The following is a 63,236-nucleotide window of genomic DNA, read 5'->3' as shown; positions in this document are numbered from 1 at the left end:
AACCACAGTGTTGTGGATATGTGGAGCAAGAGGCTGAGAAGCCCTAGTCAGCCCAACCTACCTACTGTCAGTTGGAACACACAGTGTTGGTGGATATGTGGAGCAAGAGGCTGAGAAGCCCAGTCAGCCCAACCTACACTACTGTCAGCTGGAACACACAGTGTTGGTGGATATGTGGAGCAGAGGCTGAGAAGCCCTAGTCAGCCAACCTACACTACTGTCATGGAACACACAGTGTTGGTGATATGTGGAGCAAGAGGCTGAGAAGCCCTAGTCAGCCCAACCTACACTACTGTCAGTTGGAACACACGTTTTGGTGGATATGTGGAGCAAGAGGCTGAGAACCCTAGTCAGCCCAACCTACACTACTGTCAGTTGGAACACACAGTGTTGGTGGATATGTGGAGCAAGAGGCTGAGAAGCCCTAGTCAGCCCACCTACACTACTGTCAGTGGAACACACAGTGTTGGTGATATGTGGAGCAAGAGGCTGAGAAGCCCTAGTCAGCCCAACCTACACTACTGTCAGTTGAAACACACAGTGTTGGTGGATATGTGGAGCAAGAGGCTGAGAAGCCCTAGTCAGCCCAACCTACACTACTGTCAGCTGGAACACACAGTGTTGGTGGATATGTGGAGCAACCTGAGAAGCCCTAGTCAGCCCAACCTACACTACTGTCAGTTGGAACACACAGTGTTGGTGGATATGTGGAGCAAGAGGCTGAGAAGCCCTAGTCAGCCCAACCTACACTACTGTCACTGGAACACACAGTGTTGGTGGATAGGTGGAGCAGAGGCGGAGAAGCCTAGTCGCCCAACCTACACTCTCTCAGCTGGAACACACAGTGTTGGTGGATATGTGGAGCAAGAGGCTGAGAAGCCCTAGTCGACCCAACCTACACTACTGTCAGCTGGAACCACCAGTGTGGTGGATATGTGGAGCAAGAGGCTGAGAAGCCTAGTCAGCCCAACCTACACTACTGTCAGTTGGAACACCCGTGTTGGTGGATATGTGGAGCAAGAGGCTGAGAAGCCCTAGTCAGCCCAACCTACACTACTGTCAGCTGGAACACACAGTGTGTTGGTGATATGTGGAGCAAGAGGCTGAGAAGCCCTAGTCAGCCAACCTACACTACTGTCAGCTGGAACACACAGTGTTGGTGGATATGTGGAGAAGAGGCTGAGAAGCCCTAGTCAGCCCAACCTACACTACTGTCAGCTGGAACACACAGTGTTGGTGGATTGTGGAGCAAGAGGCTGAGAAGCCCTAGTCAGCCCAACCTACACTACTGTCAGCTGGAACACACAGTGTTGGTGGATATGTGGAGCAGAGCTGAGAAGCCCTAGTCAGCCCAACCTACACTACTGTCAGCTGGAACAACAGTGTTGGTGGTATGTGGAGCAAGAGGCTGAGAAGCCCTAGTCAGCCCAACTACACTACTGTCAGCTGGAACACACAGTGTTGGTGGATATGTGGAGCAAGAGCTAGAAGCCCTAGTCAGCCCAACCTCCACTACTGTCAGTCTGAACCACGGTGTGTGTGGATATGTGGAGCAAGAGGCTGAAGCCCTAGTCAGCCCAACCTACACTACTGTCAGCTGGAACACACAGTGTTGTGGATATGTGGAGCAAGAGGCTGAGAAGCCCTAGTCAGCCCAACCTACACTACTGTCAGTTGGAACACACAGTGTTGGTGGATGTGGAGCAAGAGGCTGAGAAGCCCTAGTCAGCCCAACCTACACTACTGTCAGTGGAACACACAGTGTTGGTGGATATGTGGAGCAGAGGCTGAGAAGCCCTAGTCAGCCCAACCTACACTACTGTCAGTGGAACACACAGTGTTTGTGGATATGTGGAGCAAGAGGCTGAGAAGCCCTAGTCAGCCCAACCTACACTACTGTCAGTTGGAACACACAGTGTTGGTGGATATGTGGAGCAAGAGGCTGAGAAGCCCTAGTCAGCCCAACCTACACTACTGTCAGCTGGAACACACAGTGTGGGGGATATTGGAGCAAGAGGCTGAGAAGCCCTAGTCAGCCCAACCTACACTACTGTCAGCTGGAACACACAGTGTTGGTGGATATGTGGAGCAAGAGGCTGAGAAGCCCTAGTCAGCCCAACCTACACTACTGTCAGTTGGAACACACAGTGTTGGTGGATATGTGGAGCAAGAGGCTGAGAAGCCCTAGTCAGCCCAACCTACACTACTGTCAGCTGGAACACACAGTGTTGGTGGATATGTGGAGCAAGAGGCTGAGAAGCCCTAGTCAGCCCAACCTACACTACTGTCAGTTGAACACACAGTGTTGGTGGTATGTGGAGCAAGAGGCTGAGAAGCCCTGATCAGCCCAACCTACACTACTGTCAGTTGAACACACAGTGTTTGGGATATGTGGAGCAAGAGTGCGAAAGCCCTACAGCCCAACCTACACTACTGTCAGCTGGAACACACAGTGTTGGTGGATATGTGGAGCAAGAGGCTGAGACCTAGTCAGCCCAACCTACACTACTGTCAGCTGGAACACACAGTGTTGGTGGATATGTGAGCAAGAGCTGAGAAGCCCTAGTCAGCCCAACCTACACTACTGTCAGCTGGAACCACAGTGTTGGTGGATATGTGGAGCAAGGCTGAGAACCCTAGTCAGCCCAACCTACACTACTGTCAGCTGGAACACACAGTGTTGGTGGATATGTGGAGCAAGAGCTGAGAAGCCTGTCGCCCAACCTACACTACTGTCAGCTGGAACACACAGTGTTGGTGGATATGTGGAGCAGAGAGCTGAGAAGCCTAGTCAGCCCAACCTACACCTGTCAGCTGGAACACACGTGTTGGTGGTATGTGGACAAGAGCTGAGAAGCCTAGTCAGCCCAACCTACACTACTGTCAGCTGGAACACACAGTTTGGTGGATATGTGGAGCAAGAGGCTGAGAAGCCCTAGTCAGCCCAACCTACACTACTGTCAGTTGAACACACAGTGTTTGGTGGTATGTGGAGCAAAGGCTGAGAAGCCCTAGTCAGCCCAACCTACACTACTGTCAGCTGGAACACACAGTGTTGGTGGATATGTGGAGCAAGAGGCTGAGAAGCCTGTCACCAAACCTACACTACGTCAGCTGGAACACACAGTGTTTGGTGGATATGTGGAGCAAGAGGCTAGAGCCCTAGCCAGCCCAACCTACACTACTGTCAGTTGGAACACACAGTGTTGTGGATATTGGAGCAAGAGGCTGAGAAGCCCTAGTCAGCCCAACCTACACTACTGTCAGCTGGAACACAAGTGTTGGTGGATATGTGGAGCAAGAGGCTGAGAAGCCCTAGTCAGCCCAACCTACACTACTGTCAGCTGGAACACACAGTGTTGGTGGATAGGTGGAGCAAGAGGCTGAGAAGCCTAGTCAGCCCAACCTACCTACTGTCAGTTGGAACACACAGTGTGTGGATATGTGGAGCAAGAGGCTGAGAAGCCCTAGTCAGCCCAACCTACACTACTGTCATGGAACACACAGTGTTGGTGGATATGTGGAGCAAGAGGCTGAGAAGCCCTAGTCAGCCCTGTGTTCCAACTGACAGTAGTGTAGGTTGGGCTGACTAGAGCTTCTCAGCCTCTTGCTCCACATATCCACCAACACTGTGTGTTCCAGCTGACAGTAGTGTAGGTTGGGCTGACTAGGGCTTCTCAGCCTCTTGCTCCACATATCCACCAACACTATGTGTTCCAGCTGACAGTAGTGTAGGTTGGGCTGACTAGGGTTTCTCAGCCTCTTGCTCCACATATCCAGCAACACTGTGTGTTCCAACTGACAGTAGTGTAGGTTGGGCTGACTAGGGCTTCTCAGCCTCTTGCTCCACATATCCACCAACACTGTGTGTTCCAGCTGACAGTAGTGTAGGTTGGAATGACAATGGCTTCTCAGCCTCTTGCTCCACATATCCACCAACACTGTGTGTTCCAGCTGACAGTAGTGTAGGTTGGGCTGACTAGGGCTTCTCAGCCTCTTGCTCCACATACCCACCAACACTGTGTGTTCCAACTGACAGTAGTGTAGGTTGGGCTGACTAGGGCTTCTCAGCCTCTTGCTCCACATATCCACCAACACTGTGTGTTCCAGCTGACAGTAGTGTAGGTTGGGCTGACTAGGCCTTCTCAGCTTCTTGCTCCACATATCCACCAACACTGTGTTCCAGCTGACAGTAGTGTAGGTTGGGCTGACTAGGGCTTCTCAGCCTCTTGCTCCACATATCCACCAACACTGTGTGTTCCAGCTGACAGTAGTGTAGGTTGGGCTGACAATGGCTTCTCAGCTTCTTGCTCCACATATCCACCAACACTGTGTGTTCCAGCTGACAGTAGTGTAGGTTGGGCTGACTAGGGCTTCTCAGCCTCTTGCTCCACATATCCACCAACACTGTGTGTTCCAGCTGACAGTAGTGTAGGTTGGGCTGACTAGGGCTTCTCAGCCTCTTGCTCCACATATCCACCAACACTGTGTGTTCCAGCTGACAGTAGTGTAGGTTGGGCTGACTAGGGCTTCTCAGCCTCTTGCTCCACATATCCACCAACACTGTGTGTTCCAGCTGACAGTAGTGTAGGTTAGGCTGACTAGGGCTTCTCAGCCTCTTGCTCCACATATCCGCCAACACTGTGTGTTCCAGCTGACAGTAGTGTAGGTTGGGCTGACTAGGGCTTCTCAGCCTCTTGCTCCACATACCCACCAACACTGTGTGTTCCAACTGACAGTAGTGTAGGTTGGGCTGACTAGGGCTTCTCAGCCTCTTGCTCCCCATATCCACCAACACTGTGTGTTCCAGCTGACAGTAGTGTAGGTTGGGCTGACTAGGGCTTCTCAGCCTCTTGCTCCACATATCCACCAACACTGTGTGTTCCAACTGACAGTAGTGTAGGTTGGGCTGACTAGGGCTTCTCAGCCTCTTGCTCCACATATCCACCAACACTGTGTGTTCCAGCTGACAGTAGTGTAGGTTGGGCTGACTAGGGCTTCTCAGCCTCTTGCTCCACATATCCACCAACACTGTGTGTTCCAGCTGACAGTAGTGTAGGTTGGGCTGACTAGGGCTTCTCAGCCTCTTGCTCCACATATCCACCAACACTGTGTGTTCCAGCTGACAGTAGTGTAGGTTGGGCTGACTAGGGCTTCTCAGCCTCTTGCTCCACATATCCACCAACACTGTGTGTTCCAGCTGACAGTAGTGTAGGTTGGGCTGACTAGGGCTTCTCAGCCTCTTGCTCCACATATCCACCAACACTGTGTGTTCCAACTGACAGTAGTGTAGGTTGGGCTGACTAGGGCTTCTCAGCCTCTTGCTCCACATATCCATCAACACTGTGTGTTCCAACTGACAGTAGTGTAGGTTGGGCTGACTAGAGCTTCTCAGCCTCTTGCTCCACATATCCACCAACACTGTGTGTTCCAGCTGACAGTAGTGTAGGTTGGGCTGACTAGGGCTTCTCAGCCTCTTGCTCCACATATCCACCAACACTATGTGTTCCAGCTGACAGTAGTGTAGGTTGGGCTGACTAGGGTTTCTCAGCCTCTTGCTCCACATATCCAGCAACACTGTGTGTTCCAACTGACAGTAGTGTAGGTTGGGCTGACTAGGGCTTCTCAGCCTCTTGCTCCACATATCCACCAACACTGTGTGTTCCAGCTGACAGTAGTGTAGGTTGGAATGACAATGGCTTCTCAGCCTCTTGCTCCACATATCCACCAACACTGTGTGTTCCAGCTGACAGTAGTGTAGGTTGGGCTGACTAGGGCTTCTCAGCCTCTTGCTCCACATACCCACCAACACTGTGTGTTCCAACTGACAGTAGTGTAGGTTGGGCTGACTAGGGCTTCTCAGCCTCTTGCTCCACATATCCACCAACACTGTGTGTTCCAGCTGACAGTAGTGTAGGTTGGGCTGACTAGGCCTTCTCAGCTTCTTGCTCCACATATCCACCAACACTGTGTTCCAGCTGACAGTAGTGTAGGTTGGGCTGACTAGGGCTTCTCAGCCTCTTGCTCCACATATCCACCAACACTGTGTGTTCCAGCTGACAGTAGTGTAGGTTGGGCTGACAATGGCTTCTCAGCTTCTTGCTCCACATATCCACCAACACTGTGTGTTCCAGCTGACAGTAGTGTAGGTTGGGCTGACTAGGGCTTCTCAGCCTCTTGCTCCACATATCCACCAACACTGTGTGTTCCAGCTGACAGTAGTGTAGGTTGGGCTGACTAGGGCTTCTCAGCCTCTTGCTCCACATATCCACCAACACTGTGTGTTCCAGCTGACAGTAGTGTAGGTTGGGCTGACTAGGGCTTCTCAGCCTCTTGCTCCACATATCCACCAACACTGTGTGTTCCAGCTGACAGTAGTGTAGGTTGGGCTGACTAGGGCTTCTCAGCCTCTTGCTCCACATATCCGCCAACACTGTGTGTTCCAGCTGACAGTAGTGTAGGTTGGGCTGACTAGGGCTTCTCAGCCTCTTGCTCCACATACCCACCAACACTGTGTGTTCCAACTGACAGTAGTGTAGGTTGGGCTGACTAGGGCTTCTCAGCCTCTTGCTCCCCATATCCACCAACACTGTGTGTTCCAGCTGACAGTAGTGTAGGTTGGGCTGACTAGGGCTTCTCAGCCTCTTGCTCCACATATCCACCAACACTGTGTGTTCCAACTGACAGTAGTGTAGGTTGGGCTGACTAGGGCTTCTCAGCCTCTTGCTCCACATATCCACCAACACTGTGTGTTCCAGCTGACAGTAGTGTAGGTTGGGCTGACTAGGGCTTCTCAGCCTCTTGCTCCACATATCCACCAACACTGTGTGTTCCAGCTGACAGTAGTGTAGGTTGGGCTGACTAGGGCTTCTCAGCCTCTTGCTCCACATATCCACCAACACTGTGTGTTCCAACTGACAGTAGTGTAGGTTGGGCTGACTAGGGCTTCTCAGCCTCTTGCTCCACATATCCACAAACACTGTGTGTTCCAACTGACAGTAGTGTAGGTTGGGCTGACTAGGGCTTCTCAGCCTCTTGCTCCACATATCCACCAACACTGTGTGTTCCAGCTGACAGTAGTGTAGGTTGGGCTGACTAGGGCTTCTCAGCCTCTTGCTCCACATATCCACCAACACTGTGTGTTCCAACTGACAGTAGTGTAGGTTGGGCTGACTAGGGCTTCTCAGCCTCTTGCTCCACATATCCATCAACACTGTGTGTTCCAGCTGACAGTAGTGTAGTTTGGGCTGACTAGGGCTTCTCAGCCTCTTGCTCCACATATCCACCAACACTGTGTGTTCCAGCTGACAGTAGTGTAGGTTGGGCTGACTAGGGCTTCTCAGCCTCTTGCTCCACATATCCACCAACACTGTGTGTTCCAGCTGACAGTAGTGTAGGTTGGGCTGACTAGGGCTTCTCAGCCTCTTGCTCCACATATCCACCAACACTCTGTGTTCCAACTGACGGTAGTGTAGGTTGGGCTGACTAGGGCTTCTCAGCCTCTTGCTCCACATATCCACCAACACTGTGTGTTCCAACTGACAGTAGTGTAGGTTGGGCTGACTAGGGCTTCTCAGCTTCTTGCTCCACATATCAACCAACACTGTGTGTTCCAACTGACAGTATTGTAGGTTGGGCTGACTAGGGCTTCCCAGCCTCTTGCTCCACATATCCACCAACACTGTGTGTTCCAACTGACAGTAGTGTAGGTTGGGCTGACTAGAGCTTCTCAGCCTCTTGCTCCACATATCCACCAACACTGTGTGTTCCAGCTGACAGTAGTGTAGGTTGGGCTGACTAGGGCTTCTCAGCCTCTTGCTCCACATATCCACCAACACTGTGTGTTCCAACTGATAGTAGTGTAGGTTGGGCTGACTAGGGCTTCTCAGCCTCTTGCTCCACATATCCACCAACACTGTGTGTTCCAGCTGACAGTAGTGTAGGTTGGGATGACTAAGGCTTCTCAGCCTCTTGCTCCACATATCCAGCAACACTGTGTGTTCCAACTGACAGTAGTGTAGGTTGGGCTGACTAGGGCTTCTCAGCCTCTTGCTCCACATATCCAGCAACACTGTGTGTTCCAATTGACAGTAGTGTAGGTTGGGCTGACTAGGGCTTCTTTGCCTCTTGCTCCACATATCCACCAACACTGTGTGTTCCAACTGACAGTAGTGTAGGTTGGGCTGACTAGGGCTTCTCAGCCTCTTGCTCCACATATCCAGCAACACTGTGTGTTCCAACTGACAGTAGTGTAGGTTGGGCTGACTAGGGCTTCTCAGCCTCTTGCTCCACATATCCACCAACACTGTGTGTTCCAGCTGACAGTAGTGTAGGTTGGGCTGACTAGGGCTTCTCAGCCTCTTGCTCCACATATCCAGCAACACTGTGTGTTCCAATTGACAGTAGTGTAGGTTGGGCTGACTAGGGCTTCTTTGCCTCTTGCTCCACATATCCACCAACACTGTGTGTTCCAACTGACAGTAGTGTAGGTTGGGCTGACTAAGGCTTCTCAGCCTCTTGCTCCACATATCCAGCAACACTGTGTGTTCCAACTGACAGTAGTGTAGGTTGGGGTGACTAGGGCTTCTCAGCCTCTTGCTCCACATATCCAGCAACACTGTGTGTTCCAGCTGACAGTAGTGTAGGTTGGGCTGACTAGGGCTTCTCAGCCTCTTGCTCCACATATCCAGCAACACTGTGTGTTCCAGCTGACAGTAGGAGTATATCCGCTGCCCATCTCAACCACTATGGAAGATGTCGAGTCACCACCGACTAATTAAATGAAAATATTTTGAATCTTCCAACTTTAGAATCTTCTGGAGTGAGTTCATCTAGGACTCTGATGGTGCCATACGGGCATAGCCTCTGCCATAAAGAAAGTCTTCTGTTCTGCCTGAATGGTTGTATTTCTCATTGAAAGAACTGCACTCATGCAGAACAGCAGTGACAGAGTTTAAACTGAGATGACACCTACAGGGCACGTCCCAAAAAGTTACCTAAGAAACTCACTTTCAAAAAGGCTATTTAGAATCCCTGGTACTTAAAACTGACTATGACCTGAAATCAAACCTTTTTCATAACTCTGTTTGCATAATGATTCTTAGCTTCCCTTTCGAAGATCCATTCAGAAAATGTAATCCGAGAGACATAACCTTAAGGGTTTGGTTTTACCCATGATAGTAACCACTCAGCTAGAGAGAGAGAAACATGCACTGACTGAAGATGTAGAGATGGGTCTGATCCTTCACCATTACTAATAGATAAGGCCAGGCTCGTATGAGATTTAAAGATTCAAAGAGGATATAATGAAAGACAGCTTTCTTAAACTTAATCCTCAGTGAGCCCCCATACTTTAATATAGAGCCAAACCATGTGTCCAGTCTCAGTTCAATCGGAAGCCATCAACAACCTTCAATGAACAATCCAAGGCAGACATCAGCAAAGAAGGCAAACAGAGCACCTTGAGATCAACCAGGGAGTGTGGCGGGCTCCATCCCTGCCAATTACCAGACTGGGAAAACAAATCTGTCAGAAATAAGACCTGCCTGAGCTATTGATCTGTTTATACAATCCACACCTTCCCAACTGCATGCATTAGTGCTCTCTCTCCCTCTCTGTTTCTCTCTCTGTTACTCCCTCTGTCTCTCTTTCTTTCTCTCTCTTTGTCTATCTATCTCCCTGACACACTTTAGCAGGGGTGGCACAGTGCAAGACATTGACTTCAAAGTAGCATGGGAGCCAGGAACAAGAAGCATCAGGAGACTACATATGCCTCTCCTTTGAGTGCAACCTCGTCTCAGAGCATTTCACATTATTCCTTAAGTAAACCCGTGATAATCCATTTAGTATGATATGTTACATTTCGTATGGTATGTATTAATTTGTGGATGTCCATCACCCATTTTGGATGATATGTTATGAATTACAATTTGTATTATATGTTACGAATTTGCTAAATGTACAATATGTTATGAATTTGTTAAACTTATGATATGTTATGAATTCTAGCTAGGTCGATAACGTTAGCTAGGGTTAGGGGTTAGGCCTAAGGTTAGGCTTAAGTTTAGGAGTTAGGTTGAAGGGTTAGGGTTAGGGTTAGGGGAAGGGTTAGCTAAAAGGGTTAAGGTTAGGGGAAGGGTTAACTAACATGCTAAGTAGTTGCAAAGTAGCAAAAAAGTAGTAAGTAGTTGAAAAGTTTCTAATTAGCTCAAATGCTAAAGTTGTCCATGATGAGATTTCAACATGCAACCTTTGGGTTGCTAGATGTTTGTGTTATACACTTACCCATCCACCCACCTTAAGTTTTTGCCTTAAGTAACCATCTGTCTTGTGTAACCATACCAAACGTAACCTATCATACTAAATGGAGTGTCCCGGATTTACATACACAATAAAACGAGACTGTTGAGTGGTGTGCTACGTGTTTCTCTTCAGTAGCGATGAATAAATACGGTGGCCTTGTCAAAGGATATGGGAGAGCAATAGAGTATAAGTAAATCCAGCCTACCAAATAAATGTAATATGATCTATTTCCTTTGAGGAGAAGGTGAGACAGAGGGGAAACGCAGCGTTTGAATCAAACAAGTATAGGTGTACTTTGTGAATAAGAGACAAATGAATCTTCAAAACCTGAAGGGTCTCATCCCATGCAGCCTCTCTCAGCAGTCGAGTGGATAAGTTGAATTAATGCTGCGGCTGTTGTTTGCCCTCAACCAGGGAGCATGGCTCCTCCTGTGGGCCTTTCTAGCAAATGATGCAAACTTGCCATAGAGAATAATTAGTCTCAAGGTCACCTGGGTCTGCAGTGATAGTGAGACAGATCATTGTATTCTTCTGAATGCTATTTATGTCTGAGGCTGGGTGGATGTAGCTGACTCTAGAGGGTTCATCGATATTTAATGATGAGCTGTTTAGGATCAAGAGTCAGTGTGACTTTATTCATCCAAATGTATTTTTCTCTTTCATCCTCCCTCCGCAAAAAAACAGGGAGTCTTACCATGTATCTTTGGTGCACATGTCTGCAAATAGTATACACAATACAATTGACCAGTCAACAGTCATGTCTTTTTTCTCTTCATCCATTTAACTAAGTTTATTGAGAGAATATGAGGTAATAATAAATTCATGTCAGTGTGTGACTACTCTAGGTGTCTACGACTAAAGTAAATGGACCATTTAAGATAGATTTAACACATCATAAGCAGAAGCTGGCACATTAGAGGCAACCGCGAATACATGTCTCACATATAGCGGTGCACAAAACTGTTACATTCTGAGTAGTAATTATGCTAGGTAGAGGACACAAGTATGAATCCTGGTGCAAAATCTCTAATGCAGAGCCTATATGGCAAAATAAAGTTTAGCCTAGTAAAGACCAGCATTGCCCTCTAGTGGGTAATATTGCCTACTGCACCACAAATACATTTCTGACGACGCAATATGGAATTTTTGCTTAACATTGTAGGAACACACCCAGTCAGGGAGCACGAGTCATTCACATGGTGCAGTCACGACTCATGACAGAGAAACATAAGAATAATTCAATAGAGAGCACTTGTGCAAATTTTGTTTTTCTATAGCAAATTCTAGCCAATTCGAATGAGCCATTTTCCCTGCCAAGGAGCTCTCCTTGAATCCTGATTGAATTAAACAAAGGGATTATGTTGCAAAGATCAATCGTCACCAACTGTCACCAAGTTTTTTCCCAAGTCAACATACATTGTGCCAAGCTAAACTAACTGTAAGCGATGAGATCATAACAGGGCACTTCAATGGAACACCAATGAGGAAAGAATGTATATTGACTCAACAACCTGACTAAAGTCAATTATTAGCTATAGATTGGTGCATTACAAAGAGTTGGAGTTTAGACAATGATCAAGTATTGAAAATAACATTACCTACACTGTAACAGAAAACTGTAATTTATACTGTAATTTTTGTTATTATCGACAGTAAACAAACCTGAAACACTTTACTGCATCACACTGTAAATTATGGTGCATTGTGGGAATGTTGCTGTATTTCGAAAGGTACTGTAATTTCACCCAACAGAATAGAGTACAGTACTTAAGAGAGGCAAAAAACTTCTGACCACTAGTGGGAGCACGGTATTGTTGTTTCTGGCTCCTTAACATATTATGAGGCGGGTCTTGTAAGAGGCTATATTTGTTGCACCCATGACTGAGAATGCCGTACCAATATAACTCGTATGTGGTTATAATGCCCTATCAACTTAAAATGTCTAGGGGACAGATTGGAGCCTTAAACCTTAAATGCAATGTCATTTTGGTCTGTTTGGCACTGTAGTTGCAACCAGTTTGGAAGCCTTTCTTAAGGCTCCTAGAAGTGCAAGTTATATAAAACACCAAATATTAATTGATATGCTGTTATTTGTAAACACTTTACCTAGTGTTTACAAAATACCATAAAATTGCAGGAGAGGGTATTTCTTGCTGAGTTTAAAGGTCTGATAAAGTAAAATGTTGTGTAACGACCCTGGGTTTATAAGCGCGGAAATCGACTCTGCCGCACCCAGGGTCGTTACAGTATTGTATTGTGCAGTGGGAACCGTCAAGGCCTTCTACCAGGGGGCCAGAGTTCCGGTCTGGAAGCACACTTTCCACTGTGCTTAGAGGGCACTTTCGGTACTGCAGTTTAGCTGAAGTTGAGCCCCAAAAGATCTTCCCGTTGATGGCCCCATAGAGAAGTAGAATAAAAAAAATCAGCCATATACATTTTTGTTATCATCTTTGTACCACCTTTGGTAGTGCACAGGTGTTATAAGCTTTGTAAAGCATATGGCAGCAACCACGAAACGGGGTATGCGAACGTGAGTAGATTAAGTTGAAAACAAGGGTATCAAGTCTGGAAGCAGTATTCAGTTCTTTTATACGTCAATGCCTTCTACACCTTCAGAGAAGGCCAAGGATTTATAAAATAATTGTTGTATTTTTTTTATTTAAATGTTGTTTTAATTTCTATTTTGACTATCAATAATATTATTATATTATTATTTTAAATGACATTCTGATTTAATCTCTTCAATTTGTGTTGGATAGGAAAGGGTTAAAACTGAGGAGAAAAAAGATCCAATCAGGGTTAGGGTGTCACGTTCCTGACCTTATTTCCTTTGTTTAGTCTTTGTTTAGTTGGTCAGGACGTGAGCTGGGTGGGCATTCTATGTTTTGTGTTTCTATGTTGGGTTTGTTGTTTGGCCTAATATGGTGCTCAATCAGAGGCAGGTGTTTGTCATTGTCTCTGATTGGGAACCATATTAAGGTAGCCTGTTTTCACTGTTTGTTTGTGGGTGATTGTTCCTGTTCATTGTTTTTTTCTATGTTCACTAGTTCAGGACTGTAGCGTCGTTGGTTTCGTTCTGTTTATTGTTTTGTTCGTATTGAAGAGTATTCAAATAAATATGGATACATACCACGCTGCGATTTGGTCCTCCTCTCTTCCACGTTACGACGAGCGTTACAAAGGGTTAGTGTTTAGGGTAGGGGTGTCCCAAGGATCCCGGATAGCACTGATAATTTTTATTTGGTGCTCTGGGGAGATAAATCTAGCTAGATAGGTCACTATTGGCCAGGCCCTCAGAAGCTTGATAGAAAGCATCTTCCATTCAACTGTATTAGAGCAGAATTTTAGAGTGACCGTGGAATCAATCAATCACATTTTTACTTGTAATGGGTGAGACTATTTTTACAGAAACCTATGGAAACTTCCACCTTCTCAAGAGCAGTAGTTTTCCCAAGGTCTAAGCTAGCTCGTTTTTGTTGTAGGCTGGTGTGCAATGGCGGCTTAAGTAGCAGGTGTTTTCGAAGAGGATGTTGAAGCTAATGTGTTAGCGTCGCCCTTTTCAAGATTAACTTTCAACAAGAAGTAACATTTCAAATGATCATCTGGTGATTGGAACTGTTATTTTTTCAAATGGCAGCTCACTTGTTAGCTATCTCTTTGAAAATATGTGTTATGCGTGTGAAACATTTTTGCATTTAAACTTTAGATCACTGGTAACTTTGTGTGCTGAACATGATAACGATGTTTGCAATGGGAAGTAATGGTTGTACACTTAGATTTGGAATTGCTTAGCCTAATGTTTGTGTTTTTGTATTCTTATGATTGGGACTTACTGGCATATTCTTTAACATAATGCTGTGTGTGACTGCTGTCTTTCTATTGGCTTACGTGTTTTACAAAAAGTGTGCTCTTCTACATGGAGTGCGCCGGTATTACAGTCACTGTCCTTTCAGCATCACAAGCCTGTCAAACTCGTATCCTTTGATGTGTCACTGTGGTCGTTTTTGGTGATAGTGTCATAGTGATGGCGTTAGGCTACCATAGGTTGTGTAAGCAGTGTGGTAGTTGTGGCTGGTAACGTTAGTGTGGGTGCTGTCTGAGTTTTTCTTAATTGTTTTGTTTGGTACAATGTTTTGGAAGATTTTTTCCCCACTGAAGGCCCAATAACCACAGTGTACCGCTGGTATTATGCTCTTGTGTTGAGTGTACACGCTGACTACTTCCTAGTGACCTCTTGCCAGGTCCCCCCTGCCAATGAGGTTTCTAACCTCAAGGGTATTTTGCTGGTTCAATAGAATAAAATAAGAAATACTAGAGGATTTCCATACAGAAGCATTGAGAAGTCACAGTGGTGGGTGATGTGAGCCATTTCCAGTGCCCTGCCCTGCTTTCCCCTCTCATCTCTAATAGTCTTCCTGTACATTGATTTCTTCTCTCTCTCTCTTCTGGTCAGTTATAAAGGCTTTCAGACATTCAGATCAACAAACACTACCCTGTGGATCTGGGGATGAGGTTTCTCTAACCACGACATGCATCTTCACATGAATTCTGAAGGCTCAACTCAATACTTGGGAGACTGGATGAAATCACTCTAGGGACAGCAAGGCAAGCCCCTAGCCCAGGCAGGAAGAATCATCAGTACTAATTTAATACCAGCCATGGCAGATGCTGTGAGTGCTAGCATGAATAGGAGTCAGAAGGGTCTGTTGAGGAGGTGGAGAGACCATAAGGGGGGGGGGGCTGTTTTCTGGAGGTTATCTGCAGTGCATTCAGCTGGCCACAAAAGGCTTGCGGTCCACAAACATCCACACCCAAAGCTTTTTATTCATTTTTTTTCTCTGTCTTTTGGAATGGTCTCTAAAATCACTGAGATACTGTTACCACCGTAGGGATAACATCAAAGCAGCAAGTTACTCAGCATCTCAAAGGTAGGTCTTTATCTGATCTCTTTAGATTTTGGCCTTGAGTTGTATTTTCTCAAGACTTGCCAAGAGCAAATACATTCTAAAAGTTGGTAATATGCTCTGTGCTCGATTTATGGCTTGGAAAGTAAGACGCAAACTTGAATTTGCAATCTGTTGTATAGTATTATATCGCCCCTTTATCATGACATTGAAGTATTAAGTGAAAGTGATATGATACACTGATGTGTATCACTGAGGTGATATGATATCGGCTTCATGTTGTACTCACAGAGGAGAGATCCAAGATAGAATAGGGTGCGTCCAAGAAGCACGAGGCAATTTCCTCTTAATGGATGCATTCTAACGCGCTCGTGCTGTTCACATTTTTTATTCCATTTTTTTTTTTACATTCCTTTTATTTGAAACAACAAGTAATGTAATGTGAAATGCAGACTTCGAAAATATAACACCTGGATACATTTTATTGTTTAGAGTAGAAGCTATTCCAACCTGGATCCCTTATCCTTTAGGTAATACTTATTTCCACTCTAAATTCCAGCTTCAGGTGAAAATAGACAGAAAGAGATAGGGATGTATGGGTCATTGTTGAACCTTCACCTTCTTCCACTGACTCCCAGGTGAGGAGGGGTAAGGCTAAAGGCTATGCCTGGACTACCAGAGAACATCCCCCTTGGGGAGTGCACCCTACACTCCCAGTCCCAGGAGCAGCTCACTCCCCAGACAGAAAGCACCGTGTTCAGCCTGTCCCGCAGCGAGTCCCTCTGGACCAACGAGTCGGCCCGCAGCACATGTGAGATCTACTGGTTCCCATTCCACCTCATGTCCACTGGGGGCAGCATCTTTGCCTGCGGCTTCATCCTGAGTGGCCTGTATTTTGCTGGCTACTGCAGGAAGGCCACCAACATCCTGGGCCCGGCCCTGGTATCCATTGGCCTGATGGTGCTGGTGGTGGGCGTGGTGCTGATCCCCATCACCAAGGAGAACAGGAAGCAGCCCACCATGAAGAAGCCCTTCAGTTACTACAGGCAACCAGTCTTTAAATTATGAGGTGGGCCGGGCGGGGTATCCCTATCTTGTATGCTGTTTTCCTGGAGAGTCCTCAGGCTCAAAGTCTGGTTATCAGACCATTTAGTTTCCCAAAAGCACAATGGAGGATTCGATACTTCCCTGCTGAGCATGGCTACATGTTCACATGATGAATGTTTGCTCTAAAGACAATTAACTTGTAGGGGGACATGAACCGTTCTATTTTCTTCCACCACTACGTATGTATACTGTATTTTAATATCTGCATGACAAAGTATACATTATAACCAAGGTTCTTTGGCATTTGTTCTTAAGCATTTGAAAGTACTAGAAAATTACAATGCTGCCAAAAAACACAATTATAAATGTAGTCCACTGCTTTTATGCATAATTATTAGAATGAGTGACAAGCATATTTAGAAGAAAGATGTGTGCATGTATATTGATGAGAGCAGGGTTGAGTATTGACAGCATGCCTTTGTGGTAGGCCATCATTGAAAATAGGAATTTGTTCTTAACTGACTTGCCTAGTTAAATAAAGGTCAAATAAATAACATTTGGTGATGGATGCATTTTCTTTTCAGCTGCAGGCTATACTCATCACATCCACAGCCTTTACAGACTTCCAGTGATGTGTGTGTGTGTTAGATGTCATCTCTGTGACGGGCAGTGTGACACTTGACTGGCCCAACAAATTAAAAGTTTTTAGTGCCAAGGGGAAGTGAAGAACATCACACTTTTCATAGCATTTGAATGTCCTTCTCGTGACTGGACTGAAACTTTGATTTCACACAACCTCAATTTTAGAGTGACTATAAAATACTATTAGAATAATGATGTTTCTGTTTCTGTTCAGAATGCCGTATGTGACTGACTAGGTTTGTCTAAATGCGGCAAATTATATCAACGTGGTCGATTTTGTTGATGTATAGGGTGGGCAGACTATTATTTCCACGACATTCCCTTATGTATTTTCACTTGTAGGTGAATACTCATTTGACTGGCAAATTACATTACGTCGAAAGAACTGTTGGCCTGCACACAAGCTGCATCATTTGCATCAAGCAACAACACCATATGCAAGACAACCACTTCTGGTGAATAGGCTACTGTAAAATAAGTGCGCCATAAGAAAGTATAGCTCTTTTTGTTTGTCTATTTTATGTGTTTGCTGATCAATTAAATTATAGTCTGTTATCGTGACAAAGGACTTTTTTTTTAAAGAAGAAGAAAATAAATGGTGTACTGTCTACTTTTCGCTCTGAACACGTCACGATGGGGCGGCTCTCACAGCAGGTGTGCTATCTGGGTGCGAGAATAATAGAAGGAACAGAATAGACGCACCTTCCGTTATTTTCAGGGTGTATCGATACAATGATGGACCTTAGATGCATAGGCGGGTGTGTGCCGTTATTTTTTCTGGCTATTGGTTTTGATGTTATTGGTTTCATTATCCTGTTCATTGGAATTTTTGCCAATTTGCGTATCGATGGCAGGTTTTATGGCGATTTCTTGATTTACAGTGGTTCAATTATAATTTTCATAAGTTTGGCTTGGTGGATTATGTGGTACGTGGGAAATATACAGGTCTCAGAAGACAGCTTTGGAACAAGCTTAATGAAAAAGAAACGGAGTTTTGTACAGTTGGCCAGAAAGTTGTCAGAGAGGCTTAACAAAAAATGCAAACCTGAACATGTAACCACAAAGTATGCCGAGGAAAACAAGGTTAAAGCTGTGACGCCTTCACCTGTTCACGTCGCCTCTCGAATAACCTGGGGGAAATCATTCGGTTATCAGAATGGTGGCTATGACTCAAGCTTGAACTCCTTTTCGATGGAGAAGGAAAAACAGACACCAGATATACAGAACTTGGATGTGCAGACCCTCGCTAGGGGTAATGTTGAAAGGCTGTTCTGATTGTAAGTTTTGGGATAGGCTTTGGGGTAGGCTTCTAATAAATTGTGCATTATTTCAGGAAAATAAACTATATTTGATTTTCACTAATGAAAAATAAGTTCTCTCTGATAAACACACTAACCTCATTCAGCTATTTTGCTCTAAGAACATTATAAAACCGGTAGGCCTAGGTAACCAATATTGGCTTCACCATAGGTAACTCATATTAGGGCAAGGGTTCCCAAACTCGGTCCTGGGGCCACCCGGGTGCACGTTTTGGTTTTTGCCCTAGCACTGCACAGCTGATTCAAATAACCAACTATTCCTCATTGGGAAACCCTGAATTAGGGGACTGTATTGCCTAATTGTAAAATGTAAAGTAAAATGATAATCTTGAAAATGTATAAATCTGTATTCAGGAAGAAACGTTTTCAGTCTATTGATTTGGTATTTTCTCATTTGAATTTCAAGGTTCTCCGTAGCACTTTCTGATCCCAAGACTACCTTCAACACTGTACGCTTCACGGAATGGGACTACAGACAATTCAGGACATTAATCAGTACTGCTCTGGACGTCAGTTCTTGACAACAAAGACCATAAGATCATTATGGGGTGAAATGACACATAGTCCTAGGGGTATAGGCCTACTGTAGATATTGCTCTGAATGCATATTATATTGTTTTAGTTTTTTATTTATATATCATTTATTAATATAATCGCCATGTGATATGTGAACATTTTATGTTCTAGGATCAATATTATGTGGAAAGGCTATATTTTGTCATATAAACATACCGACATGTTAAGGTCCATCATAGCCATTTTCTAGAATAGTCTCAGACGGAAATCCCAGAGGCCCCTGTCTGAACGGCAGGTAATTGAACACAGGCTCTCTTCAAGCCAGACCCAGAAATGCAATCATCTGCATTTACAATTGTTGACACTACATAAAAACAGTAGTCAGGCAGGTTTGCCTGTGCCACAACAATTGCATTGCCAAAGCAGGCCGTAAACCCTCAACAAAACGTTGTGTGGCCTGGGGCACTGAGCTTGGTTTCACCTGCATATTGACATTACATGGACATTTGGGCTATACTCTTTTAACTGTTCACTGAGTAGGCTGATTTAGTTTTTATTCATGTGCACAAACTTCTAAAATGTATATTCTACCAGAAAGCATTTTTTTTAATGTTGTGATTTATTTCATATTTTATTTCTTAATATTCTTTAGATTTCAGTTGCCTTACCAACATATAGCTTTTGTCTAACATGACTGATAATGAGCGTGTGCATATCAAGTCATTGTACTCAGGGCGTTGCCTGTCTGTATGCTAATGTTACCTAATCCTGGCCTGTTGACTCTGCTTTGCGGTCCTTGGTTGAATAGGTATTGCACAGAGGTACACCAAACTCCCACGACTGTCTGACTGGTCAAACAAGGTACTTAAAGGGAGAGGTTTTTCACTGCAGTTCCTCTTTCTGTCATGATGTAGGAAGCATGAAATAGTAAATAATTGTGGAATGCATCCAGCAGACTAAATATAAACTGCTGATAGAATCACTGAAATATATCTTCCCAACATACAGTATCTTTTTCCACACTGTTCATAATGTTAGATGTTATACATATATGCTGATGTCATATTTTTCATATCAAATGCATTATTATTTTATACACAGATGCATGGTGCATTAGATTTTTATTTATTTTAAATATACATCCAATGATCTTGATAAGCATCCAAAATAAAAATAGTTATCTAATGAGATGATCCATTTCAAGCATTCAAGCATAATTACATTGCTGAAAGTCAGAGATTGCTTAGGAATGAGGTTGGACCATTTGGCTTTTATGTTTTAATGGATCATTCAGAGTAGTACAACCTGTTGATGTGGTTGGATACCAGTTTTGTTGCTGTTTCCTACAATGGAAGAATTTGAAGGCGTGCTGAAAATTAGAAGAATGCGACTTGTGTTTTAAAAAGGTTGTGGCTGGAAAGGCCTCTCCTCATTCTTGTAAAGTCCTCAGCCGACAGGAACCCAGACAGCGTCCATGTCCCTGCTATGGATACCTCTTCTATGGGTCGCTGTGTTTTCTTTCTCATCCTGGCTTTGGTCTTTGACGTTGTCGGTCTGATCCTATTTTTCCTGGGGATCTTTGCTCCTTTGAGTTTCTGGGACTTCTTTGTGCTGTCGGGGCCCCTGCTCATCTTCCTCAGCCTGGTCTTCTGGATATTCTGGTACCTGGGGAGTCTCACAGTGCCTTACGAAGAGCTCATCTTGCCAAAGTGACACCCAAACATGGTCAAAGGTGACCCACCTGACCAATGGCTGGTCCCCCTGGACTGACAGCTTGACCCTCACAACTTTAAGGAGTTGACAGAATTCTGGATTCTGGGTGTTTGACCATGTTTCTCATTGGACTGTGAACCGGAGGCCCTTGTTTTCTTTAAAGAAGGTTTGAGCTTTAGTTCAAGCGGTGTGTGTCTGTTTCTGATGATGATGAATAATGATGAAGATATGGCTGTTGTTTCAAAAAATATATATACTTTCCTCTGTCCAGGAACCTGTTGGACCCTGGAACAACTCCAGTTGGAAGTGAAGAATGGCATATGCACCTTATTCTACCCCTATGATGTAGAATGACAAGATGTCATGTACAGACAGCCAGGATTTCATCTGTGCTGGGTTGAAGTGGGACATGAACTCTAAAGCACTTGTGTCCATCCTTAAAGACTGCATCAGCACATATATTTAACTCCTTTTATAGAAAGTGTAAAATAATAAATATTTGTTAAAATAAATGTTTATTTTTTATGTTTTATCCTCAAAAATAATATCAGAAAGAGAAGCTTCAAAATGTGACAGACTCGACATTTTGAATGACTCATTGACTCATGAAGTGCTTCGAGAGACTAGTCAAGGATCATATCACCTCCACCTTACTGGCCACCCTAGACCCACTTCAGTTTGCATACCGCCCCAACATGTCCACAGACGATGCAATCGTCATCACACTGCACACTGCCCTATCCCATTTGGACAAAAGGAATACCTATGTAAGAATGCTGTTCATCGACTACAGCTCAGCATTCAACACCATAGTACCCTCCAAGCTCATCATCAAGCTGGAGGCCCTGGGTCTCAACCCCGCCCTGTGCAATTGGGTCCTGGACTTTCTGACGGCCGCCCCCAGGTGGTGAAGGTAGGAAACAACATCTCCACTTCGCTGACCCTCAACACTGGGGCCCCACAAGGGTGCGTGCTCAGACCCCTCCTGTACTTCCTGTTCACCCACGACTGCGTGGCCATGCACGCCTCCAACTCAATCATCAAGTTTGCAGACGACACAACAGTAGTGGGCTTGATTACCAACAATGACGAGACAGCCTACAGGGAGGAGGTGAGGGCACTCGGAGTGTGGTGTCAGGAAAACAACCTCTCACTCAACGTCAACAAAACAAAGGAGATGATCGTGGACTTCAGGAAACAGCAGAGGGAGCACCCCCCTATCCACATCGAAGGGACAGCAGCGGAGAAGGTGGAACGTTTTAAGTTCCTCAGCATACACATCACAGACAAACTGAAATGGTCCACTCACACAGACAGTGTGGTGAAGAAGGCGCCCCTTTAGATTTGTGTGTATTAGGTAGTTGTTGGGGAATTGTTAGATTACTTGTTAGATATTACTGCACTGTCGGAACTAGAAGCACAAGCATTTTGCTACAATCGCATTAACATCTGCTAACCATGTGTATGTGACAAATAAAATTTTATTTGATTTTGATTTGATTTATTTGAAGAAGATGAGTGCTAAATGTACACCCTCCTACATATTTATTCATTGAAGTTAAAACTTTTAGTTTGGCTTTATACTACAGCTTTTTGGATCAAATGTTTTATATGAGGCGACAGTATAGAATGTCATCTTTTATTTGAGGATATTTTCATACATATCTGTTTTACCATTTAGTAAATGAAAGCACTTTATGTATCTAGTTACCCCATTTGAAGGTTTCATAACTATTTAGACAAATCCACATTAATGTAAAAGTGTTTAAAAAACATATTATATTCTTATTTACAATAAAAGTGACTCCAAAATGACACAATACAGTACATTACTTACCATTCATTTCTATTGGGCACAACATTATCTGAAACACATCCAAAACAACCTGCCTTTGCATCCAACAAGTTCACAGAGTCACAAGCTTAATGTAGTCATTGTGTGCTAGGAATATGGAACCAAATACTAAAGTTTTGACTAAATGTAAAACACTATAAGTCAGGGGTAGACAACTAGATTCAGCCGCGGGACAATTTTTGTCGGTCGGGGGGGCGAAACATAAATATAATAATTTGTAACATTCAAATTATTTACAAGGAAGCCCAAAAAGAGATTGCATTTTCAAATAAAATCATTTCATACCTTGGTTATATTGAGACACGATCACATATGTCTCTCTTTTTATTTGAGGGAATAATTGGAAACAGATTTCCTACTTTAAACACTTTATTTTTTTTACAAAAAACTTTGGGGGGCAAAATAAATCACTTGTGGGCCGTTTTTGGCACACGGGCCGCCTGTTGCCGACCCCTGCTGTACATTAATTTGTCCAAGTACTAATGACAACTCCTAATGGGGGGAATAGACACATAAAGTGTTTTCATTTCTAATCGGTAAAACAGATATGTATGAAGATACACTAAGATAAAAAGGTGACATTTTCTGTCGCCTCATATAAAACATTTTATCTCTAATCCAAAATGTTGGAGTATAGAATCAAATGAATAGTTTTAGCTTCACTGTCTAAATAAATACATACGGGAGTGTATTAGTAGTGAGGCTGCCTGAAACTAGTCTAACTAGCAATGTAGGTTCTGCTTTAGGATGTGACAGTAGATCCACCCAACCAAGAGACAAACAAAAAGAGTAAACATCATTCTCCAGCAATGACTAAGGATTTCTAAAAGGACGGCGACAGAGACAAGTCTAGCTGAATAAAGCAGGGAGACTACAGAATCGTTTGACTGACATATCAACCCTAGTGTGCACTGTTTTTAGTGACATAAAATTATATTTGTGTGACATGACAGAGAACACAAAATAGTGTTATAGTCAAACTTATTACCTCAAAATTATACTGAACAAAAATATAAACACAACATGGAACATTTCAACGATTTTACTGAGTCACAGTTCATATAAGGAAATCAGTCAATTGAAATAATTTCATATGACTGGGCAGGGGTGCAGTCATGGGTGGGCCTGGGAGGGTATAGGCCCACCCACTGGGGAGCCAGGTCCACTCACTGGGAAGCCAGGCCAAGCCAATCAGAATGAGTTTTATTACAGACAGAAATACTCCTCAGTTTCATCAACTGTCCGGGTGGCTGGTCTCAGACAATCCCACAGGTGGAGAAGCCGGATATGGAGGTCCTGGGCTGGAGTGGTTACATGTGGTTGTGAGGCCGATTGGACGTTCTGCCAAATTCTCAAAAATGACTTTGTAGGTGGCTTATGGTAGAGAATTGAACATTAAATTATCTGGGAATAGCTATGGTGGACATTCTCACAGTCAGCATGCCAATTGCACGCTCCCTCAAAACTTGATACATCTTTGGCCTAATGATCATGCTGTTTAATCAGCTTCACACCTGTCAGGTGGATGGATTATCGTGGCAAAGGAGGAATGCTCACTAATAGGGATATAAACAAATTTGTGCACAAAATTTGAGAGAAATAAGCTTTTTGTGCGTATGGAACATTTCTGGGATCTTTTATTTCAGCTCATGAAAAATGGAAGGTACATGTTGCGTTTATATTTTTGTTCAGTATAGTAGCATCTATTGTAAGTACAGAATATTGCGCAATAGACGGTATACAAACATTCAGAATATTGATTCAGTCAAACTCAAACAAGTAACAATTAAATGTATGCTTGTGTTAGTTGTTGTATGTGTGTATACAATGTGTGTTCTCTTTATTCACTCTGAGTTGAAGTTTGACTAAGGAGAGGAAGTTTTCATTATGCCTATCCTCTGCCTCTCGCCCCCTGGGATTCCCCTTGCCCTAATCAGCACTCTGGGCAGCATTAGCTCCCTCTGACGCCCTCATGGAGAGTGTTATTAATGAGTCCATTTGGCTGTGGCCCCGGCCAGAGGAAATGGAGGAGAGGCATTAGAGCAGCCTCTCCCCAGGAACAGTGGTATGGAAACCACGCTGCTCAGAGCCTCGCGGGACCCTGGGTTTCCTGCTAATGCTCCATTTCAGGTTGTCATGGTGGCGTGAGTCATAAACATCAGTAGCACATTATCACTTCACACTCCAGTGGCAGAATATTATAAGGCCTTGACATAGAGAGGTGAGGCAAGAGTTATGTTGCCTGTTTTACACATTGTTTACAATTATGGGCATGTCCATCAACCTACCACAAATACATACTCTAGCATATTCTCACACAGGTGAGGCAGTCTTTTAATACACCTGCGTATCACTCTTTGGTATACAAGCTGTTTGTATACAAATAAGTACACTGTTTCATACGAACCATAACAAAACAGAATAACCCTTTCACAAATATTTGCTCTTGTACCATGAAATATCAAATCATTTCGATTGTATGATTGCCAAATCTATTGAAAGGGTTACTGCCTACTGTATGTTGTCAGCATGTAAGAGATCCATATAGGAAAAATAAACATGTGTTGTAATGATCCACATTATTCATATGGTTCATATGGCTTCTGACTCGAACACAAACAGTTCAAATGGAGAGTGCACGTCACATTCTATGGCCTGCTAAAACAAACTGGGTTTAGCAAAACACTAGCTGATGCAATACTGTCGTGTTTTTCATGTTACAAAAACAGTAACATAAGTCTTCAAAGCATTTCATGTTCATAAATAATGTTATGAAATGACTGAACATGATTTATCAAATCAGTTATTATGCCAGGATATGCATTATTCCTGTAAACCTCTGATACAGTTTACCAGCATTCTGCTGCGGTTCTCCCATCTTGTGAATATTGTTAAGGAAGGTGCATGCCTCCCTCCAGTGGTAGCTGGATATTCATATAGTTTATTGGTGCATGCATCTCGAAAGAATAGTTTCTGTGGTGGTCTGTCCAGAAACAACCACTCACCCCTACCCCTAGGCACTTGTGTAGCTCTTAAAGAATTTAGGCATTTGTAAAATAACAGACTTTCTATGCATCTTGGAAAAACAGAATCCATCGGATTTGGTTCCAGAGTAAAGATTGCAAGGTTCCCTGGTTTAAGTGTCAAAGGGGGCTACTCGTGGTCTGCTACCATGGGTGTGAATTGGATAGGTACCTGACTGGTGATACTATGGCACTGAAAGCTTTAATAAAGATAAACCAAAAAAGTACATTCCTAGCTCAGACCTAAAAAGGTCTTTATAGTGACTCTGGCATGTACACTGGTTCAGTGTCACCTTAATTATGCATGCACATAATGGTTCACCAGCATCCATAAACATCTAAAGAATAAGCTACAGACCAGCCAAAACAAGCATGTAACAATTGTTCTTAACCCAGAGCCTCTGATATTGATTGTTTAAAACGTAAGAGTCTATACGTAAGAATACCTTTCTATATATGAAGCTGTGGAGCGGAACAAACTACCACAACAACTTAAAGCCATACCGACCATAACTTCATTAAAAAAGAACCTCAAAAGCTAGCTGATGATTGAACAATAGAACTATCTTCATGTCTGTACCTAGGTAATAATGTATGTATGTCTGTACCTATGTAATAATGTATGTATGTATGTATCTATTGAATGTAAGAATGTTTCTATGTCTCTATCTACTGTATGTAATGGTTTTGCACCATGCACTTTAGGGACCTCAATGGAAATAATTATTTTATTTAACCTTTATTTAACTAGGCAAGTCAGTTAAGAACAAATTATGTGCCTAAGGTATGGGGCTAGGGGTTGTTTTTGGACCAGACCTAAGCCTTATTCCTCACCTTTAGCAGAGAGGAAGAGGCAAATTATCTTTGCATTTAGAGCATTTATCTTGAAGAACCACAGGGGAAAGCAAATCCCCTGGGTGGGCCACTTATCCTATATTCTGAACCAGTGACAACCCGTCACTCAGGGCAGGTCACCTGTTTTGAGCCCCACCTGTTTAGCTAAAAATATATATTTAAAAAATTAAAACAATTTTTAAAATGTAGTTCATAAAGCCGCATTCAAACATTGTCTCTTTTTCGCTTTCTTGAGTAAGGCAGCTCCAAAATGCAGGTGTTTCAGCCTAGCTCAGTGCTTCTGTGGTGGTGGAACAGTCAGCGGAAAATACATGGTGTAGGGGTTGGTAATGTTCTCTAGTTGCGCCGTGATTGGCACAGTCTTCCGTCACTCATGGGGACACTACGTAACCACAAAATCTACGGGGAGAGCTTGAAAATTCAAGCCCCTTTTGTGCTGCCATAGAGTTACATAATAAGTGCCCATCCAAAAAGGCTCAAGGTCATTGGCCACAGATAAAATTACGTCAAATCACGTTATATGTACCGTAGCTTTGATTGGACTGATCATGTGTCTCACCCTGATCTGTTTCACCTGTCCTTGTGATTGTCTCCACCCCCCTCCAGCTGTCGCCCGTCTTCTCCATTATCCCCTGTGTATTTATACCTGTGTTTTCTGTCTGTCTGTTGCCAGTTTGTCAAGCTTACCAGTGTTTGTCCTGTCAGCGCATGTCTTTTTCACTGCCTCTCATCCTCCTGGTTTTTGACCCTTGCTTGTCCTGACCTTGTACTCACCAGCCTGACCACTCTGCCCGTCCCTGAGCCTGCCTGCTGTCCTGTACCTTTGTCCCACCTCCGGATTATTGACCTCTACCTACCCTGAGCCTGCCTGCCGTCTGGTACCTTTGCTCCAGCTCTGGATTACTAAACTCTGCCTGACCCTGAGTCTGCCTGCCTTGACCTGTCATTGCCTGCCCCTGGTATTACAATAAACATTGTTACTTCACACGGTCTGCACTTGGGTCTTACCATGATTCCTGATATCATGTCAACATCATACTTTCAAAATCTTAACTAGCAAGCTATACAAACAGTTATCATGAATCACGTTGACAATCTACCGGCAAATCCTTTTCAATCCTTGTTATATGAAGAGAAAGTATATATAAAATGTATTGGTGCTCATCAGCCATTGGACATAAACATTACACAACAAAAATGTGTGGTTTGGAAGGAATCAGTGGCTTACTGCAAGCACCGCAAAGCAATCAATAGCCTGCTATTCAGTGGAGTGGGAGAGTGGTAAAATCCTGGGTTTAAGGGTCTCTTTTCCAAGCTTAAAAGGATAAACATTGAACACCATGGGCCAGATAAGTTTGAATACATTGGCCATGTTGTCAATCCTGTCGCGTTCAAAATTGGAAACTCGGAACTGGGTAATCTCAGACTTCAGTGAGTTCAAGACAACTGGTAACTCTGGGGGAAAAAACAAGCTCCGACTGGGAAAATACGTTTTGAACGGCCATCTAACACAGAATTCCAAGTCGGGAACTCTGGCCTCTTTCTAGAGCTCTGACCTGAAGATCACCGACGTCATGATTCGACTTTGTTTTTTTCGCGTGTTCTCAGTTGTCTTGAAAGCACCATAAATCCAGAGAATTCCTGTACGAAAAACTCATCTCATAAGTATATACTGTACTCTATACCATCTACTGCATCTTGCCTATGCCGTTCTGTACCATCACTCATTCATATATCTTTATGTACATATTCTTTATCCCTTTACACTTGTGTGTATAAGGTAGTAGTTGTGGAATTGTTAGGTTAGATTACTTGTTGGTTATTACTGCATTGTCGGAACTAGAAGCACAAGCATTTCGCTACACTCGCATTAACATCTGCTAACCATGTGTATGTGACAAATAAAATTTGATTTGATTTGATTTAAATATTAGTAGGGACATAGGAGAACTGTAGCTCCGCCCACCGGTATTGTGGAGCAGAGTATGCTGGGAAATCTCTAACAGAGGAGAAGGAAGTAATTATAGAGAAAGTACACAAGCCAAGTGATAAGTTCCAGCCATCTCCTCTGATTGCCTTTAGTTGGCATTCTTTGTTTTAGCCAAGGCCATTGTGTGTCTTTCAGAAATAACCACACACACGCTTGGTTAACACAATTACCGGTGGGCGGAGCTACAGTTCTCCTATGTCCCTACTAATATTTAGTCTTTCGTACAGGAATTCTCTGGATTTATGTGAATCAGTGTCATTAAACTACCTCAACTGGAAGTTGGAAGTTGATGTCATCTGTGCCCTTACAAGCACCTGGCATAGTGCTAAGAAAACACTAAGAATAAACAGTCCAACAGGTCCTCCACTACAATGCCAGACTTTGATGACAAAGTTTGATGACAACATTTTCCCACAAGGACCGCAGCGCCACCTTCCTGTTCAAGTGAGCACAGCACAACAAGGTGAGTCCAAAAATGTCTTGTATGCTGCTGCATAAATATGTTGTGTAGTAAGATGTTAGTAGCCCATGTGCCTCACTGTAATAATTTGGTCCCTTTCCCCCTCATAACTTAGCCTACGGTTCTGACTTGGCGTACAGGGAGAATACTGTAAGAACAGCCCATGTTCTGAATTCTGTCGCTGTACATTTCAAAAGTACTGAACAAATAGTTATATTGACTACGTCCGCCCTAGCTCGCTCATTTGTCTTAATCGAAATTAAGGATTGCCTCTTATCAACTCGTTGTCCCTTTATGTTTCTACATCTCAATTGTCAGTAGAAACCACATTTGCTTAAGGAAGTCAGACATATCAGCTATGTCTTTAAAAAAGGCAGTAAATGAGGCTGAATGAACTGTTTTGCTGCCAGACAAGTCTCTGCTGATAGCCAGGTGTAGCAGTGGTAAGGATTCACTCCATGGTGCTGAAAAGAAAACAGTTTGTGGGAACCGTTTGTCACCGTTATAATGCAATTAATGTATTGTTTAGTGTTGTGTTGTGTAGTGGCTTTGCTGGCATGTATCTAAAAACAAATTTGGGAGTTTGCCCCACCAAGATTTACATGCTAAAATCGACACTGTTTTGAACAACTAAGGAGAGGAGAGATAAGGAAAGCCACTATAGGATACTCCGATAGACCCCAGGTATGGTGTTCCAAGGTGATTGTGTAAAATGCCCTTTAAGAAAGATATATGTTACACAAGGTATAAAACAGTATAAAGCAGGGGTGGGCAATAATTTTGGCTCCAGGGCCACAATGGGAGTTCAAAATTGGCCCAATTTGTTTGTCAAAAGCAATTCGGGGGCCAGAAAAAAAGGAAGTTAGGCCTATTTGAAAAGATATAAATCCATTACAATTCCTACATGCTTTCTATCTAGTTTTACATGTTCAAGATTGCGCAGGAGTGTTTTTTACAAATATATAAACAAATGATTATCCCCCTCAATTCATTTGTACAAAGAGCCAAGAAATTGTGTGTAGGGTTGTCTGACAAATCCAACATTATTTCTGATGTAAACTGATGCTTCATGAAAAATATATTTGTCTCTCATTTGGACTGGTGAAGGACAAGGTAGATATGCAATCCAAAGCCATACTGGCATACCCTGTTCAAATGAATGCCACTATCAGTACTTGTCACTAGAGGTGTGATCATGGTCTTCTTGCAAAGAGGTGTTGATGTTTTCACCCTCCCCTCCACCACCATCCTATGTTTACAAACAACCCTGGACTGGGAGGGGCATTGATTCCAATTTGTGACGTCATCGTGAAACGCACATGTTTCCATGCTGCAAGGCCACAGCGAGTCCCAAAAGACGTTGGTTATTGCAGTTAAATAAACGAGCATTCGGTCCAGTCTCCGTACCTGGTGGTTGGGTCGAAATGATATATTGTATTTTCGTAATGAATGATTCTAAAATGATGTTAAAGCTCTGACTACTATGACCTCTATAATTTACGAGAGGGGTCTCAGGGCATTCTGGGTACCATAACACAAACCGGCGCAAGCTGCTGCAAACGGTGCCCTATCCAATACCAGACATGGAGTCCGTAGTAGTCCTGGTGATGGATTATAATGTATAGGCGTTGGATGGTGACCATTGTGGAAATTGTCTCAGCCTTTATTCTCGGCCTATACCAGCCATTCTTCCGATTGTCAATTTGTTCATCTAAAATGTCAAGCTTGTTCATAATTTCGGTTATATGGGACATGTTGCTTTGAATATGTAAACATGCAGTGGAAAATCACAACGTCATCATCAACATAAATGTTTTACGAATAATCCAATTCTATGTTAACAAAAAGAACACTCATACAGCATGAAATCGTTGTCATCTTGGCAATGGCATCGTTTGATTTTTTTTTTTTAAACGATGGTGCCGGGACTTACATCTCGCCACGCATAATACATACCACAGCCACAAAGTCATAAGCCCCGCCTATTTCTACAATGATCTTTTTAAAATGTGATTTTAAACCTAACCACACTGTTAACTGTATGCCTAACCGTAACCTTAAATTAAGACCAAAAATCACATTTTTAAGATATAGCCAATTTTGACTTTCTGTATGTGGTAATTATTGACAACACAATGCGCGTACGCTACAGTTCAACCAACCTTGAGTCAATGATCAGCTGTTTCTTGTGTCTGATTGGTCTTCTCTTTGTAGCGTCAAGTGCCTGTTCAATTTTTATTGGGTTATTGGATTGTCAATCGTGGTATATCCACATGTTGTGTTGTTTGGTTGGAGCCTTCTCCTACCCTTTCTCTCTGTGTGGCGGCGCTGGGTTGGAGCCGCTGTCCCTGGTCTGGCACGTTCCCTTAAATTTTTGTGTTAAATTTGATGCCCCCCCTTTTTTTTAGATTCGACAATTTGCGACGGCATTTAAAATACCTACACGGGCATCTCCATACCGGTGTTTTTTTTTAAATAAGTATTTGTCAAATATACCCTTTATCCTGTAAAATGGCGGTGTTAAGCGGGTCGCTAGGGCCGGTTGCTCGGCTTGAGGGCCGTGAATTCGAATACCTGATGAAAAAGCGCTCGGTGACTATCGGGAGGAACTCGTCTCAGGGCTCCGTGGATGTGAGCATGGGTCATTCCAGTTTTATTTCTCGAAGACATCTCGAAATATTCACAGTTAGTGACGATAGCACTGGTGGTGGAGACTTCTACTTGCGATGCCTCGGCAAAAATGGGGTGTTCGTGGATGGAGTGTTCCTCAGACGGGGTGCCCCTCCTCTACAACTACCACGAATGTAAGTTCAACATGTATCTGTGTTTATAATAACTAGCTAGTTATCTTATCTTTGTTTTCAATTACCACAAAGCACGTGCTGTTGCAGCAAGACTACGGGGTGGTGTTTGCCATGTAGGTTCATCTTTGCTAGCTAATTAACGTCAGCTAGACAGTGTTTGTCAGATACTAGTAGCTACTTGTTATGAACTGCCCTCCCATTGTTATAAAATATCTTCTGAATTAAGACAGCCAAATGTAGTTAGCGATATTCGAACTTGATTCTACAGCACACTGTCTGTCGGCCAGCTTTCAGTTGATTTGCTATCACATAGTGGATTATTATTGTAACTAGCTAGCTGTGTAAGTTACTTGGTCATACATGTAAACAATGTCATATAGTTCTGTGCAAGTGTTTTGTTAGTCAGGTGGATATGATCGATGTTTTGTTTATATTTAAGTTTGTGGATGGCTACGTTGCTTGTAGGCCTGTATCTTTATAACATGTGTGATGTGCATCACTAGGCCATCACTCAATTGAACATTTCTGATACGGGTCATTACGGGTCAGTTTTGCACAACTCGGAAGATAGATGTTTTGCTTCAGTTTGCTCCATTCACAAAATTAGAATGGCAGGTCACAAAGGCCCATGCTAACGTTACAATACATAGGAAATTGTTTTCTCAAAATATTCACTGACCATTATTTTCCTCTTGCCATCACGGTAACATTACTCTATTCTCTTAGACCGATTTGAATTCCATAATACTAAAATGAGATTCTATTTCTATGCCAAATTCCCGGAATGCATAGTTTGTTTTGTCAGATTTGCCTAATTTTATTCTAAAGAAACTTGCAACATACACTCCAATCCAACTCAACCATTAAATCTGAAGACAACCCTGTATTTAATTAGGAACTTTTGAATGTTGATATTTGATGCATAATTCACAACAAAATTTAGTGGGCTGCTGGGGCTCATTCATTGGTCAGTTGCCTCAGTGACATACAAACACAAAGCTGCATTCTTAAAGCAGCAGTCAGCAGTAGAAACAATAACAAAGCGGCCTCCCCAACCCTGTTTCGGTAAAAAGCTAAGGGATGGGGCTGGAGAAATGTAACCACTCAAATTCATATATAGAGGTATGGATGCAAGGACTGACCATCCAAAATGATAGTTTTAAACATGTTTTGAGGCTATGGGTGTGTTCGTATATATTCACTCTGGAGTGCCAGAGTGCGCACAAATTCAGAGCGTTGTCAGCGCACACTGGACGCTCTGCCCGAGGAGTAGGGTTGATCCAAGCATTCGGAACTCACATCAGTCAATCACCCAAGCTAACTGGCTAAAGTTGGCTAACTTGCTAGCTACTTCCAGACACAAATGAGAGAACACATCACTCTGACCATTTCTATCTCCCTAGCAGAGCTGGTTAGGCTGTTTATGTTATCTAGAGTGTTGGTGACTTTAACTGTGCTGCTGGCAACAATTTAAAAAAATATTTTGCCATTGTTTACTGACAGGTCATATTCAACTGGTGTTGCACTGTTTTTAAATTCATCAGTTATTCTGCACTCTGGTACACTCAGATGAGCGTGCTCTGAAATCAGTGTAGAAAGCCAGAGTGAATTTACGAATGCACCCTATAATAGTGTTTGTTTGCATTTACTTTGACAAACATTGGAGTAAAACATGTTTATATTTTGGGTTGTGATGGGGTATGACATGAGACAAGTTATATTATTCAAGAATCAGTGGGGTACATATAATTAATTTATACGTCCAAAAATTGATGTAGCAACTGCTCATTGCCCCTAACTGACCACCCAGTCTTCTTACCCATTCATACACTGTATCACAGCACTTTAGACTGAAGAGATGTTGATTCCTAACAAAGAAGCACAGTGGGCTCAAATTCCCTTATCGATCAGGTTGACGTGACTAAAGAGCTTTAAATCAGGGGTGTGTTTTATACGTTCACATCTACAGCTTCAAGAAAACCTTGTGATATCCTTATTTTGGAATTGGGCTTTATGGGTATAATGACTATAGTAGCCCACCCTACCAAAGGCAAAGAATGATCAGGGAAGTGGACAGACAGTCTTGGCTTGGAGAGCTCTGGACTGGGGTTCTTTATGTCCCCTGGATTCTAACAGAATGACAAGTTGCCAGAATGAAGCAGTCACTGCTGCCCTGCCCTCCATGTTGTTGCTCTCCCACGCCTACATAATTACTCCATGGCATAGTCTTGCCATGACTGTTTACATCCTAACTGAATCTGTGTAAAGCAGTTATATTAGTTTGATGCTCATTGTTTTGTCTCATTGGAATGTTGTGTGTTTTTAGGATAATCTTTAGGGATGATGATTATCTTGGGCAAAAAAAGTGAAAGAAATAGAGAAGACTTCTTGTCTCTGCTGCCCTGAGCTTGGATACTTTTTGATCTTTTGAGGGTCCGTTGTGTTCTACATCCTGGCATAACATAGCAACTGTGCATTTGCTTTTACAAAATGTTTGGTCTCATTGAGCAAGGATGGCAATTGGCAAAGGAGCCTGAATGTAAAAATGCATTGAGGCTGTGGGAAAACTCAGCTCTTTGCAAAATGACTTGGGATTTCCATACAAGCTTATCCTCTTAACCAAGCTTATTTTATTGTTGAAAACATTTAAGAATGAATTGATTGAAGCAGATAGTAGACTATATAATAACATTCATTGTCTGGTAGGGGGTGGGTTTTGTGGTCTAGTGGAATTCTTTACCTCAGGTAGTAGAGATTGGGGGTCTGGTGGCAAAAGGAATTCTGTTTGTTGTTTGTATGCCTCTGTGCCTGACTGACAGAGGATCAGTGAGCCCCCAACACACACACAAACCCAACGTTGTAAAAGCAATGTGTGTTTCCTTTGGTCACACACAGCACTCTGCGAGGAATGTGATGTCTCAGAGCTCAGCATTCCTGTATCAAAGACACCCTGATGGTTGCCATGTGAGTGTGCTGCTGAGCACAATGTTGATGGTGCTGTTCTTGCTATTAGGTGATTTTCCCCCTCAATAGCAGGAACAACACCATCAGTGGTCAGAACCAAGTAATATCAGGATGTAAGATGGCACATAAACCCAACAACTTCAATGACTCATTTCTCTGAACTAGAGGTCCGTATTTTATTGAACGGGTGGCAACCCTAAGTCTAAATATTACTGTTACATTGCACAACCTTCAATGTTATGTCATAATTATGTACAATTCTGGCAAAGTAATTACTGTCTTTGTTAGGAATAAATTGACTTTCAACAGTTCGCAAAGAGCCACCTGGCCCAAACTGCTGCATATAGCCTGACTCGCTTGCACTGAACGCAAGAGAAGTGACACAATTTCCCTAGGTAATATTGCCTGCTAAACATGAATTTATTTTAACTATATATGCAGGTTTTAAAAAATATACTTGTGTATTGAATTTAAGAAAGGCATTGATGGTTAGATATGTTATTGCAACGATTGTGCTTTTTTCCGCGAATGCACTTTTGTTAAATCATCACTTGTTTGGCGAAGTTGAAGTAGGCTGTGATTCGATGATAAATTAACAGGCACCACATTGATTATATGCAATGCAGAGCAAGCTAGTTAACTACACATGGTTGATGATATTACTAGGTTAACTAGTGATTATATGAAGATTCATTGTTTTTTTCTAAGATAAGTTTAATGCTAGCTAGCAACTTACCTTGGATCCTTGCAGCCACAAGGTCCATTTGATGCTGCACTCGCGTAACAGGTGGTTAGCCTGCCACGCAGCCTCCTTGTGGATTGCAATGTAATCGGCATCCAAAAAGGCCAATTACCGATTGTTATGAACACTTGAAATTGGCCCTAATTAATCGGCCATGCCTCTACTCTGAACATCACCAAATTCACTCAGTATACATTACATAGGATGAAGAAACAATATGCCGATCCTCAGCCCCTTACTACATGGAGAACGAATACTGTATACTCGTTGTTGAGTGGGATCTGCATGGGGTGTGTGTGTATGTGGGGGGGGGTCCTTGGTGGCTTTACACCATTTCTTTGGATTCCTCATGTCTAACTCATTGTTAGAAAAAACGTTTGCTCCAACTCATATCTTAGGTGCTATATTTATTGAATATTATATGAATCCTATAAATTAAAATGGGCAGTTGGGTTCAATGGATTTCAGAACAATCTGAGATGGTGGGTGTCAATCCTCTTTCTTGTGCTTTTTAAGTTTGAGCGATCCAAAGGCATCATTAGGCCTATTGAATATTGCTACCTGCCTCTACCATCAGGGATGCAAACTAGTCACCTTTTGGTGAAATTTGCCGTTTTGAATCCAAATTAGGTGACCTACGTGATTCGTATAGATCCAATGATAAAAGTTTGTGGGGAGGGGGGGGGTTGGATCACTACTGGCTGTAAGGGAACGAGTGATGCAAGTTTGGAGCAATACTGGCTGTATCCAAGCCTCAGCCAATCGTTTACATAACAGAATGCAGCGCAGCACGCGACTGAAGAAAGAGAGAACCAACTTACTAGTTACAGCATCAGCGAGCGCTCTGGAAAGGCAGCTTGCAAGTTACAGCAGCGCATCCCCTGAACGATAACGAAGAGGTAACGTTAGATGAGAAGCCTGACCATGGAGACGGGGGTGAGAAGGTGATGAAGCGTACTTCATGAGCTGTAACCGAAAAACTAATGGCATTTAGAAAGTTTGTGGTGAGGGAGAAAGTGTGGAACTGGTATTAGCATTGTTAAGTATCTTGCTAGCTGGATCTAATTCTCAGTTAGCTAGACAGAGAAATATTAGCAAACTTATCTGATCAAATAATTGAGTTTATGGTGTGAAAATTAGCTTGCTAATAAAGTAGACAGCTAACATTACAATATCAAATGAGCTAACGTTAGTAACCTAACCAATTCTCTATAGTATTAACTGGTGTACGACTCCTTGCCGTTCCTCAAGTTATAACGCGTTAGTTGCTTACTGGACCCTGGCAATCTGTGTGAAATGTTAATTAGCTAAAGAACTAACCACTATCTGTTAACTAATGTTTTCCCTCTACAGTATGTGGTTAATTTTCAGAATGAGAGAATTAGGTGAGTTAAACAAGTACATTCAGGGTGTGGAGCTGGGCCTGGCTTAAGCTGGATGCCACGATAGAGGTGAAAGGAACACCACACACTTTCCCTCTTTCTCACTTTTGCTGGCACATTGTAGAACAGATGTCCACAGGCAGAAAGTGTACAATGTAATAATGTGCAGTGCAGCCCAAAGATATTGTTTTTGTTGTGTTGAACTTGACAGTAACACGTGTGAGGGGGATTATAACTTAACTCAGTGAATGTTATTTTTGATCAATGTCTATAGTGACCACTATAATAGAGCAAAAATAGAATGCCTCTTTTGTTTCATTCTATTTCTACTTTAAAATGTATTTTTCCCATGTGCAATGTGTGTGTGTGTGGTCACAAGCGTTCTATTATAAAGGCTGTCATGGCTAACTGCAATATTAGTGTATTGTTTTTTCTCAACTTGAGTGTCATTTGCAGTAAAGTCTAGGCAACAAATAACATTGGATTGCTTTCTTTACATTTTTTAGCTGTGAGTTAGGTTCACATTAACCACTTTTTATTTTACACACAGCGACTCATGTAGATCATATTATTTGTTTAATTAGTTAACCTGCATTTCCCCCTAACAGGCATGTTTTGCATGTTTCAGTGCAAAACAAAAGTGTCACCTTTTTGGGCCCTCACCAGTTTGCATCCCTGTACCATGCTGGTAACTAGTTTTGAAAAAACATGTTTTCCCACTAGACACTAGCTATGTGTGGTCTGCATAATGAGGTCATCAACATCCCCCTATTTCATCAAATCATTTAGTTTCCCATGCTCTTTGTTGACAGGGGTATTACATTGGTCCTGAAAGGGTGTTGGAGTGCATATGCATAATTGAAGTGTCTGGCTTCACCAGGCTGGCTCCCAGCAGTTTTTCACCCTCTGAGTAGCAATGCTAATTTGAGACTTGGGTGTCAGGGACACTGTTCTCTCTGAATGTGCTCTATGCCAGCTCTGTTGGGGCTTGGCAACAAGTGCTGCAGCACCTGGCATCCGGACCAAAAGGAAGCAGGAATGGCATAACAATCTGGGCCTCCATCTCTCTAGGGTGTGGTGATGGAGCCTGATCCTGTACTGATTGAACCTTGGTGTATATGGACATCTCCATTCTAGGCATTCACACTGCTTGTTGTTTACCCCACAATGAGAATGTGTGTTTGATTAGGCTACCACAGCCTATATTTAGCCTGAGCCTCTAGAAGCAACGTCAGGAGCTTCATAAAATGTGTGAAGCTCGCCGCCATTGTACTCTGGAGCAGTGAAAACTCGTTCTCTGGCGTGATGAATCACACTTTACCATCTGGCAGTCCGACGGACAAATCTGGGTTTGGTTGATGCCAGGAGAACACTACCTGCCCCAATGCATAGTGCCAACTTTAAACTTTGGTGGAGGAATAATGGTCTGGGGCTGTTTTTCAAGGTTCGGGCCCCTTAGTTCGAGTGAAGGGAGATCTTATCGCTACAGCATACAATGACATTCTAGACTTCTGTGCTTCCATCTTGGTGGCAACAGTTTGAGGAAGGCCCTTTCCTGTTTCAGCATGACAATGCGAGGTCCATATAGAAATGATTTGTCGATCGATGTGGAAGAACTTGACTGGCCTTTACAGAACCCTGACCTCAACCCCATCGAACACCTTTGGGATGAATTGGAACGCCGACTGCGAGCCAGGCCTAATCGCCCAACATCAGTGCCCGACCTCAGTAATGCTTTTGTGGCTCAATAGAAGCAAGTCCCCGCAGCAATGTTCCAACATCTATGGGAAGTCTTTCCACGAAGAGTGGAGGCTGTTATAGCAGCAAAAGGGGAACCAACTCCATATTAATGTCCATGATTTTGGAATAAGATGTTCGATGAGCAGGTGTCCATATAAGTAGTGTATAACGAAAAAGACATTACATACAAAATACTTTTTACAGTTTACATACATTTAAAAACATTAACATGTAGTGTGTGGATGCTCAGAGGCCACATAGACTGGGAGGTTGCATTACATTGTGTGGTAGGTGAATTTGAACCTTTTGTCTCGTTTTCTCTGCAGGTGCACTTTCAGGTTTCCCAGCACAAACATCAAGATCACATTCACAGCCCTGTCCAGTGGGAAGAGGGAGAAGCGTGAGGCGCCTGAGTCTCCAGTAAAACCAGTCCACATCTCTCCACTCACCATAAACATTCCAGACAACATCGCACACCTCATGAGCCCCCTGCCCTCGCCCACCGGCACCATCAGGTACAGTAACAGTAGGCCTGGGCCTCAGTTAACCTTGAGATAACTTATACTGGCCTGGCGGCTAATGCTTAGTTTATTGAACTCTAGAGGAAGCTGTGAACCAGGCTCAGCTTGCAGGTTAGGTCACCCCCTAACCTACACAATCTGTCCAACACAGCTTTATTTTGTGTATACTTGTCTAGTCTGTGTGTAGCCATTGGCAGTCTTTACTTAGCTGCTGTGTGTGTGTTGACTGAAAATACATGGCTTCTAGCAATGTTAATTTTGACAGCTGTTTTAATACCTTTTATTCTCAGTCACATTTTAGTCATTTCATCCTTTGTTAGTTATTATTAGTCGACTAAAACTCTGGGCAGTTTGTCTAGTTTAAGTCACAGCCATTTAGGTCACATATTAAGTGCATTTTTCCCGATTTAAATTATGAATATTTAGGCTACCTCTAACTTCCATCATGTGCACATTCCTTGAAAAGGGGGGAAATTGAGCTTTACAAAAATGCCAGGAGTATTACTGTACTACTAATATTCAACAAATAGCATTTGTTTTTTCCATAGGAAAGGTTAGTTACAAGTCAAGTATCCTGTAGGCTTGGGTGGTATACTGTATAACGGGGTATTTGGAAGAAGCCACATGAGGATTTTTCAAAATCGTTATAGTAAATTTGAATATTTGTAGCAACTTTTTATGTTAATATCTGCAGTCAACTTGTGCAATACATCACGAGATAAAGCATATTGCATTCTTCATTTCACCTGTCACATTATTTTACGTGATGAAGCTTACCGTAGTTCCCCAGAACAGTTGAGCCAGTCACGTGTTTGTTTGTAAGTAGCACAATTGGAGAAAGCCATGTGGTGGTGAGTCCACAGCATTCTATATCGATCGGCGAGTCTCTGTTGTGCGGCGCACGTGAGGTGATGAAGCCATCAGATATCTTATAATGGCTTTCTGCCAGAAGTCAGAGCGCTAGATGAGTTCTGTACAGCTGCCATTTTCCCCCTGTGCTTTCTACTAGTGTTTTTTTCCCTTCTCCCATCTGGCCCATGTACACATGCATGCTTTTCCGAAGGAAGAGAAGCATCACAACTTTGTTCATTTGCACAATTTCTCTCGTTCGCTTTCACTTGTAAATGTCCATACAGATCAAAAATTACATTCGGTAGCTACTTTTGTTTAACTTTATGAGCTGTATTTGCTGGTCTTTGTAATTAGTTGGTTTTGCTCGTTGGCATTTCGCAATTAGTTTGCTAATTTTTGTTTGCATTCTGGTAAGAAGCCCAGTTGACTTTTCTTGTTTGTAGCGCCCTCTTGTGTGCTATGCTGGTAATACCGTAAATCCTGGAACGAGAGAAGGGACTGTATGACGACATGAAAATCTGTATACCGCACAAGCCTACTTTCCTGGCTTTGCATCAGTTTAAAAGATTGAACGAGTGTCTGAAGTGACCACCTGGGAACTGTGTGGGAGAGCCTGGCAGATCAACTCAATCAGACCGTGCAGCTCAAATATGTAATGAGAGGATTGAATTAAATATTCTACACGCATTCATGCTTAGGATTGGACAAAACAGTTGAAAAGGAGCTTCATGTCAAATGAAATGTGAGACTAATGGACGTGGGATTCTCCTTTCACATTTTCGTAGACTAAAATGAAAATGAATTTGTAATAGTTTTTTTCCCAGTGCATTTCATTATCGTAGTAGTTTTAGACAGGAAAAATTGGTTGTTGATTAGTTATTGTTGACTAAATTAACACTGGCTCCTAGGGGTGTGAACGTTTAAATGTAATTGGGATCCTTAACTTTAGGAAACATTTTTAAATTCACATTGCAGTTATCACACATCATATTTTGTGTTATTGCCAAACTAGACAATAGGCCTGGGTAAAGTTGTGTAAAGGTTGACTCAGCGATATGACTTAGCTGCAGAAAGTAAACTGCATAGTGGGTAAATATCCGCAACATCTAAGAGTGTTGAAGTGCTAGGCTCAACTTCTCAGCTGTTTTTTTTTTTCTCTCTTTCTGCCTGGTGGCCGACCTGCCTATACTGTGCCCCTCCCCTCTCTCTCCGTCCCTCGATAGCTCGCTATGAAAGATGCAAGTGTTTGTGTTCCCTGAAGTATGGTAACTAATCCAGGGCTCTACAGTGTGACCATTTTACTCGCATATGCGCCTAAATATTTTTCTGTGCGACCTAGACATTTTGTTTAGGAGCGCCTGGAACATTTGAAGGATTCTATCTTTAATATCTCAAATATTGTTAATTGTGCTCAGTTGTAATCAGGCTCCTCCATTCCAAAATTCCTAGCGGAATTGAATCTTAACTCTCCAGAAATGGGGAGTTGACGTGCAAGTCTGAGTGAGTTATTTTGGCGTCAACTGTCCACCACTACGTCATCATCATTAACACTTGGATAAATGGCAGAGAAAGGCAAGCGACAGCACTGAAGCCCTGTATGGCAATACTTTGAGAAGTTAATGAGAAGGAAATGCACATTTTGCGAGGTGGAATTGAAGTACAGTAATGGTAGTACAGGTGCAATGCTTAACCATCTGAAAGAGGCACCACCATGAGACCCAACCCGTTGTGGGCAGCAGCGCAGCTGAATTGTGAATTCACGTGGAATGTTTTTTTCCCTATCGTTTTAAAGGAAAACAGATGATAAAATTGCTGTTTAAACATTAAGAACTTTCCCCCCCATTTGTCACATCCTTAATAGCTTCTGCTGTGTTCAAATGTAAACTACCCCTATATAGTATGTGAAAGGAAAGTTGTAGCAGTGCTAATTAGAGGTCGACCAATTATGATTTTAACGCAGATACCGATTTTATATGTATGTGTATATATATTCACACGTGTGTGTGTGTAATAATGACAATTACAACAATACTTAATGAACACTTTATTTTATTTTTTAATTAAGTTTTATTTTATTGTTTTTCAATCAACCAACAAAACACATTCCACATTCACAGATGTGACAGACTTAAATAAAATAAAAATATAATAATAAAAAGTAATTAAAAAAAAATATATATATATATATATAAGCTGGGGCCAAAAAGCTTTGTAGAACTCTCTGGGGAATCCATCTGGGCCTGGGGACTTGTTAGGTGGCATGGAGGTGATTGCCTCCTGGACCTCCTCAGGAGTGAAGGGGGAGTTGAGATCTTCTTGGTCGGTCTCTGATAGTTTAGGTAGCGAGATTCCCTCAAGGAAGGAGTGGAGTTCTGCCTCCGTGTGTTTTCTCTCAGAGGTATTTAGTTTGCAGTAAAAATCATGAAAAGTTAGATTGATCTTTTTTGGGTCATATGTGACCTCGTCCTCTGCTGTTCGGATAGCCATAATTGTACGCTCTGACTGCTCTTTTTTTAATTGATAAGCAAGCAATCTACTAGGCCTATTGCTATACTCATGGTATTTCTGTTTAGTAAAGAAAACTTTTTTTTTTTATCTCCCGAGTATCGTCCAAATTCAGATTTGGCTTTGGCTGCTTAAAGTTGACACCAGGAGGTGCTGTCTGGGGATTGTTTATGTACTTTTTCACAGAATTCCAGCTCCCTCTCAAGATCTAGCCTGTGTGCTTCCATTGCTTTTTTCTTAGAGGAAGCATATGCAATTAGATGACCTCTTAGTGTGGCTTTAGCAGCGTCCCACATTGTGGCCGGAGAAACAGGAGAATCTTTGTTGTCTTGTGTGTAGTTGTCTATCCATGTAGTTACCAATGTATGAAACGCTTCGTTTGATAGCATGGAGGTGTTGAATTTCCAGCTCTTTGACCTCGGGATGTTTTTGCGGAGGTGGACAAAGGCATGATCTGAAAGTGCTATGGGTCCGATTTGTACACGTGGCTGAATTTATGAAACTCTTTGGGATAAAAATGTAATCTATACGGGAGTAGGTATGTATAGACGGTAGAGTAGTATGTATAGTCCATAGATGAGCTATTAGTCTCTCTCCAGATATCTACCAGTCCCATCTCTTTAGTAAGAGACTTCAACATCTTTGCAGATCTAGGATTTGTGGTGGGGACTTGAGATGATTTGTCTAGGGTTGGGTTAAGGGTACAATTGAAATCTCCAGCCAGAACTCCAAAGGAAACACAATGCTCATTGAACAGGGTTATCATTTTCGACATGAAAGTAGGAGTATCTGTGTTAGGGGCGCATATGTTTAAGATAGTAATTGGTTGCCCATACAGTGACCCAGTTATCAAAATAAATCTCCCCTCCGGATCAGATATGTTTTTGTCAATTATGAATGGAACATTCTTATGGATAAGTATGGCTGTACCTCTACTGTTGGATTTGAAAGATGAGAAATACACCTGTCCCACCCAAGCTCTGCGGAGTTTGGCATGTTCAGCATCACAGAGGTGTGTCTCTTGTAATAGCGCGATGTCTGCTTTTTCCTTTTTTAGAGCACATAGTATCTTTTTCCGTTTTATTGCATGACCTAGACCATGGCAGTTCCATGTCAATAGATTTAAGGTACTAGTCATCGTCATCGAACAGTAATCGAACTTTAGTACAAGTCATCTCTGGGTAAAGGTGGATAGTAGTTACAGCTGCGTTCACATAAAAGGAAAATAAATGGTTTACATAAAATACCAATCTCTGAACACCCCAGCCGAGTTCCCAAACAACTCGACATATCCCGTTGGATCTATTACCCCCCCCCCCCCCCCCCCCGCTCAGTCTCAATTATGTGTTCCAAAAAAAAAACGGGAACAGTTAGCGACGCACAACGTCTCCCCCTCCCCACCAAAGAAATGCCTCATCCTCTCCGCCCCGCATTGAGTAAATGGCAACGTAGCCCCCGTCCAGACCACATTAAAAGAGGGAGAAAATAAAATGTCATAATTATGTACAATTCTGGCAAATTTAATTACGGTCTTTGTTAGGAAGAAATGGTCTTCACACAGTTCGCAACGAGCCAGGCGGCCCAAACTGCTGCATATACCCTGACTCTGCTTACACTGAACGCAACGAGCCAGGCGACCCAAACTGCTGCATATACCCTGACTCTGCTTACTCTGAACGCAACGAGCCAGGCGACCCAACCTGCTGCATATACCCTGACTCTGCTTACACTGAACACAATGAGCCAGGCGACCCAAACTGCTGCATATACCCTGACTCTGCTTACACTGAACGCAACGAGCCAGGCGACCCAAACTGCTGCATATACCCTGACTCTGCTTACACTGAACGCAACGAGCCAGGCGACCCAAACTGCTGCATGTACCCTGACTCTGCTTACTCTGAACGCAAGAGAAGTGACACAATTTCAGGCACCGCATTGATTATATGCAACGCAGGACAAGCTAGTTAAACTAGTAATATCATCAACCATCTGTAGTTAACTAGTGATTATGTTAAGATTGTTTTTTTTATAAGATACGTTTAATGCTAGCTAGCAACTTACCATGGCTCCTTGCTGCCTGCACTCGCGTAAAAGGTGGTCAGCCTGCCATGCAGTCTCCTCGTGGATTGCAATATAATCGGCGTCCAAAAATGCCGATTACTGATTGCTATGAATACTTGAAATCGGCCCTGATTTAATTTGCCATTACGATTAATCGGTCGACCTCTAGTGCTAATCCACCCATGAATTCCTACTAGCACATCTGCCAATCAGCTACGGTGCATTGCACCGATGATGGAACTGCTCCAATATTGATGTTTTCATTTGATTTTAGCCAATCATCAGTGTTTATCTCCAGATTATTCATGCTTGCTTCAACTAATGACAAATCCTTAAGCTTTTTCTGCTGTTTTAACTCTCAACTTAATGCCTCATGAAACAGTTTTGCTCTCCTTTCAATATGGGTTAGATAATGACTGCAGGAAAGGGTACAGATAAGCTGAGCCAAGATATTTATTTTACTGGGGCCCCCTATTCCTCAGAATAGCTTGGCTAATTGTAAACCATTGCTTGATTTCTAAAAAAGGAACTGAGGTCATCAGTGGATCAATTAGGCAGTTTTGTTTGTAGCATAAAAGTATTGCATTATTCTTAGTCAGATAATTTGATATGTACTGTGTTTGTCATCATGCTGACAGAGACTTGGTGACTAACAGTCTGGTTCTCTTCTTCCCCACAGTGCTGCCAACTCGTGCCCCTCCAGTCCCAGGGGAGCGGGCTTGTCCGGCTACAGGATGGGTCGCATCGTCAGCTCTGCAGAGCTACAGCTCATAAACGACAACTCCCAGTCAGAGAACGACAAGGAGGCCTCAGGAGGGGACAGCCCCAAGGTGAGCACCACATACAGAGAATCTCCATTGAACATCCTTTTAGTCTAAGGCTAGGCTTACATTCATCTGTGTCTGTGAAACTGGCATTTTTAATTTAATGGCAATCAGCAGTTGAAACCATAAAATGTTATCCCCGCCACTGTTTTGGTAAAAAGCTGAGGGATGGGGCTGGAGAAATGTAACCACTCTCAAATTCATAGACGGAGCTATGGATGCAAGAATTTACCAACCATGATATCAATATAGTTTTAATGTTATGCGGGTGTACAGTGTTTGTTTACATTTACTTTGTTTTAGTGCTGAGTAGGGTTGCACATTTTGGGGAATATTCAGAGGTGGAAACTTTCTGTGGGAATTAACGGGAATATATGGTAATTAACGGATATCTATGCAGATTAATATTAATACCATTTAAATGTTGTTTTTTTGCTTTGGATATATTTACCATATCATATGGAGACAGAAACATAAACCCTTTACCTTATCATAAGTAGACATAATTGCAAATGGTTAAGTCCTTCCAATAGAGAGAAAAAATTACGAATTGAACTTTAATTGAGTTGGCTCTTCACATGGGATGATTTCACTGAACAACAAAAGAAAGGGAATATTGAATGATCCCCAATGATCCATCGCATCTCCCCCCAAAAAATGTCAACATACATCTGTAAAATTATAGTCTAGAAACTAAAGCTTTGGTTGTCTTCCTCTCACGCTTCTCTGTCTTCTCCCTGGACCTCCTCAATGTCCACCTCTTGCACATCAGAATCTGAGGCCTCATCTTCACTGTCACTTTCCAACCTTGTTGAGGATGACTTGTCAGGCTCAAAAAGCCTCAAATTTGCCCGAATGGTCACCAATTTGTTCAACCCTTGTATTGGTCAGCCTGTTGCGTGCTTTGGTGTGTGTGTGTGTTCCCAAACAAGGACCAGTTGCGATCTGAGGCGGCTGATGTTGGTAGGATTTGAAGGATGATGGAGGCAACAGGGGAAAGAGCCTCATATCCACAAAATCCCTTCCACCAGGTGGCTGATGAGATATGTTGGCATGACTGCCATATTGCATCTCCATCCCAAAGCCCTTGCTTGGAAGTTTACTTTGCCAGACTGCAAATAACCTTGCCCTCATCAAGGCCAAGGTGGCGAGACACGGTAGTGATGACACCATAGGCCTTGTTGATCTCTGCACCCGACAGGATGCTTTTGCCAGCATACTTTGAGTCCAACGTATGCTGTGGTGTGTATGGGCTTCAGGCAGAAGTCTTCACGCTTTCTGATGTATTTCAGAACTGCAGTTTCCCCTGCTTGGAGCAACAGTGAAGTGGGCAGGGCAGTACGGATTTCTTCCCTTACATCTGCAAGCAGAGTCTGAACATCAGACAGGATGGCATTGTCTCCCTCAATCTGTGCAATGGCTACTGTTTTAGGTTTCAGGCTGCTTACCACTCTCTCCCAAAATACATTACCCAGGAGGATCCTCTTGATGTAGTTGTCCATATCGGCAGACTGTGATATATTCTTGGAGAGACTCCTTCCCCTCCAGGAGACTGTCAAACATGATGACAACACCACCCCAACGGGTGTTGCTGGGAAGCTTCAATGTGGTGCTCTTATTCTTCTCACTTTGCTTGGTGAGGTAGATTGCTTCTATAACTTGATGACCCTTCACATACCTAACCATTTCCTTGGCTCTCTTGTAGTGTGTATCCATTGTTTTCAGTGCTATGATGTCCTTGAGGAGCAGATTCAATGCATGAGCATTATAGCCAATGGGTGTGACGTGAGGGTAGGACTCTCCACTTTAGACCAAGCAGCCTTCATGTTCGCAGCATTGTCTGTCACCAGTCCAAATACCTTCTGTGGTCCAAGGTCATTGATGACTGCCTTCAGCTCATCTGCAATGTAGAGACCGGTGTGTCAGTTGTCCCTTGTGTCTGTGCTCTTGTAGAATACTGGTTGAGGGGTGGAGATGTAGTTAATTATTCCTTGCCCACGAACATTCGACCACCCATCAGAGATGATTGCAATAGTCTGCGTTCTCTATGATTTGCTTGACCTTCACTTGAACTCTGATCTCTGCATCCAGCAAATGAGTAGATAAAGCATGTCTGGTTGGAGGGGTGTATGCTGGGCAAAAAACATTCAGAAATCTCTTCCAATACACATTGCCCGTGAGCACAAGTTACATACACAGCTCGAGCAAGACATTAATCAGCATTTCTCTGACTATGTTCCTCCATTGAGTAAAAAAAAACTTCTGACTCCAGGAGGAATTGTGTTAAGGTGTCTGATTCATCATTTTCAACTCGAATAGAAGTAGAGGGACTTTTGTCAGAGGTTGCTTGTGAGCGCTGAGGAAATTGTATGCACTTGGCCAGATCATTCTGCTTCTTTGGTGCATTCTTCACATACGATTTGGCACAGTATTTGCAAATGTACACAGCTTTTCCTTCTACATTAGCTGCAGTGAAATGTCTCCACACATCAGATAGTGCCCGTGACATTTTCCTGTAAAGATGAGGAAAAAATTAGTGAAAAAACCCCAAATACAATTCCATGTACAGATAAATAGTTAAGCAGTTAGATTAAACAACTCCTTTGTAAGATAAATATTTTTTTATGAAACGTACATGGAAACAGGGGAATTAACACTCAGTTAGCAGGCTCAAGCAAGCTAAAACCCACATGGTAGCAAAAAATAACTAGCAGAAACTGTTAACAAGTTAGAAATTAGTTAAACATTTTGCTGCAGGCTACCATTTACTAGTTAACAAAAAATCATGTCATATACAATATATTCACCCCACCCAGTATTATAATCAAAACTTACCAGAAAGAATGTAGTCCTTGGCTCAGACAGTGTAGTAGTGTGGGCACAATATCATCTCATTAGTGTGCAAGATCTTGAGAATCAGCTGTACATGTGACGGAAGAATGCACTGTGCATGCAGAGGGTTGCAACTCCATTGAATTGGGGATAGTTTAACCAAAATATGCCACAAGACCTAGAATTGCCTTATGTGTATCCCTCAAAAAGGTTCACTGTTATAAGCTAACTTTAAAAAAATGTATATCAAGTAAAATTCCCAAAATTCCTGGGCATAACTACCAATGGAAAATTTACGGAAAGTTTCCGCCGCTTTGCAACTCTAGTGCTGAGTGATTAGTGCTTTTTGTTTTGGTTCTATTATTTAAAAAATTATCACGGTTTTGATAATGCATAGTGCATTTAATGACAATTGTTATATGTGGATTGAATGATGTAACAACACAGAATAAAACATTTAACAAAAGTCCCATGATGGTAGTGACTGCACTTATTAACCATAATTTATTTACATCATTACTATTTACTTTATAAATATTTAAAATATTTCAGTTGTTGGGTATATTACATTTAGTTTTATTTGATGACTTTTTATTATTTAATTCCAAGTCATCGTCTCCTCTCTATAGAGCTGCTGTCTGACAAAATCAGTATTTTAATAGTTCTTGAGTAAATAATGCATACTTTTACAACTGCTGAATATCAACTATCAATCACTTAGGTCATGTATTTTCAGGTAGAGATACCTCTCAAAGCAACTGCTCCCTATGCCTCTCGCTCCCGTGTCTTCTGTCTCTTCTCTCCCTCTGTGTGCCCCCACACAGACTGGACAAGTAGGCGTGACATTATTTATGGTCATGTTGGTTAATTACTGCGCTAATCTATGTAGAATATTGGCCTGTTGGAAACTACAACTCTACTATATCACACAGTTTGGACTTGATCTGATTGATCTCTATTGGTAAAAAAACAAAACATATCTGATGTTTTGGTTAATTGCTCAACACTACTTTGTTTACAAACATTGGAGTAAAACAAGTTTGTTTGGATGGGGTATGACAGTTGAACTAAGCTCAGGGCATTTCTAAGTTATATTCTTCAAGAATCAATGGGTACTGCAACTGCAGATTGCCCTTTTTAAATAAGTGCACACTTGAATTAATTGGAGAGGAAAGGTAGTCATGTGTCTGCCTGTTTTGGCATTTTAACTGATGCATGTGACAAAACAAACCCATGATTTGTTGTCATCAGATTTTATTTGTCACATGCTTCGTAGACTAACAGTGAAATGCTTACTTATGGATTATTTTCCAACAATGCGGAGTTATAGATGAGATGAAAAATAATATACAAAATTGAGAGAGTGACACGAAGAATAAAAACAGTGTATAACAAATAGAAATAGCATGGCTATACATATAGGGAGTACCCGTACCGAGTCGATGTGCAAGGGTACGAGGTAATTGAGGTAGCTATGTAATGTACATACAGGTAGGGGTAAAGTGACTAGGCAACAGGATAGATAATGGGCAGCAGCAGATGTGCAAAAAAAAGTTAGTGACTAAGTGCAAAAAAGGGTAAATGCAGCTAGTCCTGGTAGCCATTTGATTAGCTATTTAGCAGTCTTGTTTAGATGTCTTGGGGGTAGAAGCTGTTCAGGGTCCTGTTGATTTCGAACTTGGTGCATTGGTACTGCTTGCTGTGCAGTAGCAGAGAGAACAAGTCTGGCTTGGGTGAGTGGCTGTCTTTGAGAATGTTTTGGGCCTTCCTCTGACACCGCCTGGTATAGAGGCCACAAGTGAGTCAAGATGCTGTCGATGGTGCAGCTGTATAACTTTTAGAGGATCTGAGGGCCCATGCCAAATCTTTTCAGCCTCCTGAGGGGGAGGAGGCGTTGTCGTGCCCTCTTCACAACTGTTGGTGTGTTTGGACCATGATAGATCCTTCATGATGTGGACACCGAGGAACTTGAACCTCTCGATCCACTACAGCCCTGTCGATGTGAATGGGGGTGTGCTCACCCCTACGTTTCCTCTAGTCCACGATCAACTCACTTGTCTTAGACGTTGAGGGAAAGGTTGTTGTCCTGTGAATTGGAGTGTGTCCAGGGTTTCTGAGATGATGGTGTTGATGTGAGTCATGACCAGCCTTTCAAAGCATTTGATTGCTACAGATGTGAGTGCTACGGGGCGATCGTCATTTAGACAGGTTACCTTGGCATTCTTGGGCACAGGGACTATGCTGCCCTACCAAGCAAAAAGGCAGTAACTGCTCATAGCGTGGAACTGAGAAATATGGCTTTTATTTACGTTGGTTCACAGTAACTTTATGCAGTTACTGCTAACATGACCCCCATTTTCTCCAAAACGCAATACAATAGAGGCAGGATACTTGTCCACATGATTAAGCATGTATTTAATGTAGCAAAAAATGACGTACTCATTTTTGACCAAATGAGCAGTTACTGCCTTTTTGATTGGTAGGGCAGAATTGTGGTCTGCTTGAAACATGTATGTATTACAGGGAGAGGTTGAAAATATCAGTGAAGACCCTATCCTGCTTGGCAGCTCATGCTCTGAGGACATGTCCTGGTAATATGTCTGGCCTTGTGAATGTTTACCTGTTTAAAGGTCTTACTCACATTGGCTATGGAGAGCGTGATCACAGTCATTTGGAACAGCTGGTGCTCTCACGCATGGTTCAGTGTATCTTGCCTCAAAGTGAGCATAGAAGGCATTTAGCTCGTCTGGTAGGCTCATATCACTGGGCAGCTCAAGGCTGGGTTTCCCTTCGTAACCTGTGAAAGTTTGTAAGCCCTGCCACATCCGATGTGTGTTAGAGCTGGTCTAGTACGATTTGATCTTAGTTCTGTATTGACGCTTTGCTTGTTTGATGGTTCGTCGGAGGGTGTAGTGAAATTTCTTACAAGCATTTGGGTGCTGGTTTTAGCCAGTCGGCTAATTTTCAACCGCAGTCCCTGGGCAGGTTGTCAATGCACTTATTAATGAAGCCAGTGACTGATGCCATCGGATGAATCCCTGTACATATTCCAGTCTGTGCCTTCAAAACAGTCCTGTAGCATAGCATCCGCTTCACCGGACCACTTCCGGTCACTTGAGTGAGTCACTGGTACTTCCTGTTTTTGAGTTTTTGCTTGTAAGCAGGAATCAAGAGGATAGAGTTATGGTCAGATTTGCTAAATGGAGAGAGAGATGTGTATGCATTTCTCTGTGTGGAGTAAAGGTGATCAAGTTTTTTTTCACCTCTAGTTGCACAGGTGACATGCTGGTAGAAATGAGGTAAAACGTATTTCAGTTTCCTGCATTAAAATCACGGCCACTAGGAATGCCACCTCTGGGTGAGCATTTTATTGTTTGCTTAGTGTCTTATACAGCTCATTGAGTCCAGTCTTATTGCCAGCATCGGTTTATGGTGATAGAAAAATACAATGATAACTCTCTTGGTAAATAGTATGGTCTACAGCTTATCATAAGGTATTCTAACGTGAGCAGAACCTCGACGAGACGCACACCCCCTCCCCTGAGCTTTCCCGATGCTGCCGTTCTGTCAGGCCGATGTATAGAAAAACCAGCTAGATTAATATTTTCCTTGTTCCACCACGACTCAGAGAAACATAGGATATTACAGTTCTTCAGATCACGTTGATGGGATAGTCTCAAACCGAGCTCGTCCAGTGATTGCACATTAGCCAGTAGCGCCGCCTACTTCTCAGTGTCAGGGATTTGGGCCTGGTCTGGGATAATCAATATGTCCTTTGACTCATTGCAGTGAAAGTCCTCATTCAAATCGAGGTTGGTGATGGCTTTTCTGGTTTCCAGAAGCTCTTTTCGGTCATAGGAAACGATGGTGTAAACATTGATGTAAACATTATGTACAAAAAAAGTTACGATCAACGCCCAAAAACACACAATAGTTCAATTGGCCAGGAGCCCGTGAAACGGCTGCTATTCCCTCCAGTGCCATTGCTCACAATATGTGCTTTGCTACCTAGTAAATGACACCCTTTCTTCCTTCCTCTTCTTCTTCCCTTTAGGATGATTCCAAACCGCCATACTCATATGCACAACTGATAGTCCAAGCCATTACAATGGCACAGGACAAGCAGCTCACACTAAACGGAATATACACTCACATCACCAAAAACTACCCCTACTACAGGACTGCAGACAAAGGCTGGCAGGTGAGAAATGGCGTCTTTCAATACAAATAATTTCAGTGAATGGTGCATGTGAGGGAAAAGATCTGAACCTGTTTTGAATAGCATTAGGATACCACCACATGGTTATATTTGAAATATCTCAAAAACCAGAGCATAGCCCCTTGATTTTTTTCCCACATTTTCTTGTTTCAACATGGATCAACATTGTAGTTACTCCACAATACTAACTTAATTTACAGAGGGAAAGGAAGTCTGTACAGAATAAAAATATACCAAAACATGCATCCTGTTTGCAACTAGGCACTAAAGTAATACTTGGCAAAGCAATTCACTTTTTGTCCTGAATACAAAGTGTTTGGGGCAAATCCAATACAACATATTACTGAGTACCACACTCCATATTTTCAAGCATAGTGGTGGCTGCATCATGTTATGGGTATGCTTGTAATTGTTAAGAACTGGGGAATAAATGGAATGGAGCTAAACACAGGCGTAATCCTAGAGCAGGGGTACTCTACTCTTACCGTATGAGGTCCAGAGCCTGCTGGTTTACAGTTCTACCTGAAAATTAATTGCACACACCTGGTGTCCCAGGTCTAAATCAGTCCCTGATTTAGAGGGGAACAATGGGGGAAAAAATGCAGTGGGACTGGTTTTGAGGTCGAGGGTCCTAGAGGAAATCCTGTTTCTCTCTGACGCTGGGAGATGAATTAACCTTTCAGCAGGATAGTATCTAAAACACAAGGCCAAATCTTCACTGGAGTTGCTTACCAAGTAGTCCGTGAATGTGGCGGAGTTACAGTTTTGACTTGAATCTGCTTGAAAATCTATGGCAAGACCTGAAAAATGGTTGTCTAGCAATGATCAACAACCAATTTTGACAGAGCTTGAAGAATTTTGAAAAGAATAATGGGCAAGTGTTGCACAATCCAGGTGTGGAAAGCTCTTAGAGACGTACCCAGAAAGACTCACAGCCCTAATTGCTGCCAAAGGTGTTTCTACAAAGTATTGACTCGCTTCTGAATAATTATGTAAATTAGATTACTATTTAATTTTCAATCGGTTAGCAAAGATTTCTAAAAACAGGTTTATTGTGTAGATGAGTGAGACTTTTTAAATACATTTTGAATTCAAGCTGTAACACAACAATGTGGAATAAGTCAAGGGGTATGAATACTTTCTGAAGGCACTGTATATTAAGATGTGCTTTGACTAATATGCAACCTTGTAAAAGTACACATTCACTTTGGCTTCAAACTGAAGGGCGGTACATGGCTTATCCCATCTGTTTCCATGTTGTTTTTGAGCATGTGCCATTGATGAACTGTGACGTGAATAACAGCCTTGGCTGCAGTGTGTTCGTACTAACACGACGGCGTATTCTGTTGTAGAACTCGATCCGTCACAATCTGTCACTGAACCGCTACTTTATTAAAGTAGCCAGATCGCAGGAGGAACCGGGTAAGGGCTCGTTCTGGAGGATAGACCCGTCCTCAGAGGGCAAGCTCACGGAGCAGGCTTTCAGGAAACGAAGGCCGCGAGGTGTGCCCTGCTTCAGGACACCCCTCGGACCCCTCTCCTCCAGGTATGGACCTACTCACTCTCTCAGGTTTCAGTCACACGATGAGCTTGCTGTATGCTTTACTGCAGGGGTCTCCATCCGGTCGCTCGCAGCCCATCTATTCACAAATCCTCATTGACATTATCCCCTCCCTAGTTAGCTCCAGTTGGCCCAAAAAATGTCAAATGTAACACAATATCTGCCAATTAATTTCCAGCAATAGTTCCCCTGTATGTCTGTGTAGTGCACACATTTCTCTTCCATTCACTTTGTGTAGCCAGTAAGACAGAATGATAATTGTCTTCTGGGTAGACAGTAGCCTTGTGCGGCATACCGTATACCGGAGTATTTTGAAACAGCCAAGGCATGGTTTTTCAATACCGTCAATACCATTGAAACTATTTTAAGTTTTTCAATATTTGTTAAAATATTTTGTTACTTTTGAAGTAAATACCTGCAGTCAGCTTGTCTAATATGTTAGGAGATTAAGCATATCGTGTTCTTAATTTCACCTGTTACATTATGAAGCATAGTTCCCAGAACAGTTGAGCCAGTCATGTGGGGCGGCAGGTAGGTGGTTAGAGTTGGGCCAGTAACCGAAAGGTTGCTAGATCGAATCCCTGAGCTGCCAAAGTAAAAATCTGTCGTTCAGAATTCTATCATGGTTATTTGATCAATCGGGTGGGCTTTGTTTAGCAAACTCTGTCATGACATGCAGCAGCAAAAACATTGCTAGACCAGCACAGTCCTCTCTCGCAAAATTCTAAATTAACGTGGTATTGCATGCAAATCGAAATGTATTTTTTTCCAGCCCCAAAAATGGTCTTCAAATGTGATTTTAAGCATTGGCGTGGACACAGAACATCATATTTCATTGTTTCTCTAAGAATAATTGTAATTTTGAGTGAAAAACAGAACTGAATTTGGGAAAATACTGTGTATTTGAAGCTAGGAAAATTTGTAGTATTTTGCAATATGTTTCATAATTTTAAAGTAGCTCTCATGCTAGAAAAAGTTGGACACCCCTGCTTTACTGTTAGATTGATATGTTTGTGCCATCGCTTTGTGGCCATGTGTGGTCACTACAATATATTCCCATTGGAAGTGTGACCTATCGTGGTAAATTTCAATGCATATGTAAATCTAGGCTTTAAAAATGCTCAGAGCCCTATCTGCTTTTCCCTTTCACAGGAGTGCCCCAGTCTCCCCTAATCACTCTGGGGTGCTCTCGGCCCACTCGAGTGGGGTGCAGACCCCTGACAGCCTATCCCGAGAGGGTTCCCCTGTCCCCATGGAACCAGAGCCCGCTCCGGCCCCGCCCCCTGCCACAGCAGTCCAGCCCAAACTAGCTGTCATCCAGGAGGCCCGCTTTGCACAGAGTACACCAGGTGAGAGACGCCCATTTTTGTCCAATCACATTGTTGGAGTCTTCTCCAATCCTATGTACAAATGTGCAGTCGTCACATGTGGATCCTCCGTTAACGAAAGCTATTGTTTGTCCAGGCTCCCCTCTCAACAGCCAACCGGTGCTCATCACGGTTCAGCGGCAGTTGCCTCAGACCATAAAGCCGGTGACCTATGCCGTGGCCACGCCTGTGACTACCAGCACCAACCAGAACCAGCAGCCCGTCATGCAGACGGTGCACGTCGTCCACCAGATCCCTGCCATGTCTGTCACCAGCGTGGCCGGGTTCAGCACCGCCAACACCTACACAGTGTCCACCCCCGCCATGGTCACCCTCCAGACTGAGCCCCAGGAGAACGGAGACTATTCAGAGGCCAAAGGTGAGGGCAGGGAAGGAGGATGGTGTAGTGTGTGTAGATGGACAGATTGTGTTGACTCAAGGTAATAGTGGTTTCAGCCAGGTTTACATAGGTCTGTTTTACCCTTGACCAAGGCACCTGTGTCTGTGTATATATGCGTTGTGTTAGTAAATGTGAAATGTATCATGTTGATCAGTTATTGTAGTGCTTGTTTGGTGTTATGTAATTTGAGGTCATTGACATCTCTTCTTTTTTTTTCTATGTGTCTCTAGTAAAAGTAGAATCTGTTCCAACCATCTCCCACGCCTCTATAGGCGGTGGCAGTCGCATCATCCAGACAACCCAGTCGACCACGCCCTTACAGACGCTGACCTTAGTGCAGCAGCAGCAGCCGCCGATGGGCCAGCACCAGCTCCCCATAAAGACCATCACACAGAACGGCACCCACCTGATGCCAATGCAGGCCGCTGCAGGTGAGACACTGACTTAGAATGGATCCTGTCAAAGCGCTTTATCCGCATCTGTAGTCTACCACTGCTCTGACCCCATCTGTAGTCTACCACTGCTCTGACCCCATCTGTAGTCTACCACTGCTCTGACCCCATCTGTAGTCTACCACTGCTCTGACCCCATCTGTAGTCTACCACTGCTCTGACCCCATCTGTAGTCTACCACTGCTCTGACCCCATCTGTAGTCTACCACTGTTGTGAGTAGTCCCTAGTAGTTTGTTTAATTAACTAGAATTCATACAGCATACTTGTCAGTGCTGCTCTGCAGTGTGTTTGTATCTCGAAGGGCCATATGAATCCCTGTCTGGCTAGAGTTTCCTACACTGTTTGGAAAAGTACACTTTTTATTGGCATATGTTCTAAGACGTTAGATTACTTAGCAGAGTATTCCATCAATTCCGCCTCTGAAATATTTCTATTTTTTTCCTCATCTTCCTCCCTATGTTCAGCCACAGCTGTTGCGAGTCCTCTCCACTTGCTGGCCACTCACGCCTCCGCTTCAGCCTCCCTCCCGACCAAACGACAGAACGGAGCCCAGGCGGCCAGCGATCAGCCCAGCGCTAAGCGCGTCAAAACAGAGGAAGGGGACAGCGCCACCCCCACCGCAACACGCGCAGCAGACACGGACTCGTCGGCAGCCAATGACCAAGCCAGCCACCACAACTAGTCTTCTGCAACTACACCACCATCTTGGTTTGTTTTTCTCCTTTCCTACCATTTATTCCCCCTTCTTCCATTGACTCCCAAGGTGCCAAAAGGAGAAGATTTTCAGTTGGGTTTAACCATTGTAGAGGATTGGAAAATATGACCACCCCTTTCAAAAACAGACTGAAGAGAATATTTAGTTGAGATTTGAAAAAAGGACAACTAGGACAAAGAAGAACTCTAATTTGAAGGTACCCCTGTGAGACATCGCCGAGGAGGAGGAGGAGGAGGATGACGACTACTCCAAGACCACAGGAAGCCTTAACAAAAATTAACCTTTAACATGATGAGCTGAACTTTGACCACCTGCAGCGAGCAGTTTGAGGCCCATGTTAGCCCGGCGGTCGCGCGGCACCTCTGTCTCAACTACCTCAGTGCAGATTGGGGCCACGGCCAAGGGCACCACTCAACGGACCCATGGGATGACTGGATGAAGTGACCAACTAGCAGCATGAGAAGCATTTGATGCAAACATGACATGTCAATGAGTGCATCCAGCAAAAGGGATCAAAACAGTCGGAGCCAATTCCTGGACCTTTGGCAGCTAGCCTTTCATATACTGACCTAGCCTTATTGCAGCTGCAAGTAGAAATGCAGTATTTTGTTGTTCGTATGTGGACCATAGGATCTGTTTTGGATGTATTTTCATTTATATAGGTAATAAAAGTAATAACAATTTAAATAAAGAAAGCATACAGCAGTGGGGTCAATGACATTTCAATCACTCCACCTGAACTTCAAAATTATCGCTGTTAGTTTGTATGTGGATTTTTTCTGTTCAGTGTAGTTTCTTTTTACAATTCTATCAATGGAGTGTTTTTTTCCCCCTGTCAAATCTACGTTCTGTCATATCCAAATCAATTTGCTTTGTTACACTTACATATTTTCATACTTGCACAGATAACCAGTAAGATATAAACATATTAATTCCATGTGTAGTTGATCAGATGCCTCCTCATCAAGCTTTCATGTAAGACTACAGAAAAGTACCTGAGCCGTTATCGCTTGAATCCTTAGTTGAAACAATACCAAAGTGGTCACTCCGCCTCTGTTTTTGGTAAAAAGCTGAGGGATGGGCCTGGAGAAATGTAACCACTCTCAAATTGACAGACGGGGCTATGGATGCAAGGACTGACTATCCATGATATCAAAATTGTGGTTTTAACCATGTTTTGAGACTATACCGTGCTTTACATTTACATTGTTTACAAACATTGGAGTAGAACAAGTTTATATTCTCGATTCTGATGGGGTACGAGAGTTGAACTAAGCTCATTAGGCGTTTAAGTTATTATTCAAGAATCGATGGGTATATATCATTCATTAAAGTCAGAAAATGGATGTAGCAACTAAGGATTCTAGCTTTAACTGTACATTTAACAGAAGAAAAGAGCTGCTTAAAGCCAGACCAGATCTGCACTTGGTAAAATGTAAAAAAAAATATCTTGTTATCCTTGGCTGTGGTGACTTCGGTGTGGACAGGCCCTTTGCTTGATTATTTTATTCTGTTCCGACAACCTGACGAGTCTGTTTTCAGATTGGAACATATACAAACTTAAGAAGATACAAGTGATGGATATTTGTTCCGCTTCAGTGGATAAATGCTTTTTTTTATTTTATATAAATTTATTTAAAACCTTTCACTCTCTATTTTACTTGTCCAACGGTTTCACCACAACAGTGATCAGATCTTCTGCTCTCAGTACGCATTTAATTCACAGATGTTTCAACACGCCAGAGCAGCTGATGGCAGACTTTACTTAGAAGCAGCGCGTGGCCATTCTATTGCCTCTGACCAGATTATCGTCCTTCAATTATACATGTTGAATCGCTGCCGTTCATCAACACCTAGCAGGTGATTGCTAACAGCCCACGGCCACCCGTTCCTTTTAGCCGTTCATCTTTCTGGTGTTCCCCCCTAACAATACAACTAGAGAATGACGCACCATAGCCTCTTTTACTGAGGATTTGCCATTTAGCACAAGACATTCACTTGTGATTGAAGAGTTATTTCGTTGCCTTTTGACAGCTTCCGTAGGGAAATTCAAGATCTGCAAAATTAGACATGCTTTCTTTTAAACCCCTTTTATTGTATTGGTCATTGTGTGAATTAGGATTTTGACAGTGCCCCAATTGACCACAGAGGGGCAGTATTGGCATGGTAAGCCAAACCTGCCTTCACATCACACACTGTGCACAAAACATAAGATCACCTTCCTAATACTGAGTTGCGGAACCCCCACCCAGCACTTTGCCCTCAGAACAGACTCAATTCGTCGGGGCATGGACTCTACAAGGTGTCAAGCGTTCCACAGGGGTTCCACAAGCATTTCGCTACACCCGCAATAACATCTGCTAAATGTGTATGTGACCAATACGATTTGATTTGGCACATGTTGACTCCAATGCTTCCCACAGTTGTGTCAAGTTGACTGGATGGTGGTGGACTATTCTTGATACACATGGGAAATTGAGCGTGACAAACCCAGCAGCGTTGCAGTTCTTGACAAACCGGTGCACCTAGCACTTACTACCATAACCTGTTCAAAGGCACTCATTATTTTGTCTTGCCCATTCACCCTCAATGGCACACATACACAATCTGTGTCACAATTGACTCGAGGCTTAAAAAATATTCTTTAACCTGTCACCTCCTTCATCTACACTGGTTTGAAGTAGACGAGTGACCTCAATTAAGGAATTGTAGCTTTCAGCTGGATTCACCTGGTCAGTCTGTAATGGAAAGAGCAGATGTTCCTAATGATATGTACGCTCCGTGTATATCATCACCTGTGACCTGGCGCCAAACATGTAAAACAAGCAACATTTGCATGCTGGACTAAGAAATGTTTCACTCATTAGTATGATTCTGTCATACTCCATTTGGCATGACATTGTTGCATTGTCATAGCCGGGGTTTGTTAGAATTCCAGCTTGGTATTAGGTGTGTGTGTGTGTGTGTGTGTGTGTGATTCAATTTAGCTTTACTTTTCTTTCCGGCCATATGCCCCTAGAATGCTCCTGTCAGATGTGTATGACTTCACAAGCAACGATTAATGCAGTCATGACACGCATGCTAAATGAAACGCGATGCTTGTCTTTCATTCTAATAGCAAAGCCAGCTCAAACAGGAGTACAAGTTGGAAATGTAGGTTATCAAGCAGGTTCTAGATACCGTGCCTTCAAAGTGTTCATGCCCCTTGACTTAGTCCACATTTTGAGTCCATTCAAAATGGAATAGTTCGTTTTTTTTCTTGTTTTTAGACATTTTAGTGAATCTATAAGAGAATTTATGAATATATTTATGTACATACAGTGAGTGCATTCGGAATGTATTCAGACCTTAACTTTTTCCACATTTGTTACGTTACAGCCTTATTCTAAAATTGATTAAATCATTTTTTCCCCCTCATCAATCTACACACAATACCCCATAATGACAAAGCAAAAAACATTTTTCAGAAATACCTTATTTACATAAGTATTCAGACCCTTTGCTATGACAATTTAAATTGAGCTCAGGTGTATACTGTTTCCGTTGATAGTCCTTGATGTTTCTACGACTTGACTGGAGTCCACCTGCAGTAAATTCAATTGATATGACATTAATTGGAAAGACACACACCTGTCTATATAAGGTCCCACAGTTGAAAGTGCATGTCAGAGCAAAAACCAAGCCAAGAGGTCGAAGGAATTGTCCATAGAGGTTCGAGACAGGATTGTGTCCAGGTACAGATCTGGGGAAGGGTAGCAAAAAATGACTGCAGCATTGAAGTTGTTCAAGAACACAGTGGCCTCCATCATTCTTAGATGGAAGAAATGTTGAACCACCAACACTCTTCCTCGAGCTGGCCGCCTGGTTAAACTGAGCAATCAAGGGAGAAGGGCCTTAGTCACCCGATGGTCACTGACAGCTCCAGAGTTCCTCTGTGGAGATGGGAGAACCTTCCAGAAGGACGACCATCTCTGCAGCACTCCACCAATCAGGTCTTTATGGTAGAGTGGCAAGACGGAAGCCACTCCTCAGTAAAAGGCACATGACAGCCCACATGGATTTTGCCAAACGAACCTAAAGGACTCTCAGACAATGAGAAACAAGATTATCTGGTCTGATGAAACCAAGATTGAACTCTTTGGCCTGAATGCCAAGCATCACGTCTGGAGGAAACCTGGCACCATCCCTACGGTGAATCATGGTGGTGGCAGCATCATGCTGTGGGGATGTTTTTCAGCGGCAGGGACTGGGAGACTAGTCAGGATCGAGAGGAAGATGAAAGGAGGAAAGTACAGAGATTCTTGATGAAAAACTGCTCCAGAGCACTCAGGACCTCAGACTGGGGGCGAAGGTTCACAAGGACAACACAGGAGTGGCTTCGGGACAAGTCTCTGAATATCCTTGTGGCCCAGCCAGAGCCTGGACTTGAACCCGATCGAACATCTCTAGAGAGACCTGAAAATAGCTGTGCAGCGACACTCCCTATCCAACCTGACAAAGCTTGAGAGGATCTGTAGAGAAGAATGGGATAAACTCCCAAAATACAGGTGTGCGAAGTTTGTAGGATCATACTCAAGAAGACTCGAGGCTGTAATCGCTGCCAAAGGTGCTTTAACAAAGTACTGAGTAAAGAGTCTGAATACTTATGTAAATGTAATATTTCAGGTTTTTTTTGGTAATAGATTTGCAAAAATGTCAAACCTGTTTTTGCTTTGTCACTATGGGTATTTTGTGTAGATTAACTAGGGAAAAAACGATTTAATTTTAAAATAAGGATGTAACGTAACAAAATGTAGAAAAAGTCAAGGGGTATGAATACTTTCTGAATGCACTGTGTGGCATTCCCACAGATCGGACGTCATGACTTGATGTTCGTCATGACTTGAGATGAGATGTTCTCTGTTTGTGCCTGATTTTGGTCTAGTGCACCCCTCTGCCTGCAACACCCCATCCCAGCACAGGTACTATGTAAAAATTGTACTTATTACTGACCTCATAAGACTGATTTGCATGATGAAACAGAGACAAATGGAGATGAATATATGGATGATTCCACATAGAACACCACAGGGATTCTAGAAGACTGTTGTCATGAGAATTTCTATCCCAATGTTCTAACTGAACTATTTCATAGCTTTGACCAATTCCCAGAGGTTGTAAGGCTCTGGTTAATGAAGAATTAGACAAAGTCTCAGATTCTGCAATAGATCAATACTTTTTTTCAGATAGCGCTGTCTTCAAAATGAGAACAATCTTTTTATATCACACACACACACACAAATGAACTCACATCAGTAGAAACTCCACCTCTCCTTAGGTGGGCTGTATTTTTCCAAAGTTCACAAATTGTTTATCACCCTTCTGCAACATGTTTCATTATCTTCTGCAAGCCTAGCCATTTCTAACAGTTTTTCTCCTCCCTAGGGTGGGGAGGCCTCTTTCCAGTTATTCGTTTCACCGTTATCACAAGTCGACAGTTCAGTTGTCCTTGCATGTCTCAACTATACCCAGCTCATATTGCGAAATAGTAACACAATGGCCTAGTCACACACATTATTGGATTATGACTCTAAAACACATTTCATACAATGTGGGGCGGCAGAGTAGCCTAGTGGTTAGAGCGTTGGACTAGTAACCGAAAGGTTGCAAGTTCAAATCCCTGAGCTGACAAGGTACAAATCTGTCGTTCTGCCCCTGAACAGGCAGTTAACCCACTGTTCCTAGGCCGTCATTGAAAATAAGAATTTGTTCTTAACTGACTTGCCTAGTTAAATAAAGGTAAAATAAAAATTAAAAAAATTATATGGTTTCAGGGTGGAATACTTTAGTCATTATCTTAAACATACAAATTCTTCTATCAACTGTTACTGTTTACATTACACTACTATAGCCTGAGTGCCAGTCTTTTTGTGCTATCATGCCAACTCCTTGTCAATAATTGTCATGCCAAACTTTGGCTTTGCAATGTAGTTGGTAAGAGCACAAACCGACTGGCACTCAGGCTAACACTACTGAACTTATTTATGGTGAAACACACTGAAAGGAATAGTTGGTTCAGCGATGTGAGTGAACCTCTAGCTACTCACGTTTTCACACAAATAGCACTACTAATCTCAAATGATTAGCTGTCTCAAAAAAAGTGGTTTGTCTTGAAGATACCGTGGTCAAAACAGCATGAAGATATGGGCTTCATGTACATACTACCAACTGGTAAAAGCACTCATTGCTGTAAAAAAAAGAATATGACTGATCGTTTAGGCTGCTGGGACCGCAGTGTTTCCTCACCTGTAACGCTTGTAATTTAGTAGGCAGTGTTAACAGATGCTGTTTACAAACTAACAACCTCATGAAATGAAAAGAAAACAACGAGCTTAGATATGTCCTTGTGACGCTAAACTTCACTTTTGTATACATAGTCTACTGAGAGCTCAGAGAACAAAACAAGTTGGTTTGGTCTTTTTGGGACTCATAACCTTAAAGGTCACTGATAATTCAATGAAAAAGAGGACAAACTGCATTTCACTAACCTGGAATGTTGTGTCTTATCAAATGTGACCCAATTATTTTAGGAGGGTAATGGCTGCTGTGTTGGGAGTTGCACTTCTTGATTGTCCAGGTGTCAGTGGATTAATTTCAGGTAATGCAAACAAGGCCTGCCAGAAGCC

At 42.8% G+C, this 63,236-nt stretch overlaps 2 protein-coding genes across 2 annotated transcripts; both read left to right on the top strand.

Moving 5' to 3' along the window:
• The first annotated feature begins 15,869 nt into the window (after positions 1-15,869).
• Positions 15,870-16,274, top strand: LOC120044048 (phosphoinositide-interacting protein-like). Its single transcript, XM_038988638.1, has one exon. It carries the CDS (start codon positions 15,870-15,872, stop codon positions 16,272-16,274), a length of 405 nt encoding a protein of 134 aa, XP_038844566.1.
• Positions 16,275-30,950: 14,676 nt separating this feature from the next.
• Positions 30,951-58,217, top strand: LOC120039526 (forkhead box protein K2-like). The gene is made up of 9 exons (XM_038984937.1): positions 30,951-31,430; positions 38,585-38,773; positions 44,880-45,030; positions 51,911-52,057; positions 53,428-53,621; positions 54,789-54,985; positions 55,101-55,382; positions 55,634-55,834; positions 56,321-58,217. Exons 1-9 carry the CDS (start codon positions 31,138-31,140, stop codon positions 56,536-56,538), a joined length of 1,872 nt encoding a protein of 623 aa, XP_038840865.1. The 5' UTR covers positions 30,951-31,137; the 3' UTR covers positions 56,539-58,217.
• Positions 58,218-63,236: the final 5,019 nt, after the last annotated feature.

Source organism: Salvelinus namaycush, chromosome 3, assembly GCF_016432855.1.
Source record: "Salvelinus namaycush isolate Seneca chromosome 3, SaNama_1.0, whole genome shotgun sequence".
NCBI classification, from domain to species: Eukaryota; Metazoa; Chordata; class Actinopteri; order Salmoniformes; family Salmonidae; genus Salvelinus; species Salvelinus namaycush.
This window is presented reverse-complemented; position numbering and strand designations above follow the sequence as displayed.

Bases quoted from the DNA above. Each gene is read 5' to 3' on its own strand.
- LOC120044048 (XM_038988638.1), top strand. From the start codon at position 15,870: ATGCCTGGACTACCAGAGAACATCCCCCTTGGGGAGTGCACCCTACAC.
- LOC120039526 (XM_038984937.1), top strand. From the start codon at position 31,138: ATGGCGGTGTTAAGCGGGTCGCTAGGGCCGGTTGCTCGGCTTGAGGGC. The intron at 38,774-44,879 runs GTACAGTAACAG...TCTTCCCCACAG, and splicing joins TCGCCCACCGGCACCATCAG to TGCTGCCAACTCGTGCCCCT. The intron at 55,835-56,320 runs GTGAGACACTGA...CCCTATGTTCAG, and splicing joins GCCAATGCAGGCCGCTGCAG to CCACAGCTGTTGCGAGTCCT.